This window comes from Carcharhinus amblyrhynchos, chromosome 20 (assembly GCF_965287045.1).
Source record: "Carcharhinus amblyrhynchos chromosome 20, sCarAmb.v2.hapA, whole genome shotgun sequence".
In the NCBI taxonomy this organism is placed as follows: Eukaryota; Metazoa; Chordata; class Chondrichthyes; order Carcharhiniformes; family Carcharhinidae; genus Carcharhinus; species Carcharhinus amblyrhynchos.
This window is the reverse complement of record NC_137343.1, coordinates 28,794,644-28,866,732: the sequence shown is the minus strand read 5'-3', so window position 1 is coordinate 28,866,732 and position 72,089 is coordinate 28,794,644. Positions and strand designations below refer to the sequence as shown.

The 72,089-nt window shown below is 41.7% G+C and overlaps 1 protein-coding gene across 1 annotated transcript; it reads left to right on the top strand.

The window, feature by feature from the left end:
- The first annotated feature begins 24,600 nt into the window (after nt 1–24,600).
- On the top strand, nt 24,601–67,798 carry vps37ba (VPS37B subunit of ESCRT-I a). The gene is made up of 4 exons (XM_080208352.1): nt 24,601–24,722; nt 37,017–37,188; nt 62,106–62,188; nt 65,796–67,798. Exons 1-4 carry the CDS (start codon nt 24,624–24,626, stop codon nt 66,288–66,290), a joined length of 849 nt encoding a protein of 282 aa, XP_080064478.1. The 5' UTR covers nt 24,601–24,623; the 3' UTR covers nt 66,291–67,798.
- The last annotated feature ends 4,291 nt before the right edge of the window (nt 67,799–72,089 follow it).

The window sequence follows — 72,089 nt, the reverse complement described above, 5'->3', positions numbered from 1 at the left end:
AGAGAGCAGCTGTTTCCCTTAACTAAATGGTCACTCACGAGGAGACATAGATTCAAGGTGAGAGGCAAGAGGTTTAGAGGGGCTGTGAGGATAAACATTTTACCCAGAGGGTGGTGACACTCTGGAATGCGCTGCCTGGGAGAGTGATAGAGACGAGTTGCCTCACATCCTTTAAAAAGTATTTGGATGAGCACTTGACACATCGTAACACTCAAGGCTATGGGCCAAGCGCAGGTAGATGGGATTAGGTGGGAGTTCATTGTTTCTAATGTGTTGGTGCAGACTCAATGGGCCAAAGGGTCTCCTCAGCGCTGTGGGATTTTATGATTCTTTGAGGTTTATGGCCTCAGACATACCTCTATGGCCTTCATTTTACAATAGAATGGAATTGCCAAAAGCATAAAAATGGCAATTAAGACAAAGGAAAGGATGTTTGCAAGCTCTTTGGCTGGTTTCAGCACCCCAAATGAGCAGCTGTAACCCTTTGTGTTCCTTCTGCAGACAATCATTGTTCCTGAGGAGCAGTATCGAGAGGCAGCGATTTTTGGACGTGTGAGGAGGCAGCAAAAAAGGTACATTTTTCTGTTTATATTGTTTAACTTTTTATTTCTAGTTTAAAGTCGTGAGTTTTGGCTGTTTTTTTTTAAATTAGTTAGAAACCGGAAGTCGTCACTAGGACGCTTACCAGTAGTTGTAGTTTTTTGTTCTCGGGCCCCTAACCCTATAAATTAGCGCAGAGAGGATACCCGATCCTCTACACTGGTAGAGAATCCCACCCTCCCACCTCCTCTAACCTAATTATAAGTGTGGGGGAAGTTTTTTTTTATATTTTTCTTTTTATTTTTCTGCTGGTAATTGTTTCAGGGATGGCAGTTCAGGCAGTAAGCTGCATCTCCTGTGGGATGTATGTGGTGAAGGACTCCAGTAGTGTTTCAGGTGATTTTACTTGTAGGAAGTGTGTTCAATTGCAGCTTCTGGAGGAGCGTGTAAAGGAGCTGGAGGTGGAATTAGAGGAACTCCGCATAATTCGGGAGGCGGAGGAGGACATCGATAGGAGTTATAAGGAGATAGTCACTCCTAGAAATGAATCTTGGGTCACTGCCAGGAAGAGGGGAAAGAAGCAAGTGGGGGAACAATCCCCTGGGGCTGTTCCCCTCCAAAATAGGTTTTCGGTCCTGGAGGCTACAGTTGAGGAGGAATCAACTGGGGATAGCCAAAGGGAGCAGGTCTCTGGGGGTGAGCCTATTGTAAAAGCTCAGGTGGTTAGGGGATGTAAAAGATTGGGCCTCGTGATTGGGGACTCCACAGTTAAGGGGACGGATAGGAGAGTCGGAAGTAACGGTAGGGACTCAGGGCTGGTGTGTTGCCTACCGGGGCTGGGGTCCGGGATGTATCGGAAAGGGTATTCAGGACTCTTAGGGGAGAGGGAGATCAACCCCAGGTTATAGTTCATGTGGGGACGCATGACATAGGGAGATTAAGGGAAGGGGATATTAAGCAGAGATTTATGGAGTTGGGGTGGAAACTAAAGGCCAAGTCAGAAAGAGTGGTTATCTCCGGACTTTTGCCTGTGCCACGGGATAGTTTAGAGAGGAATAGAGAGAGGGAAAGTTTGAACTCGTGGCTGAGGGGATGGTGCAGGAGGGAGGGGTTCAGGTACTTGAGCAATTGGGGCTCATTCCGGGGAAGGTGGGACCTCTATAAGAGTGATGGTCTACACCTGAATCAGAGGGGAACCAATATCCTGGGGGGTAAATTTGCAAAGGCTATGCAGGGAGGTTTAAACTGATTCGGAGGGGGTGAAAGTGAGGGGGGCATAGATGGGGACTGCAATGCACGACATTGTGGGGGTGGGGCAGAGCAGGGTTTGAAATGCGTATACTTTAATGCGAGGAGTATTCGCAATAAAGTGGATGAACTTGCAGCGTGGATCAGTACCTGGGACTTTGATGTTGTGGCCATTTCAGAGACATGGATAGAGCAGGGTCAGGAATGGTTGTCGCAGGTCCCGGGGTTCAAATGCTTTAGTCGGAGTAGAGAAGGAGGTAGAAGGGGGGGAGGGGTAGCATTATTAGTCAAGGACTGTATCACAGTGTCAGAGAGGAAGTTTGATGAGGACTTGTCTGTTGAGGTAGTATGGGCGGAGATTAGAAATAGGAGAGGAGAGGTCACCCTGTTGGGAGTCTTTTATAGACCTCCTAAAAGTTCTAGAGAGGTTGAGGAAAGGATTGCGGAGACGATCCTGGTTAGGAGTGAAAGTAATAGGGTAATTGTTATGGGGGACTTTAACTTTACTAATATTGATTGGAATTGCTATAGCTCTAGCTCGTTAGAGGGGTCAGTTTTTGTACAAAGCGTGCAGGAAGGTTTTTTGACTCAGTATGTAGATAGGCCAACTAGAGGTGAGGCTATATTGGATTTGGTGCTGGGAAATGAGCCAGACCAGGTGCTAGACTTGGAAGTTGGTGTGCATTTTGGTGATAGTGACCACAATTCGGTTACGTTCACCTTAGTGATGGAAAGGGATAGGCATGAACCTCGGGTCAGTAGTTTTAGCTGGGGGAAGGGTAATTATGAGGCTATTAGGAGAGAATTAGGAAGCATAGGTTGGACTAGGAGATTACAGGGACTGGGAACGTCCGAAATGTGGAGTTTTTTCAAGGAGCAGCTACTGCGAGTCCATGATAGGTATGTCCCTGTCAGGCAAGGAGGAATTGGTAGGGCTAGGGAACCGTGGTGCACTAAAAAAGTTGATTCGTTGGTTAAAAAGAAAAAGGAGGCTTATGTTCGGATGAGACTTGAGGGCTCAGGTAGTGCACTAGAAAGCTTTAGATTGGCTAGGAGGGAGTTGAAGAGTGAGTTAAGAAGGGCTAAAAGAGGACATGAGAAGACTTTGGCTGATAGGATTAAGGAGAATCCTAAGGCGTTCTATAGGTATGTCAAGAACAGAAGGTTGGTTAGGGCAAGATTAGGGCCAGTTACAGACAGCAGAGGGAAGTTGTGTGTGGAACCGGAAGAGATTGGAGAGGCATTGAACCAATGTTTCTCTTCGGTGTTCACGCAGGGGGACATGAATATAGCTGAGGAGGACACTGGGTTGCAGGGGTGTAAAATAGACAGTATTGCAGTTGATAAGGGGGATGTGCTGGATATTCTTGAGGGTTTGAAAATAGATAAGTCCCCTGGTCCAGATGGGATTTACCCTAGGATTCTCTGGGAGGCAAGAGAGGTGATTGCAGAGCCTCTGGCTCTGATCTTCAGGTCGTCGTTGGTCTCTGGTATAGTACCGGGAGATTGGAGGATAGCGAATGTTGTCCCATTGTTTAAGAAGGGGAACAGAGACTTCCCCGGGAATTATAGACCGGTGAGTCTTACTTCTGTTCTGGGCAAGGTTTTAGAAAAAATTATTAGGGATAGGATTTATAATTATTTGGAGAGTAATGAATTGATTGGAGATAGTCAGCATGGTTTTGTAGCAGGTAGGTCGTGCCTTACTAACCTTATTGAGTTTTTTGAGAAAGTGACCAAAGAGGTGGATGGGGGTAAGGCAGTTGACGTGGTATATATGGATTTTAGTAAGGCGTTTGATAAGGTACACCATGGTAGGCTTCTGCAGAAAATGCAGATGTGTGGGATTGAGGGTAGTCTAGGAAATTGGATCAGGAATTGGCTAGCAGATAGGAGACAGAGGGTGGTGGTTGATGGTAAATATTCGTCATGGAGTTCGGTTACGAGTGGTGTGCCTCAGGGATCTGTTTTGGGGCCACTGCTGTTTGTAATTTTTATTAATGATCTGGATGAGGGTATAGTTGGGTGGATTAGTAAATTTGCTGATGACACCAAAGTCGAAGGTGTGGTAGATTGTGAGGAAGGGTGTCATAGTTTGCAGGGAGACTTAGACAGGTTGCAGAGCTGGGCCGAGAGGTGGCGGATGGAGTTTAATGCGGAGAAGTGTGAAGTAATTCACTTTGGTAGGAATAACAGATGTGTCGAGTATAGGGCTAACGGGAGGACTTTGAGTAGTGTGGATGAACAGAGGGATCTAGGTGTATGTGTACATAGATCCCTGAAAGTTGGGAATCAAGTAGATAAGGTTGTTAAGAAGGCATACGGTGTCTTGGTGTTTATTGGTAGGGGGATTGAATTTAGGAGTCGCAGCGTCATGTTGCAACTGTACACAACTCTGGTGCGGCCGCACTTGGAGTACTGTGTGCAGTTCTGGTCCCCACATTACAGGAAGGATGTGGAGGCTTTGGAGAGGGTGCAGAGGAGGTTTACCAGGATGTTGCCTGGTATGGAGGGGAGGTCCTATGAGGAGAGACTGAGGGATTTGGGGTTGTTTTCGCTAGAAAGAAGGCGGCTAAGAGGGGATCTTATTGAAACATATAAGATGATTAGAGGTTTAGATAGGGTGGATAGTGATAGCCTTTTTCCTCGGATGGAGAAAGCTAGCACGAGGGGGCATGGCTTTAAATTAAGGGGGGGTAGTTATAGGACGGATGTCAGGGGTAGGTTCTTTACCCAGAGGATGGTGAGGGATTGGAATGCCCTGCCTGCTGCAGTTGTAAATGCGCCTAGTTTGGGGGCGTTTAAGAGATCCGTGGATAGGTTTATGGATGAAAAGGGATTGGTTTAGGTTAGTGGGTCATTGTTTTTTAACTGGTCGGCACAACATCGTGGGCCGAAGGGCCTGTTCTGCACTGTAGTGTTCTATGTTCTATGTTCTAATAAAAGATAATTTTGTCAACCTGCTTCCAAAAGCATGACCCCATTTTCCAGAATGCCCCGTCTTGATGCATTGGTTGCTTCCTTCAATCAACACATTTGTGCCTGTTCCCTGGATGTGAAAAATGGAACGTGACTATTGCTCACAGGAACATAGATTGAAGAATAAAAATGCACATGGTTCAAAATGCACCAAGGTAAGACAGAGCTAAAATATAGGAATAATTACAAAACAAACAGCTTGATTTAAGGATAATTCAATATCATAAAAGTGGGAATTGGATGAAATTTGTTCCGAAATAGTTCTTGGCCTGGTAAGGTAGCCAACTGGAATTAAGTCTTTGGGGTCAATCTTAAGTCCACGCGAAGGCACAAGATCTGAAAGTCACAGTTCTCACCGTCAACAAAGTGATTTCGGATCTTCCCCGCCTCTCAATGGCGGCATCATCAGGTTCGCACCCATCTGCTTTGAATATATTTAAATATTATTATCCCACCCCCTCGCCACATATTGAACCCCCTCCCTCGCCATATATTGACACTGTGCCAATGCAATGTCTCACTGTCACAGTTTGTAACAGCTTCACACAGACATGAACCTATTGTTGGGGTCTCCCCAGAGGCGCACAGGTAAGTGTAGCCCCGGGGATGGTGAGGCAGTGGCCTGGCAAAGCCCCTTGGCACTAGCCCCTTGGCACAGGTTGGCACTGCTGGGTTAGCATCATACCCATGCCAACCTGGCAGTGCCAACTTGGCAGCGTCAACCTGTCCCAAAGGGTGGGTCCCTGAACGAGCTTCACGGGAGAGGGGTGAATTTATTTATTTAGGTATGGTGGTGGCTGGCAGCTGACGGAGGAGCTGGTGATGCCAGCGATGGCCATGGGGTGGGGCAGGGTGTGGAAGGAGGAGGTGGGTGCCGACTCAAACTGAGCGGGGGAGGGACCAGTGATTGGGTGTGGAAGGGGCTGATGATCGGGGGTTGGAGGGAGAAGGTGCCAATGATCAGTGAGGGGGGGGTGAAGGGAAGGGGCTGATGATTCTGCTGGGTGGGGGGATAGAAGAGGCTGACTTTAATCAGGGGTGTGGAAGGCAACCTCTGAGACTTCCATGCTAGGGTAGGGTGGTGGGAGAGATGTTTAAATAGGTTATGATCGGGGTGCCCTTAAAGATGGCGCCCCGTTCTCTGTGCATCTGGGTTTTGCCAGCGTGTTTAGGCCCTGTCCACCCTGTATGATGGCATGGAACACACCCCCTTAATTCTTTTCGGCAGAGCATCATAAGATCTGGAGAGAAAGCCGACCAGTTTCACTGGAAAGAGACACACCAGTTTTCTGGCTGCAAACGACACTGCCATTTTTTTGTTAAGATTTAACCTTCAGTTTCCAAAATAATTCGTTGCACAAGAACTGCAATTTACATATAAGTCTCCGTTGCAGTGAGAATTTTGTTTTTCAAGATGACTAATTTCTGCTATCATCCAATCTGCAGTTTAAATGCAAAATTAATATTCCACTATGCACCACGTCTAGTGAAAGACTTTAATTTTGGTGTCTCATTTATTCCAGGATGATGCATTATCCGAATAATATCCAAAGGCAGGGAACAAAAAGAGTAATATCACTCATTGAATTTAAGTAAACCCATACACAATCGGCACTGCCATAAACTCTTCCCAACAAAACCCTTGCATAAAGATAATAGGTCTTTGAAATGCTTCTCCCTGCCCAGAGGTAAAATGGAGAAACTCCAGAATGAGAGTTTAGCATTACAACCTACAATATATGACCCTGAATAATTGCCTTCCACACCCAAAACTCATGGTCTGAACAGGGCTAGAAACCAACAGTTCCAAAGAGTGTTTGATCATCTGTGTCATTGATCTTTAGGGTTTTCTTAAGATATCCAAGCAGCTCCTTTGAAATTGGTTAATTGCTATTGAGTTGATTGCATTTGATGGGGATATACAGCAGAAACCTCATACTTCAAACCAATAGAGAAATGTTGCCTTACTGAAAATAATTCATGTTGAGACTTAACATATTGAAATTGTCCTGATGAGGGGAAAATTGAGGTGATTTTCTTTGGAGATTTTCCATCCTGTGTATCTGCAGCATGTTTGATATCTACAATGAAACATTTTGCAATTGTCATGTCCCTGTATGGCAACGTGTCCAGCAGGTAGGAGAAAGTGATCTGTTTATGTGTTCCCTCTCACCTCCAACAGCAAGCGTCTGCACCTCATGCATTTTTTTTGTCACAAAAGACTGATGATAAACGGATAGAAAGTGGGTCGAAGGGCCTGTTCCTGTGCTGTATTGTTCTTGGTTCTTTGACATCCCTTCAGCTGCCTCTGCCACTAACCCCTCTTCTTCAACATTGTCTCCTGAAAGGGAATTAATGGCCCTGAAATAGGAACAGGGCATATTGAGCAACCTCATTTGCTTGTTCTGAGACAGATATGGCTCCAGAGGCACGTCAATCTCAGGGAACATCAAACTTGGTTGTTCAGATGCCAACCGTTTATTAGGAATATAAGGTGGTCGTGGATGGGAGCCAGTTTTCAGGGTGTGGTGGGGGGGTGGGGGGGCATAATTATGGCCGGTATTGGCTTTTGGCCTCAATGTTTTTTTTATTCATTCGTGGGACATGGGCGTCGCTGGCTGACAAGCATTTATTGCCTATTCCTAGTTGCCCTTGAGAAGGTGGTTGTGAGCCGCCTTCTTGAATCACTGTGGTCCACGTGCTGTGGGTTGATCCACAATGCCGTTAGGGAGGGAATTCCAGGATTTTGACCTAGCAACTGTGAAGGGGCGATGATATATTTCCAAGTCAGGACATGAGTGGCTTGGAGGGAAACTTGCAGGTGGTGGTGTGTTCCCGTGTATCTGCTGCTCTTGTCCTTCTAGATGGAAGTGGTTGTGGGTTTGGAAAATGCTGTCTAGGGATCTTTGGTGAATTGTTGCATAGCATCTTGTAGATAGTACACACTGCTGCTACTGAGCGTTAATGGTAGGGGGAGTGGATATTTGTAGATGTGGTGCCATTCAAGTGGGCTGCTTTGTCCTGAATGGTGCCAAGCTTCTTGAGTGTTTTTGGAGTTGCACCTATTCTGACAGGTAGGAAGTATTCCATCACACTCCTGATGTGTGTCTTGTAGATGGTGGACAGGCTCTGGGGAGTCAAGAGGTGAGTTACTTGCTGTAGTATTCCTAGCCTTTAACCTGCTCTTGTAGCACTGTGTTTATGTGGCGAGTCCAGTTGAGTTTCTGGTCAATGGTAACCCCAATAATGTTGGTGGTAGGGGATTGAGTGATGGTAACACCACGGAATATCAAGGGGTGATGGTTAGAATGGTGATAGGAGGAGCACACCTTGTTTTTCCCAGCTCTACAATAAGATTAGTAAACCATTTACTTTTCCAGTTGCAGGCTTCCAGCACTCCCTATAAACAGTGCTGGAAACATTGGCCACAGCCTTCACTGCACAATCATTGCAGGGCGGGTCTGATATCTCGTTCAGACATGAACCCTGGACACCTATAAAGGAGCCTTTAATAATATGAAGGGTGACACAGAATGAGCACAAATGTCACCCACATTATTATCTGGAATGTCACTGACAGGGCTACAGATTCAATGAAAATCAGAACCAATATCAGGAATTTACACTATCATCCAAAGTCAAAATGACCTCCATAAGTAATCAGTATATATCACCTTGAAGGTCTAAAGATCAAATATAAAGATATAAATCTGAATAGTCTTTTCCAAATCCATACATAATTTTTCATCATACTGTAAGCCAGGGACCCACAAGGCAGGATATGCAGGAAGAATCAAGGACCCATTAACCGGTGCCTCAGATTTGTGCAGTGAGATTCAAAGCTGTTATGCCCTGCCTGTAAATTCCAATTACTTGCCAGGTTTATAAATACTACAGGAAGTCCAGAGAGTTCTGTTAGACAGGTTCATCTGGTAAAGATTTCTGTATTAGAAAGTAAAGAAAGGTGATTACATACTAACAGGTTAATCATCCATGCAAATATTCATGATAAAAAATATATTGTATGCTGCTATATTAATGCCACACTTTCTCAGTTCATTATTATATCTAGGATTTCACACACCTAATGGAACATACTGCTGTGACAGAATGATGAGATGGGAGGATTGAGCCTTGAGACATGGAACATCAACCAGATTAAGTCCAATAATAAAGGTTCCAGGGACCTGCGCCTAGAAACCATTATTGCTATAAAGCTTTTGTTCTGACAGTAATTGACTGACTATGGTAGAAATATCAGGATTACAGTATAATACTGACTTTAACATCCATTTTCTCAGACTAAGAATGTTGAAAAAGGCAGCATAGTGGTTAGCACTGCTGCCTCAAAGCACAAGGGACACAGGTTCAGTTCCCAGCTTCGGTCACTGTTTGTGCTGAGTCTGCACATTCTCCCCATGTCTGCATGGGTTTTCTCCGGGTGCTTCAGTTTCCTCCCACAGTCTGAAAGACATGTCGGTTAGCTGCATTGGCCAAGCTAAATTCTCCCTGTGTCCCCAAACAGGCGTTGGAGTGTAGTGACTCAGGAATTTTCACAGTAACTTCATTTCACTGTTAATGTAAACTTATTAGTGACACTAATAAATAAACTTTAAAAAATAGGGAGATCTAATATGCTTAACACTTAAGAGGGAACCCATTGCAGTATTAAGACATCAATGTGTTAGCTAAATGAAACGGTTGTTAGTGGAGAGGTCACACCAAGAAGTCGGAATATTCACTTCAAGGTGCTTAACTTCAAATTTTCTGCTTACTCTAGGATTTTAGCCACTACAGGGGACTGTAATAAATGCTCTGTCATTATTGGAGCTGATAGAAGATAAGAAAGGGCAGGAAAGGATGACTAGTGATCTCAAGTAACCCAGAGGCAGAAAGTTCTTTCAGGATTCATCCAATTGCCCACTTAGAACATCAGTGAGACCACAGTGGAGCTCAAGAAACAAAGTAAACAGCCTTCGTCAACCAATTACAGCATTTCTACAGGGGTTCAGTTATAGCAAGATGTACACTTAGAACATAGAACATAGAACATAGAACACTACAGCACAAACAGGCCCTTCGGCCCACGAGTTGTGCCGATCACCTCAACACCTACCAACCTACAGACCTATCTATAACCCTCAATCTCATTAAACCCCATATACTCATCCAGAAGTCTTTTAAAAGACCCCAGCGAGTTCGCCTCCACCACCACTGACGGCAGCCGATTCCATTCACTCACCACCCTCTGAGTGAAAAACTTACCCCTAACATCACTTCTGAACCTCCCTCCCCGCACCTTAAATCTGTGTCCTCTCGTAGCAACCATTTCAACCTGGGGAAATAGCCTCTGAGAGTCCACCCTATCTATTCCTCTCAACATTTTGTAAACTTCTATCAGGTCGCCTCTTGTACAAAAGTTCAAGAATCAGATGCAGCAGTTCAGCTGTAATTTAAGCACTGTGGTCACAACCATCTTTAACAGTCTGATGGTAAATTCAAAGTTGTTCTTTATTGCAAAAGGACTGGAGTACAGAAATAGAGAGGTGTTGTTTCAATTGTATAGGTGTTGGTGAGACATCTGGAGTATTGTGTCCAGATTTGGTCTCCTTATTTAAGGAAGGATGTAGTGGCATTGGAGGCAGTTCAGAGGAGGTTCATCAGATTGATTCTGGGGATGAAAGGGTTGACGTATGAGGAGAGATTAAAGTTTGGGCTTGTACTCGCTGGAGTTTATAAGGATGAGAGGGGATCTGATCGAGGTATATAAAATACTAAAAGGGGTTGATAAAGTAAACATAGGCCAAATGTTTCCCCCGTTGGGGCAATCTTGAACAAGAGGTCACAGGTATAGGTTGAGAGGCTGTAGATTACATACTGAGATGAGGAGGGACTTGCAGAGGGTGGTGAATTTGTGGAATCTCTATCCACAGCGTGGTGGAGTCTGAATCATCAAATGGTTTCAAGAAGGAGATAGATAGATTTCTGATAAAACAACGGGTTAAAGGGATATGGGGACCAGGTGGGGAGGTCGATTTGAGATCAGCCACAACCTGATTGAATGGCGGAGCAGGTTCAAAAGGCTAAATTGCCTACTTCTGTTCCTAATTCCTATGTTTTAATGTTCTTCAAACTAAGCTTTACTCGGTCTCTCAGATAATACATAAAGTGGAGGTCCCTGCTACCCTTTCAGCTGGGTGCAAAAGAATCCCATTTGTAGAGTATTACATATCTGTATTAATTCTTATTGACTTTCGGAGCTCTGTTGTATTAATGTATTCACTGGAAGTGACGTTTTAATCCTTAAAGCAGGAAACAGGCAGAGAAGAAGCAGTCATGTAAGAGAACACACACTTGTAAATAAATCTCTTGTTTTAAACCCTCTGTGCTCCCTAGCATCATTCTCCAATATACAACATAAAAACTGGAGACCAGGAAGATGAACAGCACTTGCCAGCCACTCAGGGAAAGTTCGAAAAGAAGCTTTTCACCTGTGCTCCGGACCTGATGGACCAAGTGGACCTGAGTAACAAGAACCTGCTGCAGAGCAACTATAAAGCTGGGTGTGTTAAACAAGAGGTTGAACCTCAGGCCTGTTGACTTGTGTGAAAGAAAGGTCAAGGTAGCTGCTGTTGATGGACTCACTGAGGAGCATCTGCGATGCTGAGAACGTCGTGGATAGCACATTTAGTGAGGCAGTCACACCATAGGTGAGAATTACACAGGCAAAAAGGACATGGGTGGCCGTCAGACAAAGTTAAAAGGCTCAGGAAGGTAGTGCAGGAGTCCACTGTGGTCATCCCCATCTCAAATAAATACACCACTCTGGATACTGCCGGTGGGGGAGGTGGTGTGGGTAGGGAGGGGATGGCCACTCAGGGGAAAACAGCAGCAGCCAAGTTCATGGTGTAATGGGTGGCTCTGCTGCACAGAAAGGGTTTCACTTCTGCCATGTAAGTATTGGGGATATTCAATTTAAGGGGGATGGGGGCTGGGGGGGGGAGAAAATGTCACATATTTGTATGAGTTCTTATTGGCTTTCTGAGCTCTGCTGTATTAATGTATTCACCAGAAGTGACGTAATAAGACCCTAGCGCAAGGAAACAGGTAGAGAAGAAGCAGTTTTGTAAGAGAACACACACCTGTAAATAAAGCTCCATTGTTTTAAACCCTCCATGTTCCCTAGTGTCATTCTCCAATATACAACAAAGAGGAGCAGGGAAGTTATCCCTGGTGGTTGGGATAATAATTGTCCCTCAACAAACATCTTTTAAAAAAGAGATTATCTGCTCAATACCACAGGACTGCTTGCAGCATCATAGAATACATACAGTGTAGAAGAGGCCTTTCAGCCCATTGAGTCTGCACCAACTCCCTGACAGAGTATCTCATCCGGGCTTCCTCCCTCATCCAATCCCTGTAACCCTACACACCTACCATGGCTAATCCATCTAATCTGCACATCTTTAGACACTGAGAGGAAACTGAAGCACCTGGAGGAAACCGACACAGACATGCAAACTCCACACAGTCATCCAAGGCCAGAATTGAACCAGGGTCCCCAGCGCTGTGAGGCAGCAGTGCTAACCACCGCACCACTATGCTGTTTGGATATTGGCTATCGTGTCTTTAAAACAGTTATTACACCTTAAAGGTACTTTTTTGGTTATAAAGCACTTAAGTTATTTTTTATTGAAATGGTGGACAAACCTGCAGCTGCATTTTCTGTACAAAAGGTGCTACATAAATGAAAATTATTGTTTTCAAACCAAATTACCCATAATAAATCCTCAGCAAACGTCAGCTTAGTGCAAACGTTATGATGTTGACCGAGTAAAATATTTTAAAATATTCAATTGCCTTTTCTTTTTTTAATATGAAATATATTTGCATATGTTTATTTCTGGATTGGTTGTTTTCATACACTGTCAAAGATTTTTTTTAATTGTAAGTGTTGCCACTAGATTTCCCCAGATGCAATTCATGCATTGTTTCCTTTACAGCCAAGAATTGTGGTGTTACAGATATGAAATTGGAGCCAGAGAGATGCAAGCTTTGCACAAAGAAAAGTGCGGCCCAAACTGTGATCACTGAACCATAATGGACAAAATGTGCTTTTTTATATGGCACTCAGGTTGATAGGGTTGTTAAGAAGGCATACGGTGTGTTAGCTTTTATTGGTAGAGGGATTGAATTTCGGAGCTGTGAGGTCATGTTGCAACTGTACAAAACTCTGGTGCGGCCGCACTTGGAGTATTGCATACAGTTCTGGTCACCGCATTATAAGAAAGATGTGGAGGCATTGGAAAGGGTGCAGAGGAGGTTTACCAGGATGTTGCCTGGTATGGTGGGAAAGTCTTGTGAGGAAAGGCTGAGGGACTTGAGGTTATTTTCATTAGCGAGAAGAAGGTTACGAGGTGACCTAATTGAGACATACAAGATGATCAGAGAGTTAGATAGGGTGGACAGTGAGAGCCTTTTTCCTCGGATGGTGATGGGTAACATGAGGGGACATAGCTTTAAATTAAGGGGTGGTAGTCATAGGACGGATGTCAGAGGTAGGTTCTTTACTCAGAGGGTAGAAAGGGCGTGGAATGCCCTGCCTGCAGCAGTTGTGGACTCGCCAACTTTAAGGGCGTTCAAATGGTCAGTGGATAGGCATATGGATAACATTGGAATAGTTTAGGTTAGAGGGTCATTAGATTGGTTCCACCGGTCGGCGCAACATCGAGGGCCGAAGGGCCTGTACTGCGCTGTAATGTTCTATGTTCTATATGTCGATGGATGTACCCATGGCCTGCTTAACAAGGTTGTGTGAAGAAAGGGAATGTGGAAGAAAAATCTGAATGTCGCATTTCAAAATTTTTTGGGTGGCTAGGTGGTAGAGTTTAATTCCAGCTTCGGATCACTGCCTGTATGGAGTTTGCACATTCTCCCCACTCCTTCAGGTGCTCCAATTTCCTCCCACAGTCCAAAGATGTGTAGGTTGGGTGGACTGGCCATGCTGAATTGCCACTTAGAATCCCATGATGTGTAGATTGGGGGATTAGTGTGGTAAATATATGGGATTATGGGAAAAGGTCCTGGGTGGGATCCTCTGTCAGAGCCAAAGAAGACTCGATGGGCCAAATGGCCTCCTTCTGCACTGTAGAGATTCTGTGATATATGAAGGAATTTAGTGCAGAGCTTTTTGTGCAGGTTTCTACAACTTCACTTTCTAATGTTGTGTTTAATTTTTGGACTGGGAGAATTTAAAGAGTTTATGTCATCTCACTTTAAATGCAGTTTTAATCTCATTTTGCTTTAATAAAAATACTACTTAATAGACTCCATAGCAATATTATGTCTCATGTATATTTATAAGTGCGTTAGATGTAATTCATCATATTATCACCAGGTGGAGCTTAGAGGAAATAAAATAGTGCAGTTCATTTGCACTGAATAAACAGATCATTTGGATAGAATTGCATGAAATGTACAGCACAGAAACAAGCTATTTGGCTCCTCTGGTCTATGCCGATGTTTATGCTCCACACAAGCCCCTTCCTGCCTGACTTTATCTCACTGTCTATTTCCTCCTTCCTCCTGCACTAATCTCCCTTCCCCTTATCCAAATTCAGCATAAAGCAGTTAGATCGCATCAACCCTCCACCACTAGAAGCAGGGTTGTGACTGCTTATCTCATTTACAGTAGATGCATGAGAGACATTGGTAAATTGAGATAACGTTAATGTGCCTGCAGCACCAAAAAATGATGGATGCCATGAGCAACAAAAATCTCAGCTCAGCAAGTGAATTCCAGCAGGCTTTGCAATCATGAGTGACATCAGAGTCAAATCTGATCCTTGACAACATAAGAACTAGGAGCAGGAGTAGGCCATCTGGCCCCTCGAGCCTGCTCTGCCATTCAATAAGATCATGGCTAATCTTTTCGTGGACTCAGCTCCACTAACACGCCCGTTCATCATAACCCTTAATTCTTTTACTGTTCAAAAATGTGTCTATCCTTGCCTTAAAAATATTCAATGAGGTAGCCTCAACTGCTTCACTGGGCATGGAATTCCACAGATTCACAACACTTTGGGTGAAGAAGTTCCTCCTCAACTCAGTCCTAAGTCTGCTCTCTCTTATTTTGAGGCTTTGCTCCCCAGTTCATTGCAGTGTTAATGTAAGCCTACTTGCGACACTAATAAAAAAAACTTTAAAAGTTGGCAGCAGGAGAACTATGCTGAGAAATGTCTGGCACTTCAGCTTTTTAAAAATCCCCTCTTAACCTTCTCTGCTCTAACCAAGTTCCCGGTACCTCAAAGGCCAGAATTGAACCCAGGTCCTATAATGCAGCAGGGGTAAATACTTTGCCACAATGCTGCCCACGAACTTCAACCCCTAAGTTTCTCTGTTCATGCACATCTTTTAGTGTCTTGATCCTATATGGACTGTTTTTGTTTTTACTCCCAAACACCAGGAAGTGAGTTATTAAATACACCCATGTAAAACAGGCCTTCAACAACGATATTGTGTATAGAGAGTGGAGCATGCAAAATACGGGGTAAGGAAGTTCTAATTAGCTTTAGTTAGATCATAGAACCCTACAGTGCAGAAGGAGGCCATTCTGCCCATTGAGTCTGCACTGACCATAATTCCATCCAGGCCTTATCCCTATAACCCAATGCATTTACCCTAGCTAGTCCCCTGACACTTAGGGGCAATTTAGCATGGCCAATCCACCTATCCGCATATCTTGGAGTGAGAGAGGAAACTGGAGCACTCAGAGAAAACCCACACAGACATGAGGAGAATGTGCAAATTCCACACAGAAGTGATCCAAGCCGGGAATCAAACCCTTCCCTGGTGCAACAGTGCTAACCACTGTGCCACCTTGCTGTCCATACATTCATGATGAGGCCCATAGATTCAGTATGAATCACTTGAGCACACAGTGCAACAGGGGAACACTCCAGACTCATTTCTCCCTACCATATGTGCACCCTACCACTGCAATGAAGTTCCTGTGAAAATCCCCTGGTCACCACACTCCAGCACCTGTTCGGTTACACTGAGGGAGAATTTAGCATGGCCAATGCACCTAACCAGCACATCTTTCGGAATGTAGGAGAGAACCAGAGCACCCAGAGGAAACCCACGCAGAGATGTTCCCCTTAATATGCCAACAGGAAGGAACATTTATTGTTGCATTTGCTGATTTTGAGCTCGAAACTTTTGACACTTGTACAGCTTGTGGTACCCACAGCAAGCCGCATACTTCAGCTGAAATAAACTTTAAAAATTAAAACCAGAAACTTGAGCATATGGATTGCTTCACAGCAAACTAAGAAAATTCCGTTGTAATGTTTTTGAGCAGTATTTCAGGACTCAATTAACATGTAGGTTCCAACAGCTCAAACTAATCAAAGCCTCCTGTGAAGCCAGGCAAATAGCCATCTTTCCCTTTCTTTATGGACTTCAGCTTGTAGAAGCCTAACAGTCTTATGGATCATATTAGTGGGGCAACTGAACACTAGGCAACAAATTGAAGCCAGCATATACATTTATCACAAATAGGGATGCCAAAGTACTGATAAAAAGCAAAATTAAAACAAAGACGACAGGGTTGAAAATGCAGCTCATATGTCGATTATAAAGCAAAGCTGATCTTTTGAGTAAAAATGGTGTTGATAATGGAGGAAGGACTAAGTTAACTCAGTCCTTAAAGGTACATAAGCTGCTGGCCGCGCTGAAATAAAACTAAAGGAGGTAAAACCCTACTGTTTAGAAAAGATCTTTCTGGAAGATAGCTAAGTTGTTATAATGGAGTTCTCAATTTAAATTCACATTCCTGAAATCTGCCCTTATTCAACATGAGTTTCTGTCAGATATAATGTTTCAGAAGTTGTTTTCTTAAACTGTTAGCTGCATGTGGGGAAAAATAGTTCAGATATAATGTGGAGTACTGCGGCTGTATGCATAACTGTGCAGGAACGTTTAAATTAAAACCTACCTTTAGCCATATACACTTGAGATTTTTTTATGGGTTTTGGTGGATTGAGGATGCTTTGCCTCGCACAGATTAATAAAGCTTCTCATTGAATGTAAGATTCCCTAAAGAAATAGGAACATAAATTAGTGAGATGTCACCAGCTTACATTTACAAAGGAGGGGTATAGTGTGATGAAGAATACAGTACTCAGTGGAACAAAGGTTTATGGGTGAAATTGGGCCCTGTGATGTTGGCTGAATGCAATTTTATGAAATTCTTTCACCTTTACTTTCAGGGAAAATAGAAGGTTAACTGCCCCATTAAAAGAATGGAGAAAGAAATCTATTGGCTTGCATCCCAATATTATACAGCTTGATTTTATATTATGCAGCATGAAGGCAACTCAGTGGCACAGTGGTTAGCACAGCTGCCTCAAAGCGCCAAGGACCTGGGTTCAATTCCAGCCTTGGCTGATTGTCTGTGTGGAGTTTGCACATTCTCTCCATGTCTGTGTGGGTTTTCTCCAGGTGCTCTGGTTTCCTCCCACAGTCCAAAGATGTGCAGGTTAGGTTGAATGGCCAAACTAAATTGACTGTTAGTGTCAGGAGGATTTGCAGGTTAAATACGTGGGGTAATGGGGGACAGAGCCTGGGTGGGACTGCTATTGGTCCAGGCTTGATGGGCCAAATGGCCTCCTTCTGCACTGTAGAGATTCTATGATTTAACACAACTAGTTATTATTAATAGTTAGACATTGGTTGAAGATAATTACAATTATACTCAGTGCTGCAGCTGGTTGTGATTTTTGCCCCTTGATACATCTCCTATTTACACCATGTTAGGTAAGTAATTAAATGAAATTATAAAATGTATATGTAAACTCTTTTTAACGGGAATTAAATTATGCACAGATTGTGGATTAGTGCAAATGATGTCACTAAAATAACTTTCCTCGGTGCCATCTGTTCTCACTTGCAATATTCCAAATCCTGCTGGGGTCCCTAGGACACGAATGACTATGTGTTAGAATTAAGATCAGTGATATACGAGTGTGAATAGGCAGTATTGAGTGTGTTACAGCGTATAATTAATTCTTCTGTTGCAGCCACAGCCAAATTATCCCTGGAAAGGAGTACTTCCTGCGCTTTGTAACACGTAAATCTTGCACCATACCAATTAAAGTGTAAAGGTGTGGCTTGTGATTCTATTCAATCTATTTTCCAGCATCCCCATTTCTCGTGTGTGCTATGTTGGAAACTTCTATTTGTAATGCATGTCGTGGTAGTGGGTACAAAATGCTTAAATTCATTTGCTGGCTAGGCGCCTGCTGTAAAAGTTGGAGATTATACCATCTTCCAGCTCATTTAGCTTTGAAATCAGGTTCACTGCATCTTTTGTATTGCACTCAATGGAAGAGAGAGCAGGAATAAGATAAAACGGACCATAATATCATGTTCTAAGTGAGGTATGCAATACCATAGAATGCCTACAGTGCAGAAGGAGACCACTCTTGCCCTATCCCCGTAACCCCATGCTTTTATTACGGTCAACCCACCTCATCTGCACATCTTTGGACAGTGGGAGGAAACCGGAGCACCCAGAGGAACCCCATGCAGACACAAGGAAAATGTGCAAACTCCACACAGACTGTCACCCAAGGCCGAAATCGAACTCAGGTCCCTGGCACTGTATGCAGCAGTGCTAATTACAGTACTACCGTGCCTCCCTACCAGTACTGAGCATAGTGGGAATACTGTCTCAGGTAGTGGTAATTTGAGTATGTAGCATGGTAGATAATACACGTGATTCTTATTAATACGGACTTCCAGAAAATATTTGATAAGAATCCTCGCAAGAGACAGTTACTAAAAATAAAGAGGCGGGTAAATGAAGGCAATTTTTTGACATTGGAATGGAATTGGGTTGGAGGTGGGAGACAGGAAGGAAGTAATAGGTATGAATTCCAATTGGCAATGTATGATGTCCTCTAAAATCTGTACAGAAGGTTCAGCTTTGTCTGTATAGTGCACAAGAAATAATACTTTTCATTGTACACAAATATACGTGACAATAATAAAACAAATATTATTGTCACATGTTTTAGCATACAGTGAAAAGTATCGTTTCATGCGTGCAATACAGACGAAGCATACATTCATAGAAAAGGAAATGAGAGAGTGCAGAATGTAGTGTTACAATCATAGCTAGGGTGTAGAGAAAGATCAACTTAGTGCAAGGTAGGTCCATTCAAAAGTCTGACAGCAGCAGGGAAGAAGCTGTTCTTGAGTTGGTTGGAACGTTACCTCACGCTTTTGTATCTTTTTCCCAACAGAAGAAGGTGGAAGAGAGCATGTCCGGGGTGTGGAGTCCTTAATTATGCTGGCTGTTATGCCGAGGCAGCAGGAAGTGTAGACAGAGTCAATGATGGGAGGCTAGTTTGCATGATGGATCAGACTACATTCACGACCTTTTGTAGTTTCTTCCGGTCTTGGGCAGAGCAGGAGCCATACCAAGCTGTAATACAACTAGAAAGAATGCTTTCTATGGCGCATCTGTAAAAGTTGGTGAGAGTCGTAGCTGACATGCCAAATTTCCTCAGTCTTCTGAGAAAGTAGAGACGTTGGTGGGCTTTCTTAACTATAGTGTTGGCATGGGGGGACCAGGACAGGTTGTCGATAATCTGTCACCTAAAAACTTGAAGCTCTCGACTCTTTTTACTTTGTCCCCGTTGATGTAGACAGGGCATGTTCTCCTCTACGCTTCCTGAAGTAGATGACAATCTCCTTCATTTTGTTGACATTGAGGGAGGGATTATTGTCACCGCACTAGTTCATCAGATTCTCAATTTCATTCCAGTACTCTGTCTCATCATTGTTTGAAATCCAACCCACTACGGTGGTGTTGTCAGCAAATTTGAAAATCGAGTAGGAGGGAAATTTGGCCGCACAGTCATAGTTGTATAAGGAGTATAGTTGAGGGCTAAGAACACAGTCTTGTGGGGCATCAGTGTTGAGGATGATCGCGGAGGAGGTAGTGTCGCCTATCCTTACTGATTATGGTCTGTGGGTTAGGAAATTCAGAATCCAGTTGCAGAGGGAGGAGCCGGGACCCATGCCATGGAGTTTGGAGATGAGTTTCGTAGGAATAATGGTGTTAAAGGCTGAGCTGAAGTCAATAAATAGGAATCTGACATAGGTGTTGTTGTTACCTAGGTGTTCCAGACTTGAGTGCAGGGCCAGTGACCTAAACAGAGAGATGGAGAGCTAATACATCCAAGGTTGCTGATGACATTGTTAGATGGCATGGTAATTGTTAGAAAGTTGCAGAAGAACATTAATTGATCAAGTTAGTGGAAAAAAATTGTGACAGATTAAGTTAGATATGGGGAATTTTGCAGTCATTTCTAGGAGAACGTGCCCCAGACACGGTTTAGAAGTGTACCACAATTTTTGTATCTTCAGATTTTAAGTTCCATCTTCACATGATCAATTGTTTATGTTATAAATGCAAGCTCAGCTTTCCTTCTTTGCTCCAACACAAACAAATGAGTGTTGTGTACACCCATAGCTTAACTTACAAAGTCCCTGTAATTATTTGCTGGTTAATCATGACAATTCTTGAGTTGTCAGCTTTTTATAAGAAGTGTCAGCTTTTCTGAAGCTCTGAGTCAAATTTTACTAACTTTCTAAGTTGATGCAGATCACGGGGTTACGGTCAATCAGCCTTCAGTTCCATGTCCTCAATCTCTCTTTACACCACCCCCTCCTCTGCCCACACCCGCTCCTTTCACTTATTTACAGCACAACCCCCTTGAATGTATTAAAAGGTCTAAATTCTCATGGACTTCTTGTAAGGTATGTCTGATCCCTCTACAGGACATTTCATCTGATGAAGGAGGGGGTGAATGATTCAAAGTAGCAGAAGTTATAATTGACATTAGAAGTTAATAGAAAATACAAACCAGCCTCCCATCCATTAACTCTGTCTACATTTCCCACTGCCTCAGAAAAGCAGCCAGAATAATCACGGATTCCACACACTCTGGACATACTCTCATTCACCTTCTTCCATCAGGAAAAAGATACAAATGTCTCAGGTCAGGTACCAACTAACTCAAGAGCAGCTTCTTCCCTGCTGCCGTCAGAGATTTGAATGAAGCTATCTCATATTACATTGATCTTTCTCTACACCTTAGCTGTGACTGGAACACTACATCCTGCACCCTCTCTCTGTTTCTTCCCAACGTATAGTATGTTTTGTCAGAATAGCGCACAACAAAAAATACTTTTCACTGATTTCACTAACATATGTGACAAAAACAAATCAAATCAAATTAATAGAAGGGGAACAGAGTCAGTCATTTAAAAAAAAAACAAGAAAAGAGGGAAAAGGAGAATGAGGAGTGAGATGGAAAATAAGGCAACAGCGGTAAAGAGCTGAACTGGAAAACAAATTAGAAAATAGATACAAAATAACAATGAACAGTAGGTTTTAAATACTAACAGCTTACATTTTTAAAATTGCAGTATGCATTAGTGAAAACACGTTCAGATTGTATAGAAACAGCTTTTTCCCCCTCCATTTTCCCCCAGCCACGTATGCAAGAAATATTAAAATTATGATCTCTGGGAAAAGTCTGATCGATATAATGCCTTAAAAATATGGGCGGCACAGTGGCACCGTGGTTAGCACTGCTGCCTCACAGCTCCAGAGATCTTGGTTTGATTCCCGTCTTGGGTCACTGCCTGTGTGGAGTTTGCACATTCTCCCTGTGTCTGCGTGTGTTTCTTCCACATGTTCCAGTTTCCTCTCACAGTCCAAAGATGTGAGGGTTAACTCAATAGGCCATGCTAAATTGCCCCTTAGTGTCCTGAGATGTGTGGGTTAGAGGGATTGGTGGGTAAATATGTAGGGGGGTACGGTTATAGGGCCTGAGTGGGATTGTTGTTGGTGCAGACTTGATGAGCCGAATGGCCTTCTTCTGCACTATAGGATTTCTATGATTATGCTGGAACTGAAAATTGTGATTTTATGATCCTGGAATATTTAAAATGGGATCACTGAATATATGTGTGGGCAGTTATATTGTTTTTTAAGTTCATTTATAAATGTCATAAGTAGGCTCACATTAACACTGCAATGAAGCTTCTGTGAAAATCCCTTAATCTCCACACACCGTCGCCTATTAGGGAACACTGAAGGAGAATTTAGCATGGCCAGCGCACCTAACCAGCATGTCTTTCGAATTGTGGGAGGAAACCTACACAGAATAGGGAGAATGTGCAGACTCAAGCTAGGAATCGAACCTAGGTCTCTGGTGCTGTGAGACAGCAGTGCTAACCACTGTGCCAGCCCTGGGAATGAAATTAAAAGGTGCAATGAGATGCTGTGCATTGCAACAGCCAGAGCTGCCTAACTGAATGGAGATTGAAACTTTATTATAATAAAACCAAGTTAAATAGAAACTTAGAATACGTAAGCCTTCAAATTCACCATCTTTGCTCTCTGATTAAAGATTCTTTTCTCAAAATATTAACTGGCTCTCTCCTCACAGATGCCACCTGCCCTGCTCACCCAGAAACAGAAAATGCTGGAAAATCTCAGCCAGTCTGACAGCATCTGTGGAGCGAGAACAGAGCTAACGTTTTGAGTCCTTATGACTCTTCATCAGCATTCATTTGTTTTTACCTGACCATAGAATCCCTCGTGCTGAAGGAGGACGTATTAGTGAGAGGCAACATGATTTTGCGAAGGGGAGGCCATGATTCACAAACTTGATTGAGTTTTTTGCAGAAGTGACGAAGATGATTGATAAGGGTAGGGCAATGGATGTTGTCTATATGGACTTCAGTAAGGCCTTTGACAAGGTCCCTCATGGCAGACTCGTGCAGAAGGTGAAGTCACATGAGATCAGAAGTGAGCTGGCAAGGGGATACAAAACTGGCTCAGTCAAAGAAGACAGAGGGTAGCAGTGAAAGGGTGCGTTTCTAAATGGAGAGCTGTGACAAGTGGTGTTCCTCAGAGGTCAGTGCAGTGACCTTTGCTATTTGTAATATATATAAATCATTTGGAGGAAAATGTAACTGGATTGGTTAGTAAGTTTGTGGACGACACAAAAGTTGGTGGATTTGCGGATAGCAATGAGGACCATCAGAGGATACAGCAGGATATAGATCAGTTGGAGACTTGGGCAGAGAGATGGCAGATGGAGTTTAATCCAGACAAATGAGAGAAATGTGAAAAATGCATTTTGGATGTTCTAATACAGATAGGAAATATACAATAAATGGTAGAACTCTTAAGAGTATTGATAGGCAATTCGATACTGCATGTACAGGTGTGCAGATCACTAAAAGTGGCAAGACAGGTGGAGAATGTAGTCAAGAACGCATGTGGCATGCTTGCCTTCATCGGCAGGGGAACTGAGTTCCTGCTCTGCCCTAAACTGCAAGAAACTACAAAAGGTCATGAATGTAGCCCAATCCATCAAACAAACCAGCCTCCCATCCATTGACTCTGTCTACACTTCCCGCTGCCTCGACAAAGCAGCCAGCATAATTAAGGACCCCCACATCCCAGACATTATCTCTTCCACCTTCTTTCATGGGGAAAAAGACATAAAAGTCTGAGGTCACGTACCAACTGACACAAGAACAGCTTCTTCCCCGCTGCTGTCAGACTTCTGAATGGATCTATCTTGCACTAAGTTGGTTTTTCTCTGCACCCAAGCTATGACTATAAAACTACGTTCTGCACTGTCTCATTTCATAGAAAAATCATAGAAACCCAACAATGCAGAAAGAGGCCAGATGACCCATCGAATCTGCACCAGTCACAATCCCACCCAGGGCCCACCCCAACACATTTACCCAATTACCCCACAACTCAAGACACTAAGGGGCAATTTTAGCATGGCCAGTCAACCTAACCTGCACATCTTTGGACTGTGGGAGGAAACTGGAGTATCCAGAGGAAACCTGCATAGACATGAGGAGAATGTGCAAACTCCACACAGACAGTGACCCAAGCCAGGAATCGAACCTAGGCCCCTGGAGCTCTGAAGCAGTAGTGCTAACCACTGAGCTACCATGCCACCTGTTTCCTTCTCTATGAATGGTATGCTTTGTACATATAGCACACAAGAAACAATACTTTTCACTGTATACTAATACATGTGACAATGATAAATCAAATCAAAGACTCCCGGGAAAGAGAGGCAGGCAGCTGGAACTAACACCACCATCCACTGTGCTCTGCCTACATCTTGTTAATGGGCAGGAACAGTCTGACAAAGAAAGTCCTTCAATCCTCACAGAGGTTGCAGCCCACACCTGCAAACCCGCCTTTGTTGTCCTTGGAACCTGGCGGAGGACTTCAGCTGGCCTGCCATCGGTTGTCAAGACTGTCAATCAAAAATATATGGGCGGGTCACTTCAAGGCGGTGACTTCCGGCGGAGGGTGGGATTATGTTGGATTGGATTCCAGAGGTGATTGGTTGAAGCATCCTGTCAATCATAATGGGCGCTGACTTCCGCCCTGTGTCGGGCACGGCTGCCGCGGGGGTTGATTGGCTCAAAGGCCTTGTCAATCAGAGTGGGCGGTGACACTCGGGAGGAGATGGGCAGTCTATGGGTCTGATTGGCTTAAAGGCCTGTCAATCATAACGTGGGCGGTGACAGCCGTGTAGTCTGGGGCTGTCTAGGGATCTGATTGGCTGAAAGGCCGGTCAATCAGGATGTGGGCGGTACTTCCGTTCGGGGGCTGGGCTGCTGCTTCGGGTGCCGAAGGTGATTGGCAGAGAGGCCTGTCAATCAGGGTGTGGGCTCAGGATCTGGCGTTGGGAGGGGGGGGAGAGCCAGTGGGTGGGGGAAAAACAAACATGTCGCTGCCCGACCTCAGCTCCCTGAGTTTGCAGGAGCTGAATGAGCTGCTAGAGGATGACGAGAAGCTGAATAAGATGGCGGAGGAGATGGAGGAGGTGAGGCGCTTGATGTTTGACTGTTACAAAGGTAGCGGCTGCCTGGGGGAGCGGGTTAGGCCCGGGGTTTGACAAAGTTGTCTGTGTGTGTGTGAGAGAGAGAAACAATGGAGGAAAGGCAGGAGAGGGGAAGGGAGCAGCTGTGAACGTGGGCAGGGTCCCACCCAGAGGGACCCCCGCCTGGGAGCCTGAGTTTAACGCCTGGCTGAGGATCCTGTGTGTAAACAGTGGGGCTGGAGAGGCTGCACCGTGTACTTCAGGCTGCTGCTCCACACTTTACGTAGCACGTTTCCACAGGGAGAGAATCACTCAACAGTGCTCAGCAAAGGCTTGGTTGTGGGTGGGTTGCCTGTTTACCGTATGATTCCCAAATGCTCACTGTTAAGGTAGCAGAGAATAAGAGCCAGGCGATGTCACTTGAACCTAGCACTAGTCAATTTCCTTTGTTGTTTTCCTGCTTATGATGTGACTGAGAATCATGAGATGGTTACACACAGGAAGCTGTTCAGCATGATATCAAAGCAAACTACCGTGAATGCTGGGATCTGAGTCAGAAGCAGAAAATGCTGGAAAATCTCAGCAGGTCTGACAGTGGAGAGAGACTAGAGCCAATGTCTTGAGCCAGGATGACCCTTCATGTGACTGTTCAGCATGTTGTCTCTTTGCGCCCCCGCCCCGCCCTCCAAGAACAACTCATCTAGTCCCACTACTCATTCTCTTTCTCTGTGATCCTCCTCCTCCCCGCACCCCCCCCCTCCCCAACTCTGCCCATATCCAATTGTATTTTGAAAGCCTCAATTGAATCTGTCCCCACCACTGTCAGGCAGTGCATTCCAGAGCCCTCGTTGTGTGAAATTAAAAAATATTGCTTCTTTGTTTTACTAATCATTTTAAATGTGTATTGTCTATCAATGGGAACAGTTTCAAAGAATAAAGAAAATTACAGCACAGGAGCAGGCCCTTCAGCCCTCCAAGCCTGCATTGACTATGCTGCCCAACTGAACTAAAACCCCCTCTACCCTTCTGGGGACCATATCCCCCTATTCCAATTCTATTCATGTATTTGTCAAGACGCCCCTTAAAAATCACTACTGTATCTGCTTCCACTACCTCCCCTGGCAACGAGTTCCAGGCATCCACTATTCTGTGCAAAACAAAAAAAACTGCCTCATACATCTCCTTTAAACTTGCACCTTACACCTTAAATCTGTGCCCCTCATCTATTCTGTCTCAATTCTCGTGGTTTTGACATTTTAGGACTAGAATGGGGAGTTTTTTACTTTTTTTCCCCATTGGCTCAGACATGCAGGCTGAACGCCTCTGTGCCGTAACATTTCTATGGATTGTTTTGATTCACTCATGGGATGTGGCTATCACTGACAAGGTAGCATATGTTGCCTTAAGAAAGTGGTGGTGAGCTGCCGCCTTCTTGGAATCATTAAAATTCCTGTAGAGTATGTGCATGACTTGTACAGAGATTGATTCCATGATTACCAACATCTCTTCTGTTAGATGCGTAAGTGTTAGCTCATTGCTGAACATTATTTGTTGATATATATTGTTACTGTGTTTTCACTTGTGCTGTCTTCTAAAACTTAGGATTGGCACTCAAAATAAAAGTAAAGTTTATTTATTAATTACAAGCATGCTTACATTAACACTGCAATGATGTTACTGTGAAAATTCCCTAGTTGCCGTACTCTGGTGCCTGTTTGGGTACACCTGAGGGAGAATTCAGCATAGCCAATGCAGCTAACCACATCTTTTGGACTTTGGGAGGAAACTGGAGCACCCAGAGGAAATCCAGGCAGACACGGGGAGAACATACAAACTGCGCACAGACAGTGACCCAAGCCGGGAATTGAACCTGGGTCCCTGGCGCTCTGAGGCAGCAGTGCTAACCACTATGCTACCGTGCTGCCTACTTGTAGCGTGTGTCAATATATGCAAGGAGTCTGCCAATCATGGGTTTGAAAGTCACTGGTTCAGCCGGTTTCAACTTCAGCTCCATTTTCTAGCAAAGCTTCATAAAATGAAGGGCAAACCTGGCTGTTTTCATTCAATGCCAGTAATAATAGTATCTCTGAAATCAGCAAAAGTCATTGTCAGGGATCAAGTAAAATATAATTTTGATAGCTTAGTGTCAAACCAGGTGGTACATGTTTATATGAAAACAATGATCTTTAAGGTTTCGTTTCTTTTGCCTCTTCCCCTCCCACCAGTCCCCCCAAAAATTAACTCCAGTGCTTCTGGGAGCTCCTTCATAATCTTTTCTTAATTGTGGACTTGGTTTTTCAAACAAAGGTTTCTTTGTGAAGTGCTGTGACATCACAAATGCATTGCTGCAGCCATGTTTCAGGTTCGTTCAGCTGTTGCTTTTGAGATGGTGTTCACAAATGGGCAGTAGCCCTGGAAACAAACTGAGGATTGAGTGAGATCTACACTTGGTTTTCCAGGCAATTGCTGAGATTTTTCTGTAATGTACATAAACCATTAGAAAAGCTGTATCTGTAAGTAAGCTGTGTTTCATTTGTTTGAAAAATCCAATATATAGTGTTTAAACACAAAACAGGAGGCTCGTGAACTCTAATGAATTGAATAATCAGTTGGAAATGGCTTTAAGCGTACTGAAATTTACAGTATTTCTCCACTTTTTTTTGGGGGGCTGGGTGTTGCGTATTGTCAGACTAAGTCACTGCCTCACAGTTGGACAGAGAAGGAAAGGCATGCAAGTCAAGAGGGAAAATGGCAAAAGGAATTTACAATTGTGAAGTCAAAACTTGAGAAGCATAATGGGTTGCAACATAAAATATCATACAATTGAAGAGCAGAAGCAGGCTATTCAGCCCCTTGAGCCTGTTCCGTCATTTAAGATCATGGCTGATCTGATAGTAATCTCAAATCTACACCCCACCTACTCCCGGTCACCTTTCACCTTGATAACCAAGAATCTGTCCACCTCTGCTTTAAAAATATTCAAAGACTCTGTTTTCACTGCCTTCTTGAAGAGTTCCAAAGTCTCTCAACTCTCTGAGATAGAAAATTTTGCCTCATCTCTGTTTAATATTTTTAAACAGTGATCCCTAGTTCTAGGTTCTCCCACAATGGGAAGCATCCTCTTCACATCCACAAGATCAAGACCTCTGAGGATATGTTTCAATTAAGTCACTTAGTCTTCTAAGCAAACCTAGCCTGTCCAACTTTTCCTCGTAAGGCAACATGCCCATTCTGCGTATTAGTCTGATGAACCTTCCTGAAGATCATCAATATTGTGCGCACTACTCCAGAAGTGGCCCTGCTAATGATCTGTAGAATTTGAATTTCACCAGCTTTCCTAGCAGCTGGAACTTGTAGCAACTATCAGAAGTTTCATGGTCAGTTAGCTCAAACACCTTACAGCCTCCCCACTCTCCTTCAAACAAGCTGAAAAAGATCTCAGATCTGTTGGATAATTGCAAGAGCCAAGGCGCTATCCTCTGGTCCCTTTACCTGCCTCACTTGCAGTCACACACTCCTGACCACTGACTAAACCAGAAGCGCCTATTCTAAGGTACGGATGACCACCTCCACCTGGAATAAAGTGTCCAGGTAACTTCCCCCATCCTGATGTGTTGCAGTGTTTGCGGCTCACCCCTGAATTGAATGTAAATCTCCTTTTCCAAAAGAAATATGGAAATGTGCTGCGGGGTTTAAAGTTTGTTTATTGGTCACACATAGGCTTACATTCACACTGCAGTGAAGTTACTGTGAAAATCCTTTAGTCACCACACTCTAGTGCCTGTTCGGGTACACTGAGGGGCAATTTAGCGTGGCCAATTCACCTAACCTACACATTTTTGGAGTGTGGGAGGAAATCCACACAGATGGGGAGAACATGCAAACACTACGTAGACGGTGACCCAAGCCGGGAATCAAACTGCTGTGAGGCAGCAGTGCTAACCACTGTGCCACCGTGTCTCCCATCTTGTACTACCATCTTAGATTTATACTTAAAAATGAATAGCTTTGTGCACTTTGTTTATTTTGTTTTTCAAATCAGAAACCAGAGGTATTTCGCAACAAAAAGCGTTCCTTTGTAAATTGATAGCCATGATATTCAGGGAGTGGGAGGAGGCCCCTGTGGACCATAAACACTGGCAAAGACTTGTTTGGCTGACCAGCCCGGGTCTGTAGTAATATTTAGTAATAACTTGCCCTCCCTCCTGTTGGGCTATTATTGAGTCAAATGTAACTGCAGATTTTGTTGAAGCTATTTATGCTGCAGTTATATTTGTCTTTTGGACAAAAGCCTTGCAATAATACATTTATGTGGTGTTTTTAAATACAATATATATGAAAGTACAAGCAGGATAATTGGATCCATGCTCATAGACCAAATTTATATTTGTAGATGTTATGCCATAAGTTATAAGAGAACCAAGCTGCCATCTAGCTCAATAATGGCTTAAACAGAAATCTTAGGGCAAATTGATTTTAATTTAAAAACAATTAGCCATATTTATGTAAATTGATGCAATACTTATTGCGACAAAAGTAGTTGGCATCACCCTCCCTTTGAAGCTGCATAGTCAGACTTTATCAGTCAAGTTGTTGGGAGCTGAATAATGGAATGTCAGCCAGTTAATTTGCTCACCACTAAATTCAGTGTAAATGTATTTACATTAGAACAATTTGTATTTGAACAACACCTGTAATAAAATGTTCCACGATGCTTCACAGGAGCGCTATTACAATTTGACAGTCATATAAGCAGAAGTCAGTTTTAAGGAGCCGCTTCAAAGAAGAGAGCAAGAGGGTTATGGATAAGTACGCTGATGCTTACATTCCACTTTAGGAGGTTTTATTTTACAATTAAGATGCACTGCAGTTTCTCTGCTTGAAAAACAATCAGCCTGTAGATTTGGTATATGATTAGGTGTTGACTGCTATTTCAGATTATTCATGCCATGGTATTGCAAATACTTTAAAATCTGTTGGGCTGGAAAAATCCCAATGTTTACGCCATAATTCTACGTAATGGTATTTTTTTGATTGCATATAAACATAACAGGCAGGAAAGGGCCAACTGGTCAAGTAAGGCTGCCCTTCAGTGTTTGTGGTTGGAATGAGCCAATAAGTGCTGCAGTTCAACTAAAATGTAAAGGCTCATAGCTAGGAGTCTCTTCTGCAAGATCTGCATTGAAGAGATTTTGCACCCGCCTTCATTTTACACTGGAATCTTGTAAGATAGAATTCCTCAGTTCATTGTGCTGCTCCCATGTTACATCTATCAAGTCCCTAATTACCCATTTAATATAGCTTTAATCATGCAAAAGAATGAGAATGCAAGTTTCCTATATTGATGCTAGTTCCGAATGGGCATAAATGCACGTCCAGACTTGTAAGTGCAGTACATAGCTACCAAACCTGACATCATTGTGACTGAGGAGTTTGTCTTGGAACAAGCCTCAGGCTTTCTTTCTCGTGTTTTCTTTTATTGGCAATTTTGTTTTCTGGGACCTTTGCTTACTTTTTGAATGCCTCTAGTAGCAATAGAATCTGTGGCATTGAGAAGATTCCAGAGTCGACACATGCATTGCTGCATGCTTTTAGAGGATGGACTTGAAAAACCGAACCCCTTCTTTAAACTTGTATCATACCTTGATTTGTCCACAGTTGGCATAATGTTTTGCTGGTCTCCATTTGATCAAAAGGACAGAGGCACTGTAGAAGGTGCAAAAAAAATCCACAAGCTTGAAACCAATACTGAGAGAATTTAGTTATCAGGAAAAATTAAACCTGGAGAGAGAATAATATCCAATATGTCTTTAAAGGTCATGAGCGGATGGTTAGAAAAGATTCCACTTGTGGGGAGTCCAAAACTAGAGATAATCACTAACATCCAATATCAAATCTGGGGGGAACTTCTTTCATCTGAGGAATAGTGAAAACATGAGACACTATAACAAGGATAACTGAGTGGCATAAATTAATTTAAGGGGAAGGTACTAAATGCAGAGAAAGGGACAGAGGGATATGCTGATGGGGTTAAATGAAGAGCAATAGGAACCTTGTATGGAACATAAATGCTTAATCAATCAGTTGGGTTGATTGGTTAATTTTGGCTTTGTAGTGCTATATAACTATATAAATTCTGGTTTCATGATTTCAATATAATTTTCATACCATCAATAAGAAAAATGAAGCTGGCATGTGATCTGCATGTTCTTCGAGTCTTTGGGCCTCAGTAGTTGGGTTGAATTTGTACTGGTTTTGTGCATAAGATCATCAGGAGGTTCTGGCTTTAGCTGCTGGCAGTAAGATCAGCATAGGTTTTGATGCAATATTGTTGCAAGTTAGATGGAGAAAATTCCAGGTGGATCCTCCTGTTCACTTAGTTGCACATGACCTTTTCACTTTTATGGCCTTACCTGACATTGGTTTGAGAGAGCAAAGCTGCACAGCATTTGGAAATAGGACAAATAGGATTTTGCAGTTCTAAACTTGAGTTGAATGCAATCTGTCATGTGATTAATTGGGAATGGTTATATTATGCTAGGTAGACACAAGAGTAGGGAGTTGAATTGAATTTGTTGATTTCAGGCATGTGTTTAGGAAATTCAGCCAATGAAATCACTGTGTACTGGTAAAGCTCAGCCAAGCAGAAGAGCCCACGTCCTATGTTAGAACAATGAGTTTCAGGTTTGTCAAACAATAATATTAGATCTGATTAGTACATATTCACTGTAGAGGTTGCCAGATGGTAATCTTTATCATAGAGGGAACAATGGTTTTGAAACTTTACTGTGGACAGCTGATTGGAGCTCATTCTTTTATGGGTCACAGAGTTAACCAATTGGTAAAAAGGAATTAATTAATCCGAAGTAGCTAATCAAGGAACTATCACTTTCTTTATGCAATAGGACTGTATTCCTGAAGCACCCAACACTGGTGTAGGTTTATATTTGCCCCTTGATTTTTAAATCAATTTGCTACTTTCTGTTTTCTAAAAGGTTTATTTTTCCTTTACACAAAATCAACATACTTTGAGTAAACTCTAATGGTGAACTGGAGAAATCTGTCAACCAGCGTTCTCCAGAAGCAAAACTTTGATCTCTTAGAAATACAAATATTATGAACCTTCGTGGAATCTTGCAGCTCAGGAGGGCGGTAGAAAATAGAGCTAGTAATTTACTTTAGCTCCAGTTTTAGTTCTCTTTCTCCTCTCACGTATGTTTTATAAACTGCGAAGAGCTGATGTCCTTTTGATTTCTCATTTTAAGCTCCTGAGTTTTCTGACTCTAGACTGTAGTTAAACCTGGAACAGCCACCACAGTGTATTTTACTTATCGGTGGCAGCTTGTGGATATTTGGCCATGGTTAATTCAACTGTTCCAATAGCTTAATGGTTAACAGGTGACTTAAATTACAGCCACTGAAAATGTAACATCTGGATAAAATACTTTCAATGAAAGTGTTATATGAATTAACTCTTTCCTCTGAGAATGTGTCTGAGCTGCACTAAAGTGGTTTGGGGGAGTAAGTTGCAATGATAAGGAGGTGCTACACTGAAATCCAACTGCAGTCATATTTAAAATGACTAGGAGTTAGATTTGGTAACAGGCCAGAGTCATTCTAAAGCAATCCCATGTTTTGGAAACTTACGCTTGCAAGACACAAAGTATAAACTTTTAATTCTTCAAACTGTGGAGTAACTTTCTAATCTAGTTGCATGTTGAAAGCATTTGCACAAATAAGAATGAGTGAACCAAGAATCTAATCTAATCAGTAAAAAGGCAGGGGAAAATTGGACATTGCATGCAATTCCTTTCAATATTCACAATAGAAATAATTGAAGAAGGCCATCCAGTTGGTAGTGAAGTTTACTAGTAGATTGCTGACTGGTGGTCCTTTTCTAATTTGTTGCATCTCAACCTTCTCTGTAATGGGATGTGGATGCCGTTGGCAGGCCAGCGTTTATTGCCAGTCCCAAATTGCCCTTGAGAAGGAAATGGTGAGCTGCTTCTTGAACTACTGTAAGTAGATCCATAGTGCTTTCAGGGAGGACATTCCAGGTAGTTTTGACGCAGCAACAGTGAAGGAATGGTGATATATTCCTAAATCAGGATGTCATGTGGCCTGGAGGGGATCTTCAGCTTGTGGTGTTTCTGTCAGCTGCCCTTGTGCTTTTCAGTATAGCAATTATGGATTTGGATGCTGCTGCCCAAGGAGTCCTGGTGAGTTCCCCTGCAATACATCTTTTATATTGTACACATTGTATCAGTGGTGGGGGGGAGTGAATGTTAGCGGATGCGTGCTAATTAAGTGGTGGTGTTAATCTTAAGTGTTGTTGCCACTGCACTCATTCAGGAATGTGAAGTGTATTCCATTCCACACTAACTTGTGTCTTGTAAATGGTGGACAGGTTTTAGGGAGTCAGCAGGTGGGTGACCCACTGTAAGATTCCTAGCCTGTAACATGCTCTGTAGCCACATTGTTTATATGGCTAGTTCAGTTTCTGGCAGTGGTAACCCCCAAGGATGTTGATAGTGGTAGTTTCAGCTTTAGTTAGTTTTTATTGGAGTAGATGCAGACTGATTAGTACTTCATCCAAGTGAACTTTTCTCTGGCTAATTGGTGAGTATTGACAGTCATTCAACACTAGAGCTGCAGTGAGGAATGGAAACTCTTCAGTGTCTTTGGCCTGGAATCTAGTTGTAGCTTCCCAGCTGCTGCCTGGCTAGGGTCTATTGACTCAGTGCAAATAAGAATTTGAACCAGTATGCTTGAAGTATGTAACTTTTAGAGCAAGCGACATTCTTTTCAGTGGCTTGTACAACTATTGTTAAAACACTAGAATTACATTTATAAAATGTTTTATGTAATTATATACATTTTGAATTATTGCTCCAAACCTGGCATCTGCTTAAGGGGGGAACCCACATTATTAATGGGAGAAAGAACAATGCCCCTTTAATATGGTGGGTCATGAAGTCGTTGATCATTGTATCCCCGGGTGCCAAACTTTCAGACTATGGAGGTGTAAAATGAAGGTACAGAATGTTCAATGTTATAGTGGTTCCTGCCTAGTAATAAGGGTGGGGCCCTTGGGAATGTTTTGACGGATTACCAGAGCAGTTCAAGGATCACTGAGCTTTTGAGACTGTCTTATAAACAATAAGTTTCAGAAGAGCAGTTTTGACATAGATCTGAATGTGTGTTTGTAAGCTAATGTTTGTGCGTACTTGGAAATCCAAGTAAGAGGAATCTCATAAGGTGTGTTTGAAATCTTATGAGGTGAGTCAAAGTTGGTGATGCGCTGGCACAGTGGTTAACGCTGCTGCCTCACAGCAGCAGGGACCTGGGTTCGATTCCCAGCTTGGGTCACTGTGTGGAATTTGCACATTCTCCCTCTGTCTGTGTGGGTTTTCTCTGGGTGTTCCAGCTTCCTCCCATAATCCAGAGTTGTGCGGGTTAGGTGGATTGGCCATGCTAAATAGTGTCCGGGGACTAGCTAGGGTAAACGTATGGAGTTATGGGATAGGGCCTGGGTTGGATTGTGGTTGGTGCAGACTCGATGGGCCAAATGGCTGCCTCCTGCACTGTAGGATTCTAGGACAAAAGGGTCAGAAACCGATTCCAGTTAAGTTAAAGAAAACTGCAAGGAACAGACCTTAATGAGAGCCATCGGGGTGAAGATATTCTTTTGAAGCAGCAGTTTTCTGCTTGGGAGGACCATAGATCTGTGTGTTTTTAAGCTAATGTTTACATGTACTTGGGAATCTGGGGAAAAGGAATCACAAAAGGTGTTTGAAATCCTAAGTGAGCCATTGTTAAAGCCATATAAATAGGAGTAACATTTGGAGAGAATTTTCAGGAGAAATGTTCAAAGGTGAAGCTGGGAATCCCTTGAGAGTTTCAACAAGATTGTTTGACTTGGTGTTTAGATTAGAAATCCATGGACTCTGTCTTGGTTGCATCTGTCATTTACTATATAATGTGTTCAACCAGTAAATCTGTTAATTCACATGTACCTCATACTCTCCCTGAATAAGAGTAGAAGATACATATTGTAAATTGTCATGCTTTTCTGAACATGTACAGTAAATAGTTTGGTAGTACAGAACTTGAGTATTGCAGAAAAGAGATGTTGAAGTTTTCCGTCAATGCCAACTTGATTGCTTACCCCTAGTTACCCTTGCCAAGGCAGTGATGAGCTGCTGAATGAACTGTTGCAGTTTGTTGCGGAGGAACGCACAGGTGTGGGGGCGGGGTTGAGAAATTTAACCACTGTAGCGAGTTTTCACCCCGATTCTTAATGCCTTTGATTTTGCTTTCCTTGATGTCATGCTTGGTCCAATGTGCCTTGATGTCTAGGGTACTTGGTCTCACCTTGCCCTTGCTCTTTTGTCCATCTTTGGACCAAAATTGCACTGAGGTCTGGAGTTGGATGACTCTGGCGGAACCCAAACACAACATCAGTGTTTTACTGCGCTGTAATGTTCTATGTTAATCGTTGCTGAGTAAATGCCACTTAATGTTGCCGTCAACAGCACCTCCCATCATTTTAATGATTGAGTGGACTGGGGTAGTAATTAAATGATAGTTTGTCTTGATCATAAATAGTTGTGTCCTTAATGCAAATTTGCATGTTAGTGTTTGAAGTAAATGTCCGAAGAAACATAGTTTATAATCCAAGTGCACCAGTGGAAGTGAAAATAATCTTATGACTGGACTATGTGGTGTTCCAATAGGATTTAAAAAATCAAGTGGAATTTTGATTATTTGTCACTAACTTGCACTATTAACATGTTAATTTTTTAGATTAATTTTAATGCATGTTAATGACAGAAGTTATAATTGACAGTCCTAATTATCTACATTTATAACCTTGCAGACATTTTATGAATTCAGAATGCTTAGTTGGCATTGGATGTGTCTAAATTATTACTTTGTAGCTCGCTCTGCATTTAAATTTACATGCTCATTAGACACAAGGCAAGTTAATCTTGAGCACATTAAGCTCTGCAAAATGTATCCGAACGGTCAAATATTATATTTTTGACTTAGCTCACAAGAGGTCTGTTGTGCCCATGACAATGTTTAATTATTTAAAAACACAAACATCTTAAATGCAGATCTGCTTTTCTTGCCTAGGGATGAGTAAAAAAAATTTGACATGCATGCAACCAAAATATATTTAAATTAAAAGCCAAAGCAATGAAATGTGAACCACTGGATATAATTCAGACATCTTGAAATGTGTCTTCCAAAATGTAACACTAAGGTTTCTGAGTAAGTTTAAAATTTACATATTTAACAGGAAAAACTGCCAAGTTCCTAATATTGCCAGATTTGTTTGAAAAATAAGTGACGGGGATGTCCGTACATCCCATTTTTTTTGGGGGGGGGTGGATGTGCACATGTATGCCATTTGATAGCAACCTTCCAAGTTTTTACTGTTGATATGGACAGAGCTGAGGCAAAGCTCTCCAACCCCTCTAGGGGAATAATAATGAAAAGGTAATTGATTCTGCAACTAAATACCATGAAGACCTGAGGCGGAGCAGTACAATCCATTGGGTTTATGCTTCAACTTGGGTGGTGAACATAGACCAAATGGCTGAGTCCAGCTATCAAGCCTACTCTGTCATTAAACAGATCATGATGTCGAAATGCACGGGGTTCACTGGCGTTCATCACTTCCCCTGATGAAGGAGCAGTGCTCCAAAAGCTCGTGGTACCAAATAAACATGTTGGACTTTAATGTGGTGTTGTGAGACTTATTATTCAAACAGATCCTGACTGACCATCTAACTCCATGCCTTTTGCCCCCCACTATCCCTTACCCCTGATCATTAGTATCTAGAAATCTATTGATTTCTGTCTTGAGCATGCTCAGTAATTGAGCTTCCACAAATGATGGGCACATTGATAATTTGCTGGACAAGGTTAGGAAAGAATAAACAAAATTTTGTACTTAAAGTTTCAAAATTTCTTTATAGGCTTTATTTGTGTAACATCATGCTCAAATTCTGTTATACATTTGTCAGAATTCTGTTGTGTGAATTTGCAAAAATAATTTCATGGACCTATTTTTAGCAGCTAATGCATTTGCAAGTGCAGTTATACTATAGCTATACTGTTGTGGCACTGAATCTTAATGGCAACAATGCATGGACACTGGCTGAATTGAAAATAGTTCAAATAACTGCAAACTTACTGGAATAAAGAGTAACAAATTAGCATTTGATAAGGGTAACCTTAATGCTCCAGTTGTAATATGAAGTTAAAGAAATGTTTCTTGTTTTTCAGGTCCGGAATATACAGCCAAATAAAGACATGAGTCTTGCTAGTAATCGTAGTCTAGCAGAACAAAACCTACAATATCACCCCAAACTGGACGGTCAGAAACTCCAACTAACTAGGAAATATCAAGAACTACAGACACTATTTGAAGCATATCAGATGAGGAAGTCAAAATTAGGTAACTTACTGTCCCTCCTTTCAGATGTTGTACATGTGGATTTGAAATTTTACTTCCGCTCGAGTGTTTTGTATGTAAATAAATGCATGCAGCATGTACTTCTCATAGTTTCACACTTAACAATAAGCAATTTTGATCACTAAGTTGTTGACCCTAATGTTAAATGCCAATGAGCAGGGCCTTCTGGCTTGTCTTGAGCATTGCCAAAGGAGTTTGTGCATTATTACTTGAAACCTGCATACATAGACTAAACAGTGACTTACATTTGAAATCAAAAGTGAATTTTAAAGAAATGAAGAATTATTTGCAAAGGAAAGCTTAAAACTTGAATTATCCTCTCTCATTTTTCCTATTTTACATAAAATTATTATAGCCATGGATTAGTTTGATGTGGCAAGACTTGAATTTGAACTGAATTACTGTGGTTTTACAGTCTTGCTTCCTGGAGAACATTATACTTCAGTTTTTACACTTCCAGTCACTTCATTTTTTTCCTCTTGGTTTCTTTTTTCTGCGAGACTTAATCTATGCTGTGGATTTGAAATATTTGAAAAGATTATACACTTGTCATGTTGCACTTAGTGTGACCTGAGTATGGCGACTAGGGGATTTTCACAGTAACTTCATTGCAGTGTCAATGTAAGCCTACTTGTGACATTAATAAATAAACTTCAGTAAGTTGGACACTGGAAATAACAATTGGATATAATCGTTGTTCTTTTTCAATCTTTGCCATCTGAATGTTTTTGTTTTTCTTCTGTCACTTTGGCATTCTGAGTCATTGAACCAGTCCCAGAGCACACTGTCTACAACTTAGTTACATCTAATAGATGGTCAACAGGTGTGTTCAAATCTTTGTGCTATTTAGCATCTCTTCACAATCATGTCTTTATCTGTAAGCAGTGTGCATTAATTTTTTTTGTTTTTATTCCAATTCAATCCTATCAAATCCAATTCAGAGTCCCAACAAGTTGAGATATTCCCAATCCAAGCTGACTAGACAGGGCTCTCACCTCCTGTTTTGGGCCTAATCTACATGATCCAAGCTGATTGGAGTAAGTAAAGCTCCTCCTCCAAGACTTGATCTCATTTGCATCTTGGCCAAAAGGCCGAGATGCTTTAAAAAATTGCTTCAAATGAAGCTGAAATGTGACCAAATGACTTCAACCAAGTACAGCATGTCAATACTACACCTGATTTTAGCCAAAGGCCAATCCAGTTGCATGTTGTGGGAATTGTGTGCTCTGAATGAAGAAAGTTAACTGTATTGTACTAGTTTGAACTTTCCTATTTAAGTTACTATGATTTTTTCTTACTCAGGAGTTTATAAATAATGACCCAAAAGCGTGCGGGTTAAGTTGATTTGGCGTACCAAAATTGCCCCTTAATATCCTGAGATGCGTAGATTAGAGGGTAAATGTATAAGGATATGGGGATAGGGCTTGGGGATTGTGGTCGGTGCAGATTCGATGGGCCCAATGGCCTCTTTCTGTACTGTAGGTTTCTATGATTTCTATGACCTAGAATTCTCTGAAATTGCGTAATGACCACTAACACCATAACTTAAATAGTCCTGATCCTCCATGACTAATTTTCTGTCAATATTTGCTAATATTCCACAAAGTTGGCCAATTTAGCCTATATATTTTTCTTCAGCAGCAGGGAAAATCAAAAACATTAAAGTTTTTTCCCAAATTGGTTCATTTCAATATTACTGCAGTAAAGAAAATGCTTTATGTAATGGCTTAACCTTATTTTGAGAGGTTTGATAAAACGCAATATCTGGTATATATGCCAGCATTTGTTACAAAATCATCTGGTGCTGTTTAGAAATTTAATCCATATTTGCAGGCCTCTGTTCATTTAAAAATAAGTGAAGTATATAAGAACATTAGAACATAAGAAATAGGAGCAGGAGTAGGCCATCTAGCCCATCGAGCCTGCCCCGCCATTCAATAAGATCATGGCTGATCTGTCGTGGCTCAGTTCCACATTCCCGCCCTCTCCCCATAACCCTTAATCCCCTCTCTTATCAAAAACCCATCAACCCGCATCTTAAAAATATTTAGCGAGGTAGCCTCCACCACTTCAACGGGCAGAGAATTCCAGAGATTCACCACCCTTTGAGTGAAGAAGTTCCTCCTCAACTCCGTTCTAAACCGCCCCCCCCTTTATCTTGAGGCTGTGCCCCCTAGTCCTACTGTCCTTTGAGTGGGAAGAGTCTCTCCACCTCTATCCTATCCATCCCATTCATCATCTTATACGTCTCAATAAGATCTCCCCTCATTCTTCTAAACTCTAACGAGTACAAGCCTAATTTATTCAGCCTCTCCTCATAGCTCAACCCCCTCAACTCCGGCATCAGCCTAGTAAACCTCCTCTGCACTCCCTCCAAGGCCAAAATATCCTTGCGTAAGTACGGCGCCCAAAACTGCACACAGTACTGCAGCTGTGGCCTCACAAATGCCCTATACAGTCGCAGCAAGACCTCCCTACTTTTATATTCAATCCCCCTCGCTATGAAGGCCAGCATCCCATTTGCCTTCCTGACCACCTGCAAGCTGGGTTTTTGTGACTCATGCACAAGGACCCCGAGGTCCCTCTGCACCGTCGCCTGCTGCAGTTTTTCGCCACGTAAGTAATAATCCTTCCTATCATTATTCCTACCAAAGTGGACCACCTCACACTTGCCAACATTAAATTCCATTTGCCATTTCCTGGCCCATTCGCCCAGCCTATCGAGATCCTTCTGCAGACTCTCCACACCCTCCGCACAATTTGCCTTTCCTCCAATCTTGGTGTCATCAGCAAATTTCGACACCCTACACTCGGTTCCCTCCTCCAGATCATCTATATAAATGGTAAATAGCTGAGGCCCCCAGCACCAACCCCTGGGGCACTCCACCAGTCACCATCCGCCAATCCGAATAGCACCCACTGACCCCCACTCTCTGCCTCCTATTTGACAACCAATCCTCTATCCACGCTAACACCCTACCCCCAACTCCATGTCCCCTCACCTTCTGCAATAACCTCTTGTGAGGTACCTTGTCAAACACCTTCTGAAAATCAAGTATAAGATAAATCAAAGTGACTGACAAGTCACTTGAATATTGTGTGGAGAGAAAAATATCATGTGATAATAGCAAACTTCTCTCGTGGCCTGGATGCATCTGTGTGCGCACGACTGGCAATCAAACCAGCCTGTGCGCAAAGCCTCTGGTAATGCCCCAAAGGAAACATTCAATATTTTATTCAGAGTGCTGTGGGTGAAAGACCTCAATGATCTGGGCAAAGTGCCAGCTTGATCTGTGGCAGAAACAAAGGAGCTGAGTTGTCTTAACTGCAGGCTTGCTACTAGTTTGCAAAATGCTGCTTAGACCACAGCATAAGAGTTGGGTGTACTGATCTGGGCACTGTACCTTGGGATAAAAGCAAAATACTGCAATCTGAAATGTAAGAAAACATACCTAAAATGCTAGAAAAACTCAGCTGGTCTGGCAGCATCCATGGAGAGAGAAACAGTGTGATTCTTCAGACCTGAGTTTTTATTGCACCTTGGCATATATTGCTTTTGGAAAATAGTGCATTAAATTTGGATTCACCAGAAGGATTCCAAAGATTATATTAGTTATTATGTAAATTAGACTTGTTATTTCCTGCTCAAATAACTTCTTTCTTTCTTTCTCTCTATAAATGTTACCTGATCTGAATACTTCTAGCATTTTCTATTCCTAGGCATATAGGAGTTTGAGGTGACTTTGTGAAGGTTAAGATTTTGCAAGGAATGGGCATAGGACAGGGGAACTAGTGGACAGGTGGGAGCAGTAGTCTAGGATGGGAAGTAGTGGGGGGGCAGGAGTCTAAGACAAAGGAACTAGCAGAGCGTGGGTGAGGTGGGGGGAGGCTGAGTGTCGGACATGGGAGCTAGTAGAAGGGTGGTAGGTGGTTTGCAGCCCTAGTCAGGGGAATTAGTGTGGCAGGAAAATCTCAGACTGAGAAACCTGTTTTTGTTTTGGGAGGGGGTGGCAGGGGCAGTGGAGGACAGGAACTAGTGAGTGTTTGGGTGGCAGTCAACGGCAGAGGAACATGACCTTAAAATGTGAGGTAGGCCATTCAGGACAGAAGCTAGAAATTGCTGCAAATGAAATGTAGAACACTCTTTCAAGCAGTGGATGCTAGTTCAGTTTGTTTAAAAATCTGACAGACTTTTGCATGGATATAAAAGGATATGGTGTTAAGATATAGATCAGTTCACAATAAGAATGAATGTGGAGCAGACATGGATTGAATGGCCTACTTCCGGTTCAATGTTCATTTCATTAAGCTGCTGATAATTAGTGGTGTAATAGTGAAGTAACCCTACCTGTGGTAGGTTATAAATATGAGAATCTTGAATAAGCTGATTTCAAAGCACTAAGAATTAAACATTTTCCTTCTTGATCTGATTTAGTTTTTGAGCAATTTCTTTGTGTCAATCCAAAAAAATTTCACTATCAATTTTGATTAGGATAAATTTCCTTGAGTTTTCACAAGGACGAGGTGATATAGAAATCACAAGAAAATTATGTTGTGATGTGAGTCACTTTTGCCATTATTTCCTCATTTCTTATGCCATAAAATGGATCTATAATGTAGCATTACAAATTCCGCAATGGAAATAATTAAACCAAACAATCGAAAAGAGACGCACAAATAACATCTGCAACTACGGTGTCCTGAAAAGAATTTCAATTTTAAAAATATTTTTGCAGAAAAATGAATATTTAGAAAGGCCAAATGGTAATGTAAAATACAAGGCACAACAATTATCAAAAATCATATTCCTTTTTGTACTCTCAATTCTAGATTCGCATTCCATTCAATATATCCAATTAGGAAATTTGGATGGGGGCATAATACAGTTGGTGCTTTCGCATCATGAGGGATGGTTTCACGTGCAAAACAGTAACTTGAATCCAACTCTTTCAGATAGCTTAGAGGATTTCTTTCTCTGTTCTGCACCCACACCCACTCCATTTCACCTGTTCGTTCCATAATAGTGGCACAGAGTTGCAATTTACTACTCATGATCTGAGAACTGAGATAGAGATCTTGTGGGGAATGTGTTTAAGTTCATTGATGTGTTTCATGCAAGATTAAACCAGATTGTTGTTGGTTTACACTTGACCTTGTCTCGCTTGAATGCTTCTTACCTACCCTTTGAAAAGGAGCCTGTGTACAAGAGCAAATTACCCAGTGTACACACCAAGCAGTCCCTTTGTTTGCAGCAGTAGATCAACGTATCATTTAGCTAGAACTTGAGTAGCAAAAATGTTCTCGTACAAATTGATTTCCACTTACAGGAGTCACGAATCCAACTTCCGTGGACATCTTTCCATTCCAAAAGATGACCATGCAGCAAACAATCCATTGAGGATGCGGTGTCTCTGTATCGTGTACCTTGGTTCTAGGTTAAAGAGACCAAACCGCGAGAGGCAGATTTTGACACAAGTGCCACACTTGAAGCCACCAAGTGTCATGGTGAGAAGTTATCTGGGTTGGTGTTTCTGACATTAACCTACCTAACTCTACCTTTGACCATATCTACTATAAAATTGTAAACTTCAAACTTCATATTTGTTCTTGTGTCATATTTTGTGCAAAATGCTTTGAGGCATGAATATACAATGAATTATCTTTTGAAATGCCAGTCACTTCAAATTGGAAAAGGATTAACCAGAAAGAAATGTTTTTTGGGTCATCTTCTCAATACCTTTTGTCCCAACTGAAAGCAAACGTTAGTTTCCTTGGGCACTTCCTGTGATTTGAAGCTTGAAACTGTACTCAAAATATCTAGGTTGTCATTGACACCATGTGAATATTGCCTTGGGGATATGCGATGGTGATAGTACAGCTGCACCATATTTCCCATGATTTCCCTGTCATGCTTATGGAAGTTCAGGTTTAGAAACTGTTTATTTAAGTATGTACAGGTGGAAGCAATAGAAAACTTGGGTTACTGCATTGTCTATAATTTCTGCTTTGAAATTAAAGTTGTAATGTCAATTTTCATTAACTTTTGACCATCAGACTGTGATGAAAAGATTTGGGAAATTAATCTTGTGGAGTTTCTTGACTTGATTTAGTTTTAATGGAGTAAGCGGGAGGGGAAATCTCAGGCAATAATGAGTTTAATAGCCAGAGATTTAATCCAGTAAAATCTCTGTTTTAAAGTTTATACGTACCAATTATAGGTGTAATGTATTTCATGTAAAATTGAAATATTCAGGTGTAGGTGGTTCTCTGTATAGTGGATTGCTACAAGTTGAGTAGCTGTAACCATTCTGTTTTGAATGTCTTAATATTTAAATGGTAACGGTGTAATTTTGCAAACTACCTAGCTGATTAATATGATATTTGACTGGTGCATTTGTATTTTTAATGACAATTATTTTGGTAGAACATTTCCAGCTTCCTAAGTGATGTGTCTTAAGCAGTTGCTGGTGTTTTACCTCTTACCTGATGTAGCTGTTGTCTAGTCCAATGGACCAAATTTCCCTGAATTGTTCCTTGTTGCCCGTGCCCTGAACTTTTCTTTCTCTAGACACTGTCCCATTTTCTGTCTTGATTTCTGTGAGCTAATTTGTCTGAGACCCTGCTTCCTCAATCCCAATCTGACCAAGCTGCTGACTACCAAACTTCCCTACCTGGGCTTATGGTAGCTCATGTTGTTCACAATTCCCACACCTTGGGTACAATTTTTTTTCCACTACACCCACTAACTACCACCAATCTCCAATCACCATTGCTTCTTCAAAGCCCACGTGCAAGCCCATCTCCCAAATTAGGGTTCACCTCTCAATTTCTGTTTGGATTCCTCCAATATGGTTTCTGGCCTGTAATTGCCCCTATCTGTGTCATTAATGGCAGTCTTGATGACAGCAATAAACTATCCCTTCTCATCATCCTCTACCTATCTGCAGCTCTTGCCTCACTTGGCCACTCTATCCTGCTCCAATGTTTCTTTTTTTGTCATTGGCTGAGAGAGCTGCTGTTGCTTGGTTCCATTATTGACTATTGAATTGTCATCACAGCACTACCTCCACAACTAAAGAGCACAACAACTAGAAGTAGGCTATTTGGCCCCTTGAGCCACTGCACCGTTTAAGATTGTGATTAATTTGATTGTAGCTCATCTCCACTTTCCTGTCCATCCACCATAATCCTTGACTCCCTACTCCTGCGCTATTCGTAGAATCCCTTCAGTACAGGAGGCCATTTGGCCCATTGAGTCTACACCAATCACGACCCAGGATCTATCCCTTTTACCATGCTAATCCCCCTGACACAATGGGGGCAATTTACCATGGCCAATGAACCTAACCTGCGCTTCATTGGACTGTGGGAGGAACCTGACACATCACGGAAACCCACAGACGTGGGGAGAAAATACAAACTCCACATGGCCACCTGAGGCCAGAATTGAACCTGGGTCCCTGGCTCTGTGAGGCAGCAATGCTAACCATTCTGCCACCTCAGGTGCCCACAAGGATCTAACCTTGGACCTCCCTGTACATACTATTTACCTCTGTGCAATATTATTTGAAAACCCAACATCAGGTTGCAGATGTATTTTGCTGTATTCTCAATCTGATTCCCTTCCCTGCATGATTTGTCTCTGCTTGTCAGACAGCAGGAATTGATTGAGCAGAAATTTTCTACAAAGCATACAGTAAATCTTCACAAAGTTGTGATGTGTTCCTGAAAATTCCAACTTAAATGAAGAATAGGCTCTCATGGGAATGGATGTTAAAGCTATAGTTGGGTTCTGTAAAACCTTCCTTTAAAAATAACATAGTTCAGAACTTGGCTATTGCTGAAAAAAGAAACATGGTGTTAAAGCTTTTTGTCTTGTTTATCAGATTCTCAAGACTATCAAATCTAAGGAAATAATTTATACTGCATGCAAAGAGGTGTTGATTGGTTGGCAAGAGGACTGGCAGCAGTATTGCCACGGAGAATGTACCTTACCTGGCACTATCACACCGGCACTGAAATTCATTTACCACGTTATTCGTTTGTGTGATAGGCAGGAAATCTTTTTGGCTTGCTGTCAGCAACCTGTTAGTGGAAAAAGCATCCATATTGCGAGTGCATTGTAGCAGCATGTAACGGCTAACTTTACCTGTAGCTCAGTTTTTCAGTGCCAGCTATGTAAGCTGTACTTCACAATTGGGGAGGATCATTTCAAACAGGCCCTTCTGACTGTTTGCAACAGGCAAAGTACTGAGCATACTCAGTACTTTGCCTGTTGCAAACAGTCAGAAGGGCCTGTTTGAAATGATCCTCCCCAGTTGTGAAGTACAGCTTACATAGCTGGCCTTGCAAAACTCAGAAAATAATGCCTAATGTTGGACGTGATTCTACAATTGGATGAACGTTTCCTAAATATTCCTGGTTGTGCTAAGAATTACATTGTGCCAGAGTGATAATCTGAAAATGGTTGTCAAAGTGTGGCTCATTTACGTGCACTAGAAGTTACCTATGTTCACACATAAAGCCTTGTCTTTTGCAAACAGAGCAGGTCCACGCATTATCCTGTTTTGACTAAACAGAAACTTGGTATCAGCCATTCCCTGGTACACTCCCCCACAGCTATGCCTTGATGGGAGTCAATCTTCTGATTTGAATTTAAATGAAATAACTTTTATAATAAAGCTTAAAAATATAAAATCCAAATGTAGCTTTCCACTAGCTCTTGCTTGCTGTGGATCCTGCTTCCCAGCCCTCTCCGTGCCTGTTCCTCCTGGTTGTGGCAGATCCTCCCTTTACCTAACTTCCATTAAGGCCTCTTCCTTTCCCAGTCCCCAGGTTATGGATGGTTCCATCCCACCCACCTTCTGGCTGAACCTTCTTTGACTCATCCCTTCACTGCTTCTCTCTGCTGGGCCTGTGCTTTTGTTGATGATCCTGATCTGATCAAAAGCTGGATCTTCACTGTTGTAGAAGCGCAGAGTGTTGAAGCAGGAAGGAGCTGCTATAATTCACGATATTTGTTTTAAATGCTCCTGTCATGAGGGCTTTGGCTAAGAGCAACAGGTAGGAGCATTTAAAACAAAAATGGGCTGTAGCAGTGCTAGCCTGACACTTTTGCACTATCCAGATTCTTTCTTCCACAACGTCAAAGCTCCGGCTTTTGATCGGATCTGAATTTTTAATGGGAACGCAGATCCATGAGTGTGAGTCAGGGATTGGGAGGTTTGGCCGGAGGGTAAGTCCAGGTGAGGCTACAACCTGTGGAGCGGGTTAGGGGAGAGGTCACTCCAACATGGCATCAAATAAGTCTTGCCGGAAATAATAAAACAAATTTCGCTATGCTCGATGAGCTTAAAAGCCCCATTAACAAACATAAGAACATAACCTTAAAGTGAAGCTGCATTAAACAGGACAACATTAAACAAAGACTTAACTAAAGCTGTCTTTTGTTTTTGCTACAAGCTCTATTCCTGACAACGTTTGCATTCTTGATAGTTTGAATTTGAACCAGATCTAGTAACTTTCTTGCATTTTATCCCAAGATGACCTTCTGACCACACGTTCACTCCATCATCAAGATGTCTATTCTCATCTCTACTACATTGTCCCAATCAACCGTACCCCAACTCATTTGCTGCTGACATCCTTGCATGTCTTTCATTACTTCAAGGTTCTGTGTTTCCATAGATACAGCTGTTGGGGCTCAAGCAATATGGGAGGAAGGGGGGGAATCAGAATATTGAATTCAATCGTCAGCCATGATCAAGATGAATGGTGGAGCAGGCTCAAAGTGCCAGATAGCCTACTCCAGCTTGTAGTTTATGGTTCATGACTTTGATACTCTCCTGGCTGAGTGCCCACTTCCACCCTACATTGCCACTTGCATACCCAAAACTCTGCTTTCCATATTTAATTTGCTCCAGATCTCTCTGACCCATTATGCCTGTGCTTACTAACCAACATGTCTGCAGGTCAGACAATTTCTCAATTTTGAAATCCCTCCATTTGCCTTGCCACTCCCAATCTCTAATGTCACACTTGCAAGTGTTTGAGATTTGCATTCCTTTAATTCTGGCCTCTTGAGCATCTGATTTTAGTTCCTGCACCATTAACAGCTATGCTTTCAACTGCCTTGGCCCTAAGCTTGGAATTCTCTCTAAACCCACTACTCCAATATCTCTTTTCCTCTTTAAAAATGTTCCTGGAAACCAACATCTTTGACCAAACTTTTGGTCATCTGCTGAATACCTCCTACTGTGGATCAGTGTCAGAGAGCGTTTATTAATATCTTGTTAAGCATCTTTGGCATTTGCCAAGTTAAAGGCAATATCAAAATACTTCAACTTTTTCAAAAGGCAGTCATATCATTAATTTAAAAATTTTAAATTGCTTTAGTGTAGAGCCCTTTTGCATTTAAGATGGTTCGATCTCTGTACATTACACTGAGCTGCCAGTAAATTGTTTAATTGATTGCAAGATCAAAAGGTGCAACAAAGTGCCCAAGCTGTTCTACTACAGCTGCTAGCTCGCATTGAAACTGACTCCTCGAATCATTTCAATGCATTTTCAACCATTATGTAATAGAGGAGGACACTGTAAACAAGCATATAAATCACAGCATTGCATGAAACTTGGTGATGCATGGTAGTAGTCTCCATAATGGTGCTTAAATAAGACTATTATTCAGCAGTGAACGGGCATTTGTGGTCCTTCGCTATTCAAATGTGCTTAATTAATGTCTGCTTCATTGCTGCAGTTTTACAGGCTCTGCTGTTGTTTCCGTGAATATGTTATGTTTTTGTAGAGTATCTTGAGATATTTTTCCATTCCACTTGTGGTCTGTTTTGAAATCTCATGCTAAGCAGCTTGCTAGTTAAAGAAGGTTTTGGCGGCTTGGCAGTGGATCTGTCCTGTTGAATTTAGCAGAGACAGCACACAATGGTTTGGTTGAACTAGACTCAAATTGGTCCCTGCTCTGAATTTTGACCTAATTTTTCACAAACTATTGGACTATTGAGAGCTTCTAATATTGCAGGCAGTAGTTAACTACAGTGTCATGGGGATTTGTCATTCGCTATTGAGTGTTTTGTACAAGGAAAACATTCTAAACAATGCAGAGTATATTTATTACAGAATAGCCAGAATTTATAGTACTCTTATTGTCCTTGCGTAGAAAGAAAAATCATGCAATGGCCAGATTTCTGGAATTTAAAATCGATTGTTTTTGTGCACAACGTTTATGTAAATACTTAAACGTAACCCATTGTAACACCTTAGCTAGTTAAGGCAATGGAGGTATGATAGGGAGACCAGGAAAGCTTTAATTTCCCATGTATATTGATTTTTGCCAAGCGTACGGTAGCCACAATAGATGATGATGTACTTGGGCTGAAATCAGTCAAAGCTCCTGCTCACATTAACTTATTAATCTTGGCCATCTTGAAAACAAAATGCTGGGCATAAGAGCATCAACACTGGAACGTTGGCTCTTTTTCCTCTCTTCACAGATGGTACCTGATCTGCATATTTCCAGTATTTTGTTTATTTTGTAAATTTTGTTTTGTAGCATCAGTTGTTTGTCCCGTTGAATGAAAATCTAATTGGTTTCCATTCGTTTGAGGTTTCTGGATGGTATTGCTGCACACCAAAACCATAAGATGTAGGAGCAGAATTAGGCCACTCGGCCCATCAAAGTCTAGCTAATTTGCTCACCTAGCTTCTGGTGAACAAATTAATCTTGGCCATGATGCCATCTGCATTCAAGTAGCCACCTACTCCCCAAACAGTGTAACCAGGTCACTACTTGGGCAGCAGCTGGCTGCAGGAACTTAACTCAGTTACAAGTCACTGTCAGGTACCAGAGGAATTTGGCTGAAAAAAACCAGGGTAGTGTAATGGGTCCTGGAATATTTATATTTTGTTATCAGAAGTTTGTTTATTAAATTAACTTCTGTTGTGGTCAAAGGGAAAATTAAGAATTTTTAATGATGGAGCAGTTTTGAATAACCAACTGATTATTAGTTTGTGATCTTTTACATTATCACAACAGTTATTGGAGTTTGTTTGCTGTGCTGATGAGAAATAGCATCGGACTATGGTTAAATCTCTCTTTTCACATCTTGATTCAGTTAGTTGTTTGGGTTCTGTGGCAGAAAGCCACTAGAAGATTGCCTGCGGGTAACAAGTAGTGAAGTTTGGAGAAAGAATGGCAAAGTTGATTGCACTTTTTTTCTAGTGTCCTAGTCTATTTTTCTAGGATCGTAATTGTGTAAGGCATCTGAATAACCATGGTAATTAGGGCCAATGAAAAAGATTAATTGAATTTTTTTTAAGACTTGAGCAAAACAGTATAGATGCCGGAAATCTGCAATGAAAACAAAATGCTAGGCATAAAAGCATCAATACTGGAACATTAACTATTTCCTCTCTCCACAGATGCTACCTAATCTGCACATTCCTAGCATTTTGTTTATTTTGTAAAATTTTGATTTGTAGTATCAGTTCTTTGTCCCACTGAATGAAAACCTAATTGGTTTCCGTTCATTTGAGGTTTCTGGATGGTATTACTGAATAGCTTCTGGTGAGCAAAGAGAAACGTTCAACTCACAGCCCTGTGTTGGTATTTTGAATCTGTTAAACAGTGACTGGCAGTGGCCCAAAATGACAGCGCATCAGTGATCAAAAACATGTGGCTTGGGAAATCTAAACCAGCAGTAATCAGTTTTTGAACAATCAAATAACAAAATTCTCAGATTTCCCAAGTGTTTAGCATTTGGTATGGAAAATGTATATTTTAACCCGCTGTTAGTCTAATTATCTCTTTGGCAGTGTTTAAAAAAAAAATCCCCTCAAAGAAAAACAATTATTAATTCATCTTGCCGCCCCCATTGGTTAAAGCTCACAAAGTGTGGAGCCAGAGAAGTTAGTTGCCAATCTCTGCTGAGTTAGCTGAGCTCAATCATAGGCTGAGTGGAATTTCCATTGTGACTGAAAATCCTGTGACCTCTTTCACTGCAAGAGCAAAGGTGCTTTTTTGTTTAAAAAAAAACGATGTGCAGATTATGTGGCTTCTAAACCAATTAAACGGATAGGAGTCAAGAAAGATCCCAGGTTTAACCTTCAGTCTGTCATAGTTAGAGCCACTATGATTGCTTTCAACACCCTTGAGCTGAAGAAGAGGAGATTAATCAGGAACCTTTTGTTTCGGATAACCATGATGTAACCCATGCTGGAATTGTGCAAACGTGACTAGGTTCTCTTCTGAAGCCCTATGCCATGGAATATCCTGAACCCTGTCAAGATAGACGCATGATTAATGGCCACTTTGGCAGGTTGGCGCTGTGGAGCGATCAATACTGCACCCCAATGTGTAAGAAACAAGAAATAGTGCTAGAATCTATTGTGAGCCATAAGAATGTTTTCTTGCTCAAAATAAAGGGACAGGTGAGTCTGAAAGATCAGAGAGAAGTGTTAGAAGTGACAGTATTTTTAAAGGGGGCCAGTGAGCCTTGGAGAGAAAATTTAGGTATGATTTTAAAGGGTTAGATGAGATGCATCTCAAAGGGGTGGGAATGTGGAATTCGAAGCACAGACCAACCAAAGAAGTGTTGGTTAGGTGGATTGACCAATCTAAATTGTCTCTTAGTGCCCCTCTTAGTCCCCTAACCTCTTAGGTTAGGGGAATTAGGGTAAATACGTGGATACGGAGCAAGGTGGGCCTGAATAAGTTGGAGAATTGGTACAGACTTGAAGCGCTGAATGGCCTCCTTTTTGCACTAGGGATTTTTATCTTATTGCATAGTGGAGCAGGCTCAATGGGCTGAAGTGCTGCCTCCTGCTCCTAATTTGCATGCTCTCAAAGTTATTTAGAGTGGTATGCATGCAATTTTTAATAAAATGTAATCAATAATGCTTGAAGTTCATCATTATCACTATCACATTAACAAAGGCCGCAACATCTTATGGCTGTGTAAAATTGTTTTGCTGGCTGCACAAATGAAGATTGCAGCATTTGAGTTGTTGATCCCTGGCTATTTTTGAAGTAACATCTGCTACCTAAAGTCTGGTATGGAGCATTGTAGAGATTCATCTGTGCTCTTGAAACATCTTGAGAATGAATGTGTAGGTGAAAGCAGAAATTTGATTTCTGGGAAGAGAGATGTAAACGAGAGAATTTTTTAAAAAATGTAACCAAAATTAGACATGGTCCGTTTGGAATGAGGAAAGAACTGGCGGGAAGGAACAAACTGAAGGAAAAATTGAGGAAATTATTTTGAGTACACTTTGCTTGCACTAGTTGATCTGTTAGAATTCTTTAAGGAGATAACACACAGGTTAGACAAAGGAGAGCCAGTGGATGTTATCTACTTGAATTTCCAGAAGACCATTAACAAGGTGCTGAGTAAGGTAAGAGTCCATGGTCTTTGCGGCAAGGTACTAGCATGGATAGAAGATTGGCTGACTGGCAGAGAGCGGGGATGAAAAGGTCCTTTTCGGGATGGCAGCTGGTGACTGGTGGTATTCTGCAGGGGTCTGTGTTGAGACCACAACTTTTCACTTTGTATATCAATGATGTAGATGAAGGAACTGAGGGTATCGTGGCTAACTTTGCAGATTAAGGTGGGGTGGCTGCAGGATTTGGGACAGGTTAGTAGAGTGGGCAAAGAAATGACAGATGGAATGCAGTGTGGGAAAGTGAGAGATTTTACACTTTGGATGAATAGAGATGTTGACTATTTTCTAAATGAGAGAATTCAGAAATCGGAAGCGCATGGTGACTTGGCGTTCTAGCTCAGGATTCACTTGAGGTTAACTTGCAGGTTGAGTTGGTAGTTAGGAAGACAAATGCATTCATTTCAAGAGGACTAAAATACAAAAGCAGCAATGTATTGCTGAGGCTTTATACGGCTCTGCTCAGACCACATTTGGAGTATTGTGAGCAATTTTGGAACTCCATGTGTTGGTCCCGGAGAGCCTCCAGAGGAGGTTCACGAGAACCTCCAGACTCAAGCTTGCTGTATAAGGAGCTTTTGAGGATTCTGGGTCTATATGCAATAGAATTTAGAAGGATGGAAGAGGATCTCATTGAAACCTACGGAATACTGAAAGGCCTGGACAGAGTGGATTTTGGGAAGATGTTTTCATTAGTAGGTGAGATTAGGATCCAAGGGCACAGCCTCAGAGTAAAGGAGTGACCCTTTAGATGAGGAATTTCTTCAGTCAGAGGGTGGTGAATCTATGGAACTCATTGCCACAGTAAGCTTGGGACGTCAGGTCATTCTGTATATTTAAGACTGAGATAGATGGATCCTTGATAAGGGGATCATAGGTTACGGGGAAAAGGCAAGGGAATGGGGTTGAGAAACATATCACCGGCCCAATTTTGATCAGTTGGGCCAGTGGGCTGATGAATGGCAGATGGAGTTTAATTTAGACAAATGTGAGGTGATGCATTTTGGTAGAATAAACCAGGATAGGACTTATTTAGTTAATAGCGCATTGGGGAGAGTTACAGAACAAAGATCTAGGGGTACATATTCATAGCTCCTTAAGTGGAGTCACAGCTGGACAGAGTGGCGAAGAAGACATTCTGCAAGCTTGGTCAGAACATTGAATACAGGAATTGGGACGTCTTGTTGAAGTTGTACAAGACATTGGTAAGGCCACACTTGGAATACCGTATGCAGTTCTAATCACCCTATTATAGAAAGGATATTATGAAACTAAACAGAGCGCAGAGTGGGCGGCACGGTAGCACAGTGGTTAGCACTGCTGCTTCACAGCTCCAGGGTCCTGGGTTTGATTCCCGGCTCGGGTCACTGTCTGTGTGGAGTTTGCACGTTGTCCTCGTGTCTGCGTGGGTTTCCTCTGGGTACTCTGGTTTCCTCCCACAGTCCAAAGATGTGTGGGTTAGGTTGATTGGCATGCTAAGAAATTGCCCCTTAGTGTCCAGGGATGTGTGGGTTAGAGGGATTAATGGGTATAATATGTAGGGATATGGGCGTAGGGCCTGGGTGGGATTGTGTTCGGTGCAGACTCAATGGGCCGAAGGGCCTCCTTCTGCACTGTAGGATTCTGTGAAAAGATTTACTAGGATGCTACCGGGACTTGAAAGTTTGAGTTGTAAGGAGGTGCTGGATAGACTCAAACATTTTTCTCTGGAGCGTAGGAGGCTGAGGAGTTATCTTTTAGAGGTCTATAAAATAATAAGGGGCATAGATAAGGTAGATAGTCATATCTTTTCCTGAAGTCTAAAACTAGAGGGCGTAGGTTTAAGGTGAGAGGGGAGAGACACAAATGTGTCAGAGAGGCAAGTTTTTCTGACAGAAGCTGGTGAGTGTCTGGAACAAGCTGCCAGAGGTGGTAGAGGCGGATACAATTTTGTTTTTTAAAAAAAAATTTAAATAGTTACGTGGATAAAATGGGTATGGAGGGATATGGGCCAAACACGGGCAATTGGGATTAGTTTAGGGGTTTAAAAAAAATGGCAGCATGGAAAAGTTGGGTGGAAGGGCTGTAAACCTCCATGACTATGATATCAGCTATCATTGAATGGCAGAGCAGACCTGATGGGCTGAATGGCCTTATTCTGCTCCTATATCTTACCTGGCGATGATCTTTGCGTCGTTGATGGTGTTGGGAGAGGTTCCGGAGGATTGGAGGATTGCGGATGTGGTTCCTATTTTTGAGAAAGGGAACAGGGATAGCCTGGGAAATTACCGACCGGTGAGTCTGACCTCAGTGGTTGGTAAGTAGCTGGAGAGGATACTGAGGGACAGGATTTATGAATATTTAGAGAAGTTTAGTATGATCAAAAGTAGTCAGCACGGCTTTGTCAAGGGCAGGTCATGCCTTACCAGTCTAGTTGAGTTCTTTGAAAATGTGACCAAACGCATTGATGAAGGAAGAGCGGTGGATGTAGTTTATATGGATTTCAGCAAGGCGTTTGATAAGGTCCCCCATGCAAGACTTTGAGAAAGTGAGAGGGCATGGGATCCAAGGGGCTATTGCGTTATTGATCCAGAACTGGCTTGCCTGCAGAAGGCAGAGTGTGGTTGTGGATGGATCTTTTTCTGCATGGAGGTTGGTCACCAGTGGAGTGCCCCAGGGATCTGTTCTAGGACCCTTGCTGTTTGTCGTTTTCATAAATGACCTGGATGAGGAAGTGGAGGGATGGGTTGGTAAGTTTGCCGATGACGCAAAGGTTGGTGCTGTTGTGGATACTTTGGAGGGATGTCAGAAGTTGCAGCGAGACATAGGATGCAAGACTGGGCGGAGAAGTGGCAGATAGACTTCAACGCAGTTAAATGTGTAGTGGTCCATTTTGGCAGGTCCAGTGGGATGAAGGAGTATAACATCAAGGGTAAGACTCTTAGCAGTGTAGAGGATCCGAAGGACCTTGGGGTCGGGGTCCAGGTCCATAGGACTCTTAAATTGGCCTCGCAGGTGGAGGATGTGGTCAAGGCGGCGTATGGTGTACTAGCCCTCATTAATCGAGGGATTGCATTTAGGAGTCGGGAGATAATGCTGCAACTTTATAAGGCCCTTGTCAGACCCCACTTGGAGTACTGTGTGCAGTGCTGGTTGCCTCACTACAAGAAGAATGTGGAAGCTATTGAAAGGGTGCAGAGGAGATTTACAAGGATGTTGCCTGGATTGGGTGGCATGCCTTGAGGATAGGTTGAGGGAGCTAGGTCTTTTCTCCCTGGAGAGATGAAGGATGAGAGGCGACCTAACAGATCTGTAAGATGTTAAGAGGTATAGATAGGGTGGATGCTCGGAGGCTACTTCCCAGGGCTGAAATGGTTGCTACGAGAGGATGCAGGTGCTGGGGAGTAGATACAGAGGAGATGTCGGGTAAGTTTTTCACTGAGGGTGGTGAGTGAGTGGAATCGGCTGCCGTCGGTGGTGATGGAGGCGAACTCGTTGGGGTCTCAAGAGACTACTGGATGAGTACATGGGATTTAATGGGATTGAGGGTTATAGATAGGCCTGGTAGGTAGGGATATGATTGGTGCAATTTGTGGGCCGAAGGGCCTGTTTGTGCTGTAGTGTTCTATGTTCTAATGAATTGTTTTAAAATTTTGGGGAATATCCAGAGACCATAGTCCCAAATCATAGAGATAAAGATCACCAAGACCACTACATTTGATATAGGGACGTTAAAATAAAAGCAAAAAGAGGATTCCTGCTGAGTCTTCCCAGCATTTCCTGTTTTGATACAGGAACAATATTAATTAGTTGTGGTAGCCCACAGCACTAATTAGTACTGATGAACAACTCCTGGAATATTGCACATGTGAATCTGCTTCCTACCATTTACCTGACACAGGTTATTGCTGCTAATGTGTAGAGATTGTGAATCAATCTGTTAGTTTATTAACAGCTAATTCAATGAGTGCTTCATCGAATCTGTCAAAGGCCCCTTAACTTGCCATAACTAAATGTACTTTGGTTTACGGTTTAATTAAATAGCCCTAGATTAGTAGAATCAGCTGAAGAAATACAAGTTTGAAAGATAAAGTTGCACCTTTGCAATGTTTGTGAACCCATTCAGTGAGGTAATAAGTGTTTTGCATTGAGCCTGCTTGTTTTTTTTTCAAATAAACAACGTGGAAAGTATTTTTCCACCTGTTTGCTCCAGATTTCCATTTGCCACCATTTGTTGAAAGGTGCATAATCTGCTTCCAGCGATGGCTGTGCCATCCCACCAACCACCATCCCTTGGCATCATGCTGGTATCTGTTATCTCTCCTCTCTTTTGCATAAGCAAAATTGGAAATTCTTTGAGGAAACATTGGCATGGGCCCACTCCATACAAATATTTTTATAGTTTGATGTTCCAACATGTGCAGATTGTGAAAACTTTTTCTTTTGAGTTCCAAGTTGACTGCACATTCCAATACATGTGATAGAAAGGTATTTCCCAGCGTTTGTCAGTTATCATTTCATTTAGTTTCCAACTATGGAGATCAGGCTGAGGCAAATGTGTATAGTGTGTCGCAGTTAGATTAAACTTGTGCTGACCGGGAGAAAAAAATCCATTGATGTAATTATTACTGTAACTTCATGCTAAACAGTTAAGAATTATTTTATCTGTTCACTTATTGGACCCTCAACTAGCTACACAATTTACAACAATAAAAATTGAAGCTACAAGTTCAGTAAAACAAATGCCACTCTTGAAGCATGTGACTTTCATTTTTGTGATTATGGTTTTAAAATCATAGAATCCCTACAGTGCAGAAGGAGGCCATTTGGCCCATCGAGTCTGCACTGACCACAATCCTCCCCCAGGCTGTATTCCCACATATTTACCCTGCTAATCCCCTGACACCAGGGTCAATTTATCATGGCCAATCCACCTAACCCGTACATCTTTGTACTATGAGAGGAAACTGCAACACCCGGAGGAAACCCATGCAGACACAGGCAGAATGTGAAAACTCCACACGTACAGTGACTCCAAGCCAGGAATCGAACCCAGGCCCCTGGCGCTGTAAGACAGCAGTGCTAACCACTGTGTTACCGTGCCACCCAAATCATTGGAATCAAAATTAGAAATCCAACACAATTATGGCTGAGATCACAAGAAAACACCCACTTTTTAAAATCATGTTGTTTCCAGCAATAATTTGATGAAAATAGTTTGAATTCTGAATAACTTGATTCATTGTTCTGTCTATTTGAGCTGTATTTTCTTTAAGTCTCATCACTTTTGTATCTATTTGTTTCAAGGTCGTACTGCATTCCATTGTGAAATTATTCTATTTAGTACCAATTTTGTGTGTAGTGTCATGGGAGGTTGACCAGTGCAAGCAGAATTTGCACAAGATAGTATTTAAACCAAGGTTTCAACACACAATTTTTGTAATCTAAACTGAAAGGATATTAAAGCCATAGAAAAGAGCACCTAGTCTTGACTCATCACAGTGCTAAGAATAAGAAACTATATTGTGGTTTATGAGAAACAGGCATTGCTTCAATTGGAACTGAGAAAACCATGCAAGTGCTTTGTAGAGCTTTTTAACATTTATTCAGGGATTTGATGGGGTAAATAATGCAAGACTTGTATAGAAGCTCACAGTATGCTTAAAAAAAACTAATCAGTCAGTATCAGTGCTGGCTCTTTGTTAGAGCAATTCAAAATTAATCCCACTTATTTCCTGTGACTAGGATTTTTAATGCCAAAGTATGAGTAATGTAAAATTATTTCTGGTAGCACAGTGTCTTTGTGTGGACTTGTTAGGCTTGAAGTGCTTTGACCCAGGTAGTTTGAATGTGACACCGTTGCTTCCTTTCAGAGAAAGGTGAATCATCCCCGTAAAGCCAAAGGCTGTACAGGACAATGGAAGTAAGTGAACCAGTGGGATTAATTTTGGATTACTCTAACAAAGAGCCAGTACTGATATTGGCTGATTAGTTTCTTTTATAGCATGCTGTGAGCTTCTATATTTCAGCAGTACTCTTGTGTTACTGGCTCTGCTGAGGAAATTGAGAAACTAGAGTCCTAATTAATAAGCAGAACCTCAAAGGTACCAATCTCTCATCATTTTGAACAATATGCAAATTAGCATTGAGTCAAACAGTTCAGGAAATGGAAGACATGATGAGATCAGAGATAAGGGATAGAAGATACTGTTGGGAGAAATTTCTAGCTCCTTAACAGTAGCTGTACTGCTTACCAGAGTATTAATCGAGGTATCAGAGAAGCTGGTAACAAGGATAATGCGATATTATGTGAGTCTTTAATTTTCATTTAGATTGGGTAAATCAAATTGACAAAACATTTAGAGGGCAAGTTAACAATGTATTTGTAACAGCTTTTCAGAACAATATGCCGTGAAAGGAAACAGGGACCAGGCTATTTTAGATTCTGTATCGTGTTAATGAGCCTATTGATTCATAAGAGATCTGCTGGTGGGGAATGATATGTTAGCATTTTACACGTAGCTCAAGAATTTTCCCACTTAATTCTAAAACCATTATCCAGATCGTAAACTTAAATAACACAAGTTGCATTGATACGAGGGACAACATTGGCTAAGGTAGATTGGAAAATAGGATTGAAACGCATGACGATAGACAAGGAATGGTGAATATTTAAAGCAGTCTTTCACAATTTACTAGAAATATACGTTCAGTTGCAAAATAAATTCTCCAAAGAGAAAGTAATCAATGTTGCTAGCTAAAGAGATTATAGATGTTGTTAGCTTAAATGGGCTTGATGTTGCCAAGAGTAGTTGTAAGCTTGATGATTGGGATAGTTTGGAAGCCAGCAACAAATGATCGAAAGATCAATAAAAGATGGACAAAAGTGGCAAGAAGCCAGTGACTCCCACATCCAGTGCAACGAATGGAAAAAAACACCAAGCTTCAAGTATGTTAAAAGGAAGAGTAGCAGAAATAAGTGTTGGGGGGGTGGGGAAGTGTGATTTTTTTTTTTCCCAGCAAGCTGTGCTGCTCAGCGAACTGGAAGACTCATGCAGAGGCTGTGGCAACCAGCGGGATGCCAGTTACACAAACTTGGCGCTGAGCTGTATAAATTATGCTAATGACCGTTGTAATATCATTAGCGAACCTGGGACTGAAGCCCCCCTCCCCCCTCCACCTGCTGGAGTGAAGGGGTCATGGAGGCCCCTCAGGAAGTCTGAGATAAGGGAGGGTACCCCTGGGCATTGCAAGCTTGCCAGAGATAGCCTGGCACTGCCCAATGAGCACTCTTTGCACTCAAGCTTGGTGACACAGGGAGGGAGGCCAGCAATTGGGGCTGGACATTGGGGTGGGGGGGGGGCAGGGTGGTGTTGGGCTTGGCCCGGGTATGTGTTGCAAGGTAATGGATTTGGGCAGTGATCGGGAAACCAGCAGTGCGGGGCTACTGCACATGCACCGATCTACGCTATGACAGATTAATACACGCACAATGGCCTGCTCAGCGCTGTGTTGTCGGCCTCTCCAGTGGGAATAGGCTTCGGCCACTGATTTTTACTGAGATTCATGCTCGTGCACTCTGCAATGCAGCGAGTGTGGGAGATTCATTTTGAAAATGCCACTGAAAAAAGAACAGGATTTGCTTCAGTTTTTTACACTAATTTGACACTTAAAATTCTTTTGGGAGAATCCCACCCATTGTTAATAAAGAAAAAATATGAGAGGAATGAATAGAAAAACAGACAATTCCCAACAGCCTGATAGCCTACACAAGATGGTTCTAAAGTTCCCTAGATTTTGAAATGGTTCCACTCAAAGGAGGTAGGGGAGAGGGGAATTGTCATGAGGAAAACTAGGACCCACAGCCCAGTTATTCTGACATCCATCACTGGGAAATTGCTGGAATTGTGTTATTAGGGAAATGGTATATGTAGCATATGATTCGGTGGAGTTGCAACCATATAACTAGGTAAAGTTGACATGGTCTAAGAGAAGAAAATAATGTTTGGCAGACCTGTTTCTTTAAGTAGATTTGTTGCAGTGTAGATGAAGGAAACTAATGGATGTAGTGTTTTTGGATTTTCAAAAGGCTCAGGCCATATCAAATGCTGTTACACAAATTAAGGGCACATAGGGTTGGGGTAATACATTTGCAGAATAGAAAGGAAAGAAAAGAGAGCAAGGAAGAAATGGTTCATTTTCAGTTTGAGAAACTGTTGGATGCTGCAAAGATCAATGCTTGAACTTTGACTATTTACAATCTATAATGGATTGGATGAAGAGATTGAAGTTTGTTAACGATGCAAAGCTAGATAGGAAAGTAAGCCGTGGTGGTGACAGTCTGCAAGAGGACATAGAGCAACTGAGTGGGCAAGAAGGTGGCAGATCAAGTAAAGTGAGGAAATATTAAGTTAGTTTTTAGTTCTTCCTATAAAGTATGGTGAGAAACTATTATTCTGAGGGATTTGGGTGTCTTTGCACCTGAAACACAACACTAACATGCAACTACAGCAGCCAGTTGAGAAGGCAAATGGTATGTTGGCATTTATTGCAAGGGAGTTGGATTACAAGAGTAAAGAAATCTTGTTGCGATTGTGCAGCATTTTGGTGAATTGATGCCTGGAGTAATTTGGGTGGTATTGGCATGAGGCAGGGGAGTGGGCCTGGGTAAGATGCTCTTTCAGAGTTGGCGCAGACTCGGTGGGCCAAATGCCCACCTTCTGCACTGTAAAGACTCTCTGATTCATACCTAATGAAAGAATTACTCGCTGTTAAGGACAGGGATTGTTGGAGGGAGGGGAGGAAAATCAGTCCAAATAGTATTTTTTTTCTGTGCTCTCACCACCTGCCCATAAACTGAAAGGTGCTATGAGTCTATATTTTCATGAATAAGCAGTGGCATATTTGTGTCAATTTTTACTAAACGACTGCAAATTTGAGATGGGATTACTTCAGAAAGTTGATTTATTGCGTGTATTCAAACAAAAAAACAAGGGTCTGCAATTTCCCCCTCCACACTCTGACAGTAAGGAGGGGGTTAGAGAAAAAAAATTTGGTTCATGCAAGTCTAGAATCAAAACCCAATAAGGGATATTTCCACTGAGTTTGGCAGGCGGAAAACCAGTGTTGTAAAAATTTGTTTTTCTGCTAGTGTTGCCATCACAAGATGAAATGAGCACGCCAAAATGATTCCATTTTATAGACATTGGTACTGAACTTCCAGCAGAGTTTTAAATTAGATAGGGCCAGCTGCCAATCAGAGTTGCAATCTACCAGTCTGCTGTTTAACAAGCCACGTCCCTCACCAAGGATATTTATCCACTGTCTGGAAATTGGCTTGGTCTTCATGGCTGCCAATGTCTCTGCCATTATGGATTGCAGAGAAATCTTTAAAAGGCTATTGTCTCTGTGTACTCATCAACTCTGCTGACAAGCCTGGTTTATCAAATGCAAAAATCCCTTTGAAGTTGGACTGCGTGAACCCCAGGTGGTCTGATAGAAGCTCCTTAGACATACTTTTGTTCTGGATACTCTCAGATAACCCAGCAGGTCAGTCAATGTTAATGGTCTTCATTCAGCCAAAAGGTCCAGTTTAAAATGAAGAAATTACAAGGACAGACTTTTATAAAAGTATAGTGTTAGTTCTATTCTGTCAGCTTTAAAGCTGATGCAGCAAAGAATTGCTAGATTAATTCCTGGGATGCAGGTGTTTCCCTTTGAGAAAAAATTGAGTGGAAATGGGTCTGTACGCTTTCATAGAAGAATGAGCAGTGATCTTAATGAAACAGTAAGAAGTTTCACAACACCAGGTTAAAGTCCACCACTTTGCTATTTGATCAGGTGAATCAACAGTTAACCTGTTGGACTTTAACCTGGAGTTGAGACTTCTTATTGTACCCATCCCAGTCCAATGCATGTTGCAATTATGTGGGATGCAGTCCACTGCATCGCCACATCATTGAAACATGCCACATTCTGAGGCTCCTTCCCCTTGCTGGAACATTTAGAATTAGGTGTATAGTCACAGGGCACAGTGTCTGTTTAGGATTGGCATAAGGAGAAACTTCTTCACTGAGTTGTGTATCTTTGGAATTTTCTACCCCAAAAGGCTGTGGATGCTCAGTTGTTGAATGTTTTTGAGGCCAAGATCAATTCATTCCTGGACACAACAGAATTGAGGGATAGGGCTGGAAAGTAGCATTGAGGTTGGAGGTCAGCCTTGGTCCTTTCAAATGGCAGAGAAGACTTGAGGCCCTCCTGTTTCCTTGTAACACCATATTGTGTTCTGCCAAGGCAGTTTAATTTCAATATCTTATTGAATTAATCTTGTTTTAAATTATTGCAGAAGTCGATTTGTGGCATTGCTTTAAATGAAAATGAAATTGTTTTAATCTGCTTATCAAAATATAAAATACAGCTGTTCCTGAAAAAAGCTGACATTAAAACTATTCTTGTTCTTCTCTCCACAGATAGCCAAATGAATGGTTCTTCTCTAGACATACTCCTTGCACTACTACAAACAGAAGGAGCAAAGATTGAAGAGGAGACGGAGGTAAATGGCTCATGATTCAAACTTTTAATTGTAAAATTAAGGTGTTTGTGTAGTGAGTAATTGCACCACAAAGTTATATCACTGATGGACATGGGAATATTGAGGAAGTCCAAAGATGAATCGTTCTTTACTAATTTAATTAAGCCTGGTAGTTAGATGTCCCTAGGCTAGGGAGGTAGTTTGATGTCCCTAGGCTAGGGAGGAGGAACTTATTCACTCTGGCTTGCCACTCCAGTCTGGTGGATACAAGTGGATAAAAGCAAATTACTGCAGATGCTGAAATCTGAAGCAAAAACAGAAAAGGCTGAAAAATCTCAACAGGTCTGACAGCATCTGTGAGAATTGAGCCAACATTTCGAGTCTGGATGACCCTTCGTCAGAGCTCTGTTAAGAGCCGAAGTGGAAGTATGTGAAATGTTGCACAGTAGGATCGGGTTAACCTGTGATTCTCACCTTCACATCATCTGACATTTCATCCATTGCTTATTCTTTGAGTAGAAACTACATCAAAGAAATAGGATACTGCTAACTAAAGCTGAAACTAGTTTGTCCAGAATTTTTTGTTTTCACACAAGTGGAATATTTGCTCATTTGTTTTCAAATCATGATCAGCTTTGTTTTGATTTTATTCTAGTTTCTATCCTCAATGTTAAGCCTTTCTGAAGGTGGTGGCAACCTGTTGCAGAGTACATACAGACATTGTCACAAGTGATCTTGCTAGTTTCATTGCAGTGACTGAGAAATTAGAAGATTTCACAAGCAGAAAGGAAGCTTCTTGTAAGGACACTGTTTTGCATTAGGGCATGAGAAAACTGTCTTCAAAGCAAATTCTAATCCTCTACTTAAAACTTTTCACATACAAATAAAAGGGCCAGATGTTCCATTTCCCAAGGGGTCATACCCCAGAAGATGCATTCGGGGTTCCCAGGTGAGTCCTGCCCAGGAAAATTCAATTTCTGTGAAATTACTCTACACCTGGAGCCCTGCAAAATGAAATCAAAGACTTTGGTCCTGATTCTATTAGCAGATGTTATCAAGTAGGATTAAAACCACTTCTGACTGTTGGGTAATTATGGTACTTACTACCCCCATCCATAACCTTACACTAAGATAAAAGCAAATTACGGCGAATGCTGGAACCTGAAACAGAATCATCATTAGATGATGAAGTCACCCAGACACTCTCTCCACAGATGCTGTCAGACCTGCTGAGATTTTCCAGCATTTTCAGTTTTTGATTCACTCCCCTTGCGTACTTGCCTTCTCTCCTGTCAAAGTGGCTGTGACTTCAAACTTGGACTTACAGCAGCTAATTTTTCTTTTGCTAAAATGTTCATAAAATATACAAAATGTCTGATGTTACAAAACACTTCAAATGTTATAAAGTGCAATGATATTCATATTTTCTCCAGAGACCAAGGTGCACTCTGAGGTACTTCTCAGTTGCGAGCATTACAAATATTTCAATATTTTCATTGGAGTATAATTCTTTTCAAACTATATACGTCAGTCATGTTGCACTCTGCGGTGCTTCAATACAGTTATGTACTACAGGATTAAGCACACGAGAACTTTTGCACCGTTTCCAGGCTCTTGGTCTACATTAGCTGAAAGGCTACAGACCGTGGCCTTTCCCCATTTGCGTTTAGGCAGTGGCAGCCCCAAACCTGAGTGCATCCCTCAGCACGTGGTCCTGAACCTTGGAATGTGCCAGTCTGCAACACTCAGGAACAGCTTGTAGAACACAGAGCTGTGCGCCACAGACCTGCTCATGACATATCTGGGTAAATACTGCTGCATCTCTCTCCAGACTGTCTTTGCAAGAAAGCCAACTTGCATTTGAATGCCAGACAATTTTTCAATTTTGGCATAAATATGAGAAAGGGATGCTTTGCTCCAGGAGTAATTCCAGAGAAATTAAGGATCTTTTATAGGAAAACAAACTTTATTTAATTACACAGTTTAAATATAACTCAAAAAATGAAGCATCTTGATTATTAACAGTTGAGCAATATTTAAAATCTAAAAGGAAGCAACTTTATTTCCCAGCTTATGAGTGTTCCTGTTCCAAATAAGCAATGTTCCTCTTACAGACTTAAATGCCACTTTAAATAGCACCCAGAAATGTACTTGCTGTGGGGTGTGTAGACCATCTTGAAGCTTTCAAAGAGAAAGAGTTTCAGAGCAGCTTGCAGTAGCCTCTGACTTCCAATAATTCCAACTCTACAAAAACTTCTGTTACAGATCCAGATCTGCCCATAAACCACCATCAAATGACCCTGTCAATGTCTCTGATCAGAAATCCTAAGAGAACTTAAGTAACCAAAAGTCCATTAAAATAAGCACTTGCAAGGTTGAAATGAGTAATTAGCCTGCTGTCCCAATATCTGAGCTGCATTCCTGCCAAACATATCAAATACCTGTAGAAGAAAGCTGAATTTTAAACATTGCCCTTAAACGTTCCACTTAAACATGAAAAATCTATATAAGATATATATCTATCAATTGCACTGCAATCATCATGAGGCACATTCACAAGGAGGTGTGCAAGTGTACACCCCCCACGCCCCCCAAAACCCCAACCACTTCAAGGGCAGCATGTGGTAATACACAGACTTTGGGGTGTGCATGACGGTTATGAAAAGGAATGCTCTTCTCACCATCAGCCAGACTAATTCTTGGTGCTTGGTTGAAAGTTCTGGTAATGAGGTGTTCTGCAAATGACTTTGTCTGATCAGGAAACCATCTGATTTGATCTACCATCTCCTTTTCCCTCTGGGCCTTGAGGATGTTCCATGCAGACCACTGATGGACAATCAGTCCAACTACTTGGAGCTTTCCACGACAATGTGGTCAGACCCATCCTTCACAACACTGGGGACAGATAGAATCTCGGTACATAAGGACACTTGGTGTTTGCGTACTGAGGATCTGCACACAGCTTGATGCAGCCACAAACAAAGGTGGCCATCAGGATGAGTTGGGTGCAGTTCTTCCCCCACCCTCCCTCTTATCCAGGGATTTGTACATGGTGTCCCTTAAGACATGATCCATCTTTGGATTACAGCAGTTAGTTACCTAAAGGAGGAGCATGGCATCACTTCCCCTACCAATTCTGAACTGCCCCAGAGGCCGCCTCGAGCAGCTGCACTCTACATTTCTCAGGAGGACTGAGTTGGAAGTCTAGCCGAGAAACATGCAGTTTTAGACGCGGGTAAGTAAATAGGAGTGAAGTGGCAATTCAGTGGCGATTGCTGTCCCTCAGAAGTTCTGGACCACTGGCTTTAGTTGTCAGACAAATGATCTGCATATGAGCTGAAGTAACCAATGCAAGCATGATTTAAAACAAGGCTTTGACAGCCTATTAATATCTGCACTAACCAGTTGTTAGGACTCTCATATTTGATATACATTTTTCAGTGCTAAATTGGTGGCTCCAATATACTTTAAACCTAGTGGCAAAATCTTTATGAAAATGATCTTTCCACATATATAATTTTTTAAAATATGAGAATCACTAATATAAAATGTTGTATTTTTCTTGGTTGTTTAATACAAAAAGCAGCAATTGAACAAACTCTTTGGTGGCTTTAATCTCAATTTTCAGATCATGGCTCAGGAGTTTCTGGACGGTGAGGTACCCTTGGACGTTTTCATTGAACAATATCAGAATAAAAGGAAACTTGCTCATCAGCGGCGGGTGAAAATTGAAAAGCTGCAAGAGATTGTCTTGAAAGGACCCAGGCTGACTCAGGCAAGGCCAACACAGCTACAGAAGCAACCTGAGCCAATACAAACAAATCAGAATTCCAATTTAACGGAATCCAACACTCCCACTGTTGTGCCTCGGAGGGTTCCACCGCCCCCACCTACTCAAACGGGAGCCACCCCCACTCCATTTACAAGTGCGGCCTTGGGAGCCGAATCAGTACCTCCTTATCCGATTGCTGCTTTCCCTCCTATCCCACCAAGATCAGGAAATGTTGCTCCAATTTCCACATCTCAGTTAGGTTATCCACTACAGTACAGGCCACCTTGTCCGCCACCAGTTGCTCAGAAAGCTGGACAGCGTCCTCCTCAACCAGGTTTCATTTTGCAATAATCTTAAGAAGTGTGGTCCATTTTACTCTTAGGTGCTTTTAAATTCTGCTGAAATATTCAATGTATGATGAAAGCGTGTGTGATCTATATTTCTTCGAGGGGGAATTACTGCATTTGTTAGGAGACCACACATTAGAAATTTCCTCCTACGTGGCATTTTTTCTTAAGAATTTCAGAAAATTGTGTATAGCAGCAAAGTTCTATTTTGTGTGAACACTTTTGGATAAGATGTTTGAAGATGTAATGGGGCCTTTTACCCTAATCTTTCAATTTTATAACTCTTTGAATCCATTGCACTTTTTCAATAGACTTTTAAGTGGAAATTCAACTAATGGAAAAAACCTGCAAAAATTGTTTTAAAAATGCTGGTACAAGAAGTTCATTGAAATTTGAGAATAGTCTGGTAGCACAGTTGATAGAAATTTATTTGCTGATTTACATTTAGAACCAAGTTGACTTGTTGAAAAAAGACGGTGATTGGTATAAACACAGTGTAACACTGGCAGAAAGGGTAGGGTGATGTTTGTTTGAATGTCGAAGGCTCTATAAAGATTGCACCTGGTGTGATTGCATGTGGGTATAATTTTCTTAAACTTTCTGCTGAACTTTACTGTGTTTTTGAAGGGGAGAGCTTCGTTGTATTTCACTTATTTCAACTTCAATAGTGTAGATTGATTGAATCTTAGCTACCTTTCACTTGAATGTTATTCTGAAGTTCCAGCTTTAAAATTAGTTGTGATCAGTCAAACAGGTTTGGCCAAAAAAAGCTGCAATGTTCAGTTGTCTTGCTGAAATGTAAAAACCACTTTAAAACTCTACAAATCTTATGGCTACAAAATTATCTTTCATTTTGCCACTCTTGACATAACGTTCATTAAAAACTTGGTAGAAATTCGTCTTGGGCGCTAGTGTATAAAGGGAGGCAAGTCCTCAAGAGCCGATTGCATGCCTTGCTTTTGGAGTCAGTGAATCTGAATATCAGGCAACAGCTATTGATGTATTACCACCGAAGACTAATTTCTACCATTTTAAAAAAAAGTTATATTCTACAACTGATTTCCCTCCTCAGTTCTTCAATTGAGAGATGCTGGAGCTGGATTCTATTTCGTTAACTATTATCTGACAACGAAATGGCTTTAAAATTATGGAAATGTATAGAGTAAATTAAAGTCATAGGAAAGGGTGTTAGATAACCCTGTTTCACCAGATATTAGAAAAATTCGGATTTTTCTTTAAATGAGTGAGCCATGTTGCACATTTTTATCCAGTGTATCTGATCATAGCATGTTGAGCAGTTCCATTCAGGACTGGAGTCAGATGGGCTACTTCATTTATTTGCAAACTCCTGGCTCAAGGTATCATATATGGATGAATATTGAATCTAGAACATATGTTTGTTATGTGCCTTAGCAATATTCGTTATAAGGGACTGTGGGAAATGTTTTACTTTGTAAGATTGTGATGCTTATGTGGGCAGCACATAACCTTTCATAAAATGTATGTTTTTGGGGGGAGGGGCGGGTGGGGAAGCAGAGAGGGAGAGTTGCAGGTAATCAGATTGTGACTAAGCTGGTAGTGTGCAGTTCGTTGAAATAGAGTTAAATGACTAATCTCCTAACGTTGATATTAAAATTGAGCAAATTAGTTTGTGTTAAGATAACTCCATGTGTGCTAAAAGAAAATGTACTGTTGAGTGGCTGACAGTCCAATGTCTTAACTGTTTTATGATTCTGAGATTGCATGTTGAGTTGCAAAAACTGACATATTTTGTCATTTAAAGCTCAAGTCAAGTGACATAGCAACATTTTTAATCTAACAATGGAGCAAATTGTTTGAATGTGGTTTGTAGGACATCTTGTTCAAATTGCTTAAATTGGCTTGAAAGATTAACTATGTCTGCTATAGATTTTTCATTCAATAGCGGAAAACTTTTTTATAATAGCTGATAACTACGTGCCTACGATAGGAAAAACTCAACACTTCAATTTCAGATGTTTTTTAAAAAGTAAAATATTTGACAATACACTTTTTTGTGAAGTTTATAGTTCAGAACTGCTGTTACTAATGATTGTTGTAGTGGTGAGCTACAGAAAGTTACCTCAATATTTTAATCATATTCTATTAATAAAATCCAATGTACTATATCCATTTTCTTATGGCTCTTGCTTCAATTCTTTAATGTTATCAGTAAAACAGTCGTGAATTAAGTTTGACCTCCCTGTCAGCACTTAATTCAAAGGTCAACTTGGCAAGTGAGTAAAGATCAACAGCTTGCCACCTGCTTCTTTGGGTGGAAATGGATGTTCAGTCCTGGATTTTGCATACAAAATTTGGTGGTTTTTTACAATTATTTTTGATAAGCTTGCCTTTATTGTTTGTGAGAATGGTGTGAAGTACAGAAATAGGAATTGTCAAATATCATTGCTAAGTGCTCAGATTCCATCTACTGGTCTATTAAGTGCTTTAATTTTTATTTAACCAGCCATGTTTGAAGATCTAATAACTAATTCCCATTTTTGCCTTATTTAATGCCTTAACATCTTACTCTCCGGTTATATAATCCTTGCAGAATCAAAAATGGGGATATACGATATGCAATAGCAATAATTCAAGTTTATTGTAATTTGTAAATATTTACCCTTCTTTTGACTAAAGGTTGCATCAACTTGATTAAATTGATCTATGTACAATTTCTACAGAGGCACTGGAAATTATTTTCAAAATCCCTCTCAACTGCCTCAGTACAACGGAGTATTGTTGACTTGCAGGGCCTGAAACGCTTGAATCGTTTGTCTTTGCTTGATCATGGGTATGGATGTAATGTTGAAATCCTGTCTTGTATCCGTTGTGGTGGCTGGCACGCAAGAGCTTAGTCAAACTGGATTATTTATAAAGGCTGTGACTCACATCGGGGTGGTATGAAGAGTGCGTATAACGCGTCACAACTAAAACACTACTTGTTGCTGTAATTTCTGACAACAGATATATCTAGTTTATTGTGAAGCTTGTTGACTCAAAATGCAAATGAATTGTTACTTTGTACTGGCCTACATGTTGTGGCCATCTGCATTCACAGAACTTTTATTTCTGCTTGCTGTCAGGCTCCAGTCAATGATTTCAGCAGCAGGCATTTTGGCAGCACTTTTCAGGTAACAAAGTAACCTGAGGTGGGCGCCCATGGGGCAATTAGGAGAGGTGACTGAAAGATAATTTGGTGTTTTTGAAGGGGACGATTTGCCAGAAGATTGGGGCCGTTGTTATTAAGTGTAATATGAAAGAAAAATAGTGTTGAGTCAATGCATATTGTGGAGCCACCCAGCCAATTAGAAAAGTACTGAAGATGAAATTCCAAACTTTATTTCTGGGGGAAAAATGTATCTCTCAGAATCATACAAGCCCTACAGTGCAGAAGACAGCCATTTGGCCCATCGAGTCTGCACTGACAACAATCCCACCCAGGGCCCATCCCTCCTTAATTACCCTGCTAATCCCTCTAACCTATCACATCCTGGGACACTAAGGTTAATTTAGCATGGCCAATCAACATAACCCACATATCTTTGGCCTGTGGGAGGAAACCAGAGCACCCGGAGGGAATCCACGCAAACAGAAGGAGAATGTGCAAACTCCACTCAGTGCACCAAGCTGGGAATCGAACCCAGATCCCTGGAGCTTTGAGACAGCAGTGCTAACCTTGTTTAGTATGGGATTGAACATGGGGTAAAAAAAGGAACTCACTTCTTGAGAGAAGAGGGCAGTAGTTTCATAATTACGACTTGGGGTGAGAGGTAACGTGTCCTCCCACACTCTTGCATCACCCCTATCTTGGTGCAGATGATGGGACTGGGATTTTTCTTCTTGCGATGATGCCATGTCCTGTTTTTAGATTTCTCAATTGAGGCAAGTCTTGGGAATATTCCCAATAGATCTGTTGGTGAATGAAGTAAATAATTTAAGCTGTGCAGACTAACGACACCATTTTGATCTTTGTTCTTCACTCTGTTACCTGATCTTGGGTAGAGTGGGTTTTAAGAATACTACAGTTAGCTTCTGCACCTTAGGTGTAGGATTCCTGCCTTTAATCAACATTCCCTAGATTCCAGAGTTGAACTCTTGGACTGGATTGGCTCATGTCACTCCACCCTACAAAGGGTGACAAAAGGAAACGAAGGAATTTCAGACCAGTTAACCTAATGCCTGTGCTGGAGGAATTTAGTGTCTTCATGGATTCATGAAGAATAGGTCATGCCTGAGAAACCTCAAAATTCTTAAGTGTTGAGAAATAGGTGGATGGAGGCACATCGATGGATGTTGTTTATATGGACTTTTGATAAGATCCAGCATGAGATTGTTAGATAAGGTGGAAGCCTGTGGACTTGAAGGCAGATTGCTGACATAGATAGGAAATTGAGCAACAGGAAACAGTTGTACTAATGTGTAAGTACGCAGATTGGGAGGATGTGACTAGTGGTGTCCCACAGGGATCTGTCTTGGGGCTTCAATTATTTACAATATTCATTAATGACTTGGATAATGGCATAAAAAGTCAAATATCCAAATTTGTGGACGGCAAAATTGGGCAGCATTGTAAATAGTGTTGCATTCAGCATAAAATTACAGCTGCTGCGAATGGATTTTAATGTAAGCAAGTGTGAAGTTATCCATGTCAGATCAGAAAAGGGTATTTTTTAAAAGCACAAAGTTAAATTCAGTGGATGTCCAATGAGATTTGGCCATTCAGGTACACAACTCCTTAAACTGCTGTGAACAGTAGTCAAAAAGGCCAATAGAATGGTGGCTTTCATATCTAAAGGGCTGGAATATAGGGATGCAGATGTTATACTGCAGTTATACAAACTCTAGTTAGATCCCATTTGGAGTGCTGTGAGCAGGTATGGGCACCACCATTTAGGAGGGATGTTTTAGACCTGGAGAGAGTTCAATGTAGATTTACAAGAATGATATCTGGACGTCAGATTGATACGAGGACAGATTAGACAAATTAGGCCTTTATTCTCTCAAATTCAGAAAGTTAAAGGGTGATCTGAAAGAAGCCTTCAAAATATTTACAGTGAAGGCCTGGGTGAATAAGGATAAACTCTTTCCACTGGTTGAAGGTTGTAGAACCAGGGGCTACAATCTTAAATTAGGGCCAAGCCTTTGAGGAGAGATGTTAGAAAACACTTGTACATACAGAGAGTGGTGGAGGTTTGGAAAGCTCTTCCTCAAACTATAGTGGATGCTGCCTCAATTTAGAGGTTTCAGTCTGAGATGGACAAATTTTTATTGAGCAAGGATATCGAGGGATATGGGCCCAGGGCAAGTACATGGAGTTAGGCTACAGATCTGCCATGACCTTATTGAATCACGGAACAGGCTTGAGGAGCTGAAAAATATGTATCCCAGTGCAAATACAAATTCAGATCATTGTCTCCTTGTGGCAAAAATAGAGGAAGTCCAAAAAAGGTAAATATGGATGATTATTTAGACCGTGATATGTTGAAGGATGGGAATATTAACATTCAGTTAAAGACAAATATTGAATGTCTCCAGATTGAGGAAACAGAAGAAAGATCTCCAACAGCACATGGAAAAAAACATGAGGATTGTGGCATGATGACAGTGGTTGGCACTGCTGCTTCACAGCACCAGGGTTCCACTCCAGCCTTGGCTGGCTTTGTGGAGTTGGCAAATTCTCCCTGTGTCTACATGGATTTCCTGAGTGCTCCAGTTTCCACCCACAGTCCAAAGTTCTGCAGGTTAGGTAGATTGGCCATGCTAAATTGCCCCTTAGTGACCA

Coding starts and splice junctions, on each gene's coding strand:
- vps37ba (XM_080208352.1), top strand. CDS start 24,624: ATGTCGCTGCCCGACCTCAGCTCCCTGAGTTTGCAGGAGCTGAATGAG. Junction 24,723..37,016: donor TGGCGGAGGAGATGGAGGAG/GTGAGGCGCTTG, acceptor CTTGTTTTTCAG/GTCCGGAATATACAGCCAAA. Junction 62,189..65,795: donor AGATTGAAGAGGAGACGGAG/GTAAATGGCTCA, acceptor CTCAATTTTCAG/ATCATGGCTCAGGAGTTTCT.